At 57.3% G+C, this 69,117-nt stretch overlaps 1 protein-coding gene and 1 long non-coding RNA gene across 6 annotated transcripts; one reads left to right on the top strand and one right to left on the bottom strand.

Moving 5' to 3' along the window:
* Positions 1–11,087: 11,087 nt before the first annotated feature.
* LOC134735550 (uncharacterized) lies at positions 11,088–17,154 on the bottom strand. The gene is made up of 2 exons (XR_010118746.1): positions 16,913–17,154; positions 11,088–13,055 (listed from the first exon to the last, which is right to left on the bottom strand). It is a non-coding gene; the product is annotated as an uncharacterized lncRNA (long non-coding RNA).
* On the top strand, positions 15,582–38,185 carry PDGFA (platelet derived growth factor subunit A). Of its 5 annotated transcripts, none has more exons than XM_055260879.2 (7): positions 15,582–15,899; positions 17,218–17,347; positions 18,811–18,907; positions 23,892–23,996; positions 25,211–25,398; positions 34,699–34,825; positions 37,364–38,185. In XM_055260879.2, the coding sequence occupies exons 1-7, from the start codon at positions 15,853–15,855 to the stop codon at positions 37,372–37,374; spliced, it is 705 nt and encodes a 234-aa protein (XP_055116854.1). In that variant the 5' UTR covers positions 15,582–15,852; the 3' UTR covers positions 37,375–38,185. The 5 variants fall into 5 exon arrangements, with proteins under 5 accessions (XP_055116854.1, XP_055116853.1, XP_055116856.1 ...); XM_055260878.2 differs by having other exon boundaries at positions 15,593–15,899; positions 18,811–18,903; XM_055260881.2 differs by lacking the exon at positions 17,218–17,347 and having other exon boundaries at positions 15,593–15,899.
* The last annotated feature ends 30,932 nt before the right edge of the window (positions 38,186–69,117 follow it).

The following is a 69,117-nucleotide window of genomic DNA, read 5'->3' on the forward strand; positions in this document are numbered from 1 at the left end:
CTCAGGTGATCCGCCCCCCCGCTCAACCTCCCAAAGTGCTGGGGTTACAGGGGTGAGCCACTGCGCCCGGCCGGCTGGCTTGGTTTTAAAATTAAGGCTCACTCTAGGACCATAGGGAGCCAGGGAGAAGGCTGAAGGGAGGCCACAGACAGTTATCTTGGGAGAAGAGGTGGGGCCAGGTGCGGGTTCTACCTGGTTAGGTTTGGGAGAGGCTCAGAGGTTGAGTCAACAGGGGTTTCCCAGACCAGAGGCACCGGGTGAGGGGAAAGGTGCAGGCCAGGTGCCCTTCGCTGGCCTGGGCGGCTGGGAGGTGGTGTCATCTTTTCCTGGGGCACAAAGCTGGGGCTGTGGGTTTGGGGCTCTGTTTGGGCCATATTGAGATCCGCTTGTCTTTTAGACATCCATGCAGAGGTGTTGAGCAGAGCTGGACCGAGTCCAGTTGTCAGGACGGAGGCAGCGTTGCCCCCATGAGAAGACGGTGAAGAGGAGCCGGGCCAGGTGCAGTGGCTCACGCCTGGAATCTCAGCACTGTGGGAGGCCGAGGCAGGAGGATCACTTGAGCCCAGGAATTCAAGACCAGCCTGGGCAACACAGTGAGACCCTAACTTTACAGAACATACAAGAATTAGCCAGGTGTGGTGGCTTGCACCTGTAGTCCCAGCTACTCAGGGGGCTGAGGTGGGAGCATCACCTACGCTTGGGAGGTGGAAGTTGCAGTGAGCTGTGATTGCACCACTGTTCTGCAGCCTGGGCAACAGAGCAAGACCCTGTCTCACAAGATAAAAATAATAAAAGAGGAGGAGCCCGGGAAGGAGATGGGAAGGAGTGGCCGGGGTTCACTCCAGAACACAGGGCTGGGGGTCCTGGAACAGGAGAAGGCGGCACATCAGGGGGCATGTGTGCAACGTGGCGCTCTTCACAACGGGCGATCCACGGGTTGGACGGGCAGTTCAGGAGTGGGCATCTCTGCCCCCTGGCCAAGGACTGTGTTCTGAGAAAGAGCTTCATTGTTCTTACCGGTAGGCAGACAGGGGTGGTTCTCACTCTTTCTTGCTGACGAGAACCAGGGCTCTCCCGCTGCTCCTGGCAGTCATGTTGTCACCATGAGGGAACCCAAGAGGAGCACCGAGATGCAGAGCCCCAGACCCTTGATCAGATCTGTCCTGAATCCTGCCTCTGGGCTTCCCAGTAAGATCCCTGACTGTGTGTGGGCTGAGTTTCTATTTCCTGGAGGTGAACACATCGGCTGAAATAGCCAGACTGTCCAACAGGCAGGTTAAGCCCCTGGTTCACGTGTTTGTCACCCATCCTCACCTTCTAGATGGCCACTCCCATGAGGGTGGGACTGGTTCCTGCTGCATCCTCTGACAAGAACGGGTGCACACAGAATACACAGTACGTGCAAAATACTGTTGAATGCAGCCGGGCACAGTGGCTCATGCCTGTAATCCCAGCACTTTGGGAGGCTGAGGCAGGAGGATTGCTTGAGGCCAGAAATTGGAGACCAGCCTGGGCAACTTAGCAAGATCCTGTTGCTACAAAAAAAATACTGTTGAATGGAAGTGTCTTAAATCACACTATCAAAGCAAGGTGGGGAGAGAGAGGGAGAGAGAGAGGGAGACAGCGGGGAAAGAGACTGAGACAGAAACAGAGATACAGAGAGAGCAAGATGAGTGGGGAGGCGGGCCCTCTGTGACAATCCCACCCAGAAGTTTACAGTCAGCAGATCTAGGGATCATTTTGGACACCACAGTTTGCTCCGTGGATTATTTTGGATTTCGAGGGTGAAGGGTGCACTGTGATCCTGGCTGCAGCTGAGGGCTTGGAAGGTCTGACTTGTGCTAGGTGGGGTCACCGGCCACCTGCGGCTCAGGGGGCTGCCTGCTGTCCAGCCCAACAGACGAGGCTGTGAAGAGCAGGGTGCTGACCGGGCTCCTGTTCTACCGGGGTGGGGTGGGATTGCTCCTGTTCACTGGGCACCTGCTGTATGCCAGGCGGTGGGTCTGTGCACCCTTCATCACACGCAGCCCTCTCCCCCAGGCCAGGACGAGTGCCGGCTGCCCTGGGCTGTGCACCAGGTCTGTGCTGAGCCTGTTGTGGTGGTCCCGTAAACAGTCCTCACTGGCAGCCACGTGGGCTGCATTGCACCTTATCACCTTTAGGCCACCAGGGCTCAGAGACGGAAGCAACCCATCCAAGGTGCACAGCAGCCAGCGGCAGAGCTGCCACCTCCCTCCCTCCCTCCCTCCCTCCACCCACGTCTGGCGCCCAGCGGGACCAGACGTTGTGGGTGCTGGGGGAAGCCTGGCTTATGCCATTTCCACACAGGGGCAGGGGGATGCTATCCCACCAGAGGGTAGCCTCGGGTCACAGCGAGGCGAGGATAAGATTTTCTGATGTACTTTGCTCTCTCCTGTCCAGAAAAAGCCCCAGGCCAAAATGGCTTCTCCAGTGGTCCAGACAGGGAGGGACCTCAGAGCTCACCCACTGCACACCAGAACCCTCACCCAACGGCCAGGGGGGCGAGATCCCAAGGAGGAGGAGTGCGCCAAGGTCACTCAGAGGGGAGGTTTGAGCCCCAGTGCTCCCACGCCCCAGTGCTCCAGCTAAGTGCTCGCCAGCTATGTCTGGGGTCACAGTTGCCCAGCTAGGACAGTGTGGGAGCTGCAGCTGGGTGAGGACAGAGAAGTCCCCTCAGGCAGGCCTGGGAAGGGAGGGGCTGGTGTTCTCTTGTGCCTGGACGGCTGGGGGCCATTTCTCACTGGTGACCCTAGGGGTCCTGGGTGCTGTGTCCAGACCTGGCCAATCAGAGCATTGTCCCTGACCATAGTCGCTGACCTGGGGCAGCACAAGCCCAGACTTAGCCAGTGAGATGCAGCTTTGCAGCTCTGAGTCTGGGGCAGTGAGTCTGAGACTGAGTGTCAGTCTGCTCTCCTGCTGCTGTGAAAGGGAGATGAGGGCAGGACATAACTCCAAAGACGTAGGCCCAGTGCCTGATCCAGCCGTGCCTGAAGCTGCTCCCTCCAAGAGTCTGGGGCATTGAGGGTGTTCGTCTGCTTTCCTGCCGCTGTGAAAGGGAGATGAGGGCAGGAGACAGCTCTGAAGACACAGGCCGAGTGCCCTGATCCAGCCATGTCTGAAGCTGCTTACTCCTGAGCCTGACAGGTACATGGACCAATGCATTCTCCTGCTTCCTTGGGCCAGAATGCATTGGGTTCTTGTCATTACAGCCAAGAGTCATGATGTCTAAGGATAGACCCAGGTGGGATGGGCTGTGACTTTCTCTATTCCTGTCTGGAAACTCACAGATGGGGAGATGACGGGCAGCCGGATCCTCCAGCACGAGGCTGAGCGGTCAGGCCGTCAGCCCCCAATGCAGAACTTCAGCAAGGACACAGGAGTTCCCCCGCCTGGCCTCTCCCCCTGAGCTCCCAGGTCAGGGCCGCCATGGGCGCGGACGTCAATGGGTCTCCTCACCCGCAAACCAGAGCTCGATCTTGCACCTGCAGGGCGGACGGGGGAGTCCTGTCTGGTTTAGAAAACCTGTGCACATCAGGTCCCGTTTGGGGGTCAGAGAGATGGTGTCTCCATGTCCCACTGGTTGGCACTATATGCTGTACGTACGCAGTCCTGTCTGCTGCAGTGATGTGAGTGTGGTCCTGACGGGCACTGGGATGGGAGGACCAGCTCCTCCCTGCTCTCTGCTTGGGCTGAGGGGAAAGACCAGGCAGCCACGGAGTGGGCACGCGGCTGGGGACGTCCCTCCCTGACTCTCACCTCCTCTCTCTCTTATCTCCTCTCTCTCTCACCTCCTCTCTCTCTCACCTCCTCTCTCTGTCTCACCTCCTCTTTCTGTTATACTTCCTCTCTCTCTCTCACCCTCTCTCCTCTCTCTCACCCTCTCTCCTGTCTCACCCCCCGCCCTGTGGCTCACTTCCCCCCTGTCTCCTCCTATCTCACCCCCCGCCTTGTGGCTCACCTGTCCCCCTCACCTCCCCCCCTCACCTCCCCCGTCTCCTCCTCTCTCTCTGTCTCACCCCATCCTGGGGCTCACCTCCTGTCATCTCTCTGTTTCACCCCCCGCCTCATGGCTCACCTCTCTGCTCACCTCCTTTTCCTCTTCTTTCCTCTTCTCCTTCAGTTTACTGTCTCCCTCCTACTTCTCAGCTCCTTATTCCTCAGCATGGTTTGGTGCCCACTCCAGGGTGTTCGGAGGCTGTTTCACAAGAAAGCCATTTGCCCCCAAACCTCACTTGGCCCCCAAGGGCAGTGTGGGTGCAGCTGTCTCTCTCAGCCAGGAAGAGGAGTCACCCAGACCCTCCAGCCTCCCCTTGAGGCCAGCCCACTGAGCCATGGCACCATCACAGGACGGCCACGCCCCCAATCAGCCCACCCACTGAGCACTGCCCCCTCCCCCACCACGCCCCGCCTGCCCCTGCCTCGCCCCACTCCCAGGCCTGGGGGAACAGGGACCAGGCTGGTGGCAAGTCTGCAGGGGCTGGGTGTCTTCAGCGCTGCTTCTGTTTTTCCCATCACAGCAGCACTGGAGTGGCAGTCACCACATCCCAGACGGGTAAACTGAGGCTCAGGGCGTCAGCGTGAGTTGTTTGAGGTCACATGGCAGGAGGTCAACTCTGAAGCCCAGCTCTGCTGGCCCAGAAATGGTGGCGGGGGCCGGCCTGTGTGGCCAGGGGCATCCCCAGGCAGCACTGTCCATTCAGAGGGCACCCAGGGACCAGAGCCGGGCAGGAACCACCGGGCACACAGCCCCATCAGAGCCATAGCTTCTCATGCCCTGGTGCCTCTTATAAAACAGAAGCAACAGCATTTCTGGGGCTGGGCGCAGTGGCTCACTCCTGTAATCCCAGCACTTTGGGAGGCTGAGGCAGGCAGATCACGAGGTCAGGAGTTTGAGACCATCTTGGCTAACATGGTGAAACCCCGTCTCTACTAAAAAATACAAAAAAATTAGCCAGGCATGGTGGCAGGCGCCTGTATTCCCAGCTACTTGGGAGGCTGAGGCAGGAGAATGGCGTGAACCCGGGAGGCAGAGCTTGCAGTGAGCCGAGATCGCACCACTGCACTCCAGCCTGGGCGACAGAGCGAGACTCCGTCTCAAAACAAAACACAGAAACAAAAAAACCTCAGAAGTAACGGCGTTTCTTAGAGAAGTAACAACACATCACAGACCATCCAGACGCTGGGTGTGGAGGAAACGTGACAAGCAGCCCCAAGCTTGACGCCTCAGCGGGCAGCGTCGTGTGCAGCATTGTGCACAGAGGGCCGGGGAGCGCCGGGCGAGGGCGTGGAGAAGAACAGGGCGTGGAAGCTATAAGCCCGGTGCTAGGAGGCTGTCTTTCTGTCCACCCATAAATGGAGCCACAATTTCCAACAGCGAGAGAAGGGGTAAGAACACAAGGGCCATTTGCGCCTGGGATTTTATTTGATTTATTTTCTGGCATCTTGATCTCGGAGCACCTAGGATCTTAGGTTGTTCCTAGTTGTTGCTGTTTTAAATCCTGGTGCTCTGAGCCCTTGAAGCAAACGTCGTTTTCATAGGCTGGGTGCCTGATGGGGGATTACAGGGTCAGGGGCCGCGGCCACACTGATGGCTCCTGGTGCCAAATTGCCGCCAGGTTGACCTGCAACTGCTGGAAGCTCAGAAAGTAGCCTGTGCTCCCCTGGCCTCTCCCTGCGGGGGAGGGGGTGGAGGGTGCCATGGTTAGTGGTGACGGAAAACGTCTTCCTGTGTTTCTTCCCAGCTGTGATTCTCCTGCACATCGTCAGTGGTTTTCTCAGCATGAGCAGAGAGCCCTATAGATAAATGTGCTTTAAAAATTTGGCAAATATATCGTTTTATACATGCAGATAAGAACACAGGGACGCTGGAAATTAAGTGTAACGCAAAACTAAAGGATTTAATTTGTTTAGATTTAAAAAAAAATTTTTTTTTTGAGACGGAGTCTCACTGTCGCCCAGGCTGGAGTGCAGTGGCGCAATCTCGGCTCACTGCAAGCTCCGCCTCCCGGGTTCACGCCATTCTCCTGCCTCAGCCTCCCGAGTAGCTGGGACTACAGGCGCCCGCCACCACGCCCGGCTAATTTTTTGTATTTTTAGTAGAGATGGGGTTTCACCGTGGTCTCAATCTCCTGACCTTGTGATCCGCCCGCCTCGGCCTCCCAAAGCGCTGGGATTACAAGCGTGAGCCACCGCGCCCGGCCTAGATTTTAAAATTTTTACAAGATCTTTTGATTGTCTACACTGTCAAACCCAACAGTCTTTTTTTTTCTTTTTTTTTTTTTTTAACTTAAAACATGAAACACCGGGTGCGGTGGCTCATGCCTGTAATCCCAGCAATTTGGGAGGCCGAGGCGGGTGGATCACCTGAGATCAGGAGTTCGAGACCAGCCTGACCAACATGGAGAAAGCCCATCTCTACTAAAAATACAAAATTAGACAGGTGTGGTGGCAGGCGCCTGTAATCCCAGCTACTCGGGAGGCTGAGGCAGGAGAATCACTTGAACCTGGGAAGTGGAGGTTGCAGTGAGCCGAGATCGTGCCATTGCACTCCAGCCTGGGCAATAAGAGTAAAACTCCATCTCAAAAAATAAAATAAAAAAAGGCTTGGAGAGCATCTTAAAAATAATAATGAAACATGAAACATAACACTCCTTCTAGTCTTTATTTGGGGTTTGCTCTGTGCCTTCTAAGTTCTGAATGTTCTCTCCATTTTAGAAGTTTGATAAACTATGGGAAAACTAGGAAATAGGAATTAGCTTTTTTTCACCACTTTTTATTTTGAAAACTTCAATTTTACAGAAAAGTCATAAGAATAATACAGCGAACAGCTGTATACCCCTCACCTCATTCACCTGTTGTCCCCGTTTTATCTCTCATTTCTATCCATATCTATCTCTATATTTATCTACCTATATCTATCACTCTACCATCCATCCATCCATCCACCCATCTATCATCTATCCATCCATCCACTCATCCATCCGTCCATCCATCCATCCATCCATCATCTATCCATCCATCCACTCATCCATCCATCCATCATCTATCCATCCATCCACTCATCCATCCGTCCATCCATCTATCATATATCCATCCATCTTGTATCCATTCATCTACCCATCTATCCATCACCTATCCATTCATCTACCCATCTATCCATCACCTATCCATTCATCTACCCATCTGTCCATCATCTATCCATCCCTCCATCATCCGTCTATCCATCCATCATCTATCAAGCCCTCCATCCATCCACCCATCTATCACCTATCCATCCATCTATCATCTGTCTATTCATCCATTATCACCTATCCATCCATCCATCATTTATCCATCAATCCATCTTCTATCCATTCATCCACCCATCTATCCATCATCTATCCATCCCTCCATTGTCCATTCATCCATCATGTATCTGTCCATCCATCCATCATCCATCCATCCATCATCTATCAATCTCTTCATCATGTATCCATCCATTATCCATCCATCCATCCATCATCCATCCATCCATCCATCATCTATCCATTCATCCATCCATCTACCCATCTGTCCATCATCTATTCCATCATCACCTATCCATCTATCCATCCATAATCCATCCCTCCATTCATTCATCTATGCATCCATTCATCAACCGTGTATCCATTCATCATCTATCCATCCATCATCCATCATCTATCCATCCATCCATCATCTATTCATCCATCATCTATCCATCATCTACCCATCTGTCCATCATCTATTCCTTCATCACCTATCTATCCATCCATAATCCATCCCTCCATTCATTCATCTATGCATCCATTCATCAACCATGTATCCATTCATCCATTCATCATCTATCCATCATCCATCCATCCATCATCTATCCATCCATTATCCATCCATCCATCATCTATTCATCCATCCATCATCTATCCATCATCTACCCATCTGTCCATCATCTATTCCTTCATCACCTATCCATCCATAATCCATCCATCCATTCATTCATCTATGCATCCATTCATCCACCATGTATCCATCCATCCATTATCCATTCCTTCATCAATCATCTATTCATCATTTATCTATCCATCATCTATAGTCCCCTCCCAATCATTTGAAAATAAGCTGCAAGCATCATGACACTACCCCAACTGCCACGGCATCACCCAGGAACAAGGGGGTCTTCCTGCATCACCATCACACCATCAGCACACCCAAAGGACTCAACAATGATACAATAAAGTAATCTAATATTTCCCCAGTGGTCCCAATCAGCCTTGAGCTGCCTGCTGGTTTGAATGTGGGAGTCCATCAAGAATGGAACATGGCATTGAGTTGTCAGGTCTTTTAAGTCCCTGTTAGTCCAGAACGGTCGCCCTCTGGTGCTTTTCTCATGGCAATGATGCTTTTGCAGGTCAGGCCAGGTGTTAAGTGGAATGTCTCTCAATCTGGGTTGTCTCCTGGTTTCCTTGAGGTCAGATCAGGGCTAAACATCTTTGGCAGGAATGCGGCAGGGGATGTGTGCCTATCCTTGCTTCATATGGTACAAATTTATCCCTGAACCTTTTTTTAATATATATTTAACAACTTTAATACATCTGAAGTTATTTAGTGTGGGGTAAAATGAGGATTTCACCAGATTTTTTTTTTTAGAACAGTTTCAACTGCATTTAATACACAATCCTTTCCATGTCTTTTAAAATTCTTCATCAACAACAGAGCCTTTTCTGGGGTCTCTGCTCACATGGGTGCCACACTGTTCTGATTATTGTGGCTCTAAAATATGGTTGGCCTTGTGGTGGCTCATGCCTGTAATCCCACACTTTAGGAGGCCAAGGCAGGCAGATCACTTGAGGCCAGGAGTTTAAGACCAGCCTGGCCAATATGGCAAAACCTTGTTTCTACTAAAAATACAAAAATGAGCCAGGCATGGTGGCACACTCCTTTAGTCCCAGATACTCGGGAGGTTGAGGTGGGAGAATAGCTTGAACCTGGGAGGTGGGGATTGCAGTGAGCTGAGATCGTGCCCCTGCATTCCAGCCTGGGTGACAGAGAGATACCCTGTCTCAAATGAATAAATAAAAATACAATATGCTTAACCTTCCTCCTCCCCCTCCCACCCGCATACTTTCTTTGTTCTAGAAGTTTCTGTGCTTCCCATGCATACATGCGTGTGGCTTTCTGGCTGCCCCTCTGTCTGGCCTCGACAGGCCACTTCCTTTCTCTGCCCCATGAGCGCAGGTCCCCTCCGCCTCAGCCCTGCTGGTGAAGGTCAGATTTGTGCTTCTGCTCAAGGGAGGTGCTGGTCACCCCGATTTGGGGTCTTTTCCATGGGGCAGGGCCGGCGTCTCATCCTCTTCCCTCGGCAGAGGCCGAGGAAGGTCAGGGGCACGGGGGCTTGGCCTGGCTCCTTCACCTCTCCCAACGTCTAACCCGTACCTTTTGACGGGGGTGAGGCCCTCAAAACCAGATGGAATGAGGGACCACAGGCTGCTCCCAATCCATCCACAGTCACAAGAGGAACAGAGGCTGTGGGCAGCGCCCAGGGGAAGAGCTCTGGGGTTGGCCTGGGCTTTAACCGGGTGACCCCAGTGACCCCAGTGACCTGCCGGATGACTCAGGCCCACGCCTGCCCCACCTTGGAACTTGGAATTCCCATCCAACCTGCAGGAACTTGGGCCTTGAGTCTGAAGCCCTTGGGGGTGGGAGGGGTTTGCGGCTTTGGCCTGGGAGGGGTGGTGGTCACCAAACTTCAGGCTCCCTAACGCCCTCACTCCCCAGCCCCGCTCTGCCTGGCTGCTTCTCAAAGCTCAGTCTGCCCAGCCAAAACATCTACTCAGAAAATGTCTCTTCCCAGCCAGGCCTCCCCCTGCAGGAGTTGGAAAGAGGAAGGGAGAGGACGCAGCCAGGCGGGGAGGGAAGGGGAGAGCAGAGGCCCCTGAGGACCCATCCTCGCCCACTCCCTTCCAGCTGCCCTGGGTGGGTGACTGTTTTTATGGGAGCCATCTGGGTCTGTATTTCTGTGTCTCCCTGCAGAGTCCCACAGCTCCCAGGCAAATGGCAGGCCCCAGAGAACAGGGATCTGGGTTCAAATCTCACCACCACCACTACTTGTAAAGTCAGCCTCCTCACCTGTAAAATGCAGGTGTTGGATGTGATGACCTTAATTTCTAGGTGAGATCAAGACGCTTCCCTGGTTTTATCTCACCGCACAGGACTGGAGATGCCCCCTGAGAACCCCAGCTGGCTGCCAACGGGAACTCTGGAACAGGGAAGGATCTGTGGGCACGGTGGGGAGATGGGGCTGACTCAGCTTCTGAGTTGCTTTCTTGCTGTTTTAAGAGCCATACCCAGTGGAGGCAAGGAGCATAGCCTGAAATAGGGATGGCGGCAGTGTTTACACCCCAGCTATTGGCAAGTGCTAAGAATTGAGTGTCTGCAGTTGCCAGGAACCTGCTGGGCCTGTCAGAAGCCTTACCTCGTGCACTTTTCTTACGGTCTCCACTGCAGCCATCTGGAAGCCCAGCCACCCTCATATCTCACCCAGACGACTGCACACCTCCCTGTCCTCCTCCAGCCCCTTCTCCATGAGGGAGCTGTGTGAAACCACGAAGCAGTGTTAGAACCTGCCTGTGCACACCCTGGCACTCCCTCTGTCCGGGATGGAGTTTCTGCGTCCACTCCTTCAGAGTCCAGGAGGGCTGGGGACAGCTTAGGCTGAGAGCGTACAGAGGTGTGGTGCTGCCCACATGTACTGCTGGGTCTGGAAATGGTGTATTGCCTCCCCTGTGGGCGTGGGAGAACGCACACTAAGCCCTCTGCCATCCCACAGGCGTCTTGACCCTGGAGGCCTCCATGCTGTGAGGAAGCCCACGCTGGCCCCCAATAGGCCACGAGACGGAGTTGAGCCCACCTGAAAGTGGGGGATGCAGGCCAGCCCCCCCATTCCTCCAACCCCACTGCTCCCCATGACAGCTGCAGCCACCAACCCTGACTGTAGCTGCAGGACAGATCCTGAGCCTGAATCTGCTGGCTGAGTCCATCTTGAATTCAGGATGTGAGAAATGGAGACAGAATAACATGATTATTGTTCCTTTATTTAGTTTTGAGACAGAGTCACTCTGTCACCCAGGCTGAGTGCAGTGGTTTGATAATAGTTCATTGCAGCCTCAAACTCTTGGGCTTAAGCCATCTCCTGCCTTAGTCTCCCGAGGAGCTGGCACCTTAGGCACATGCCACCAAGCCTGGCTAAGTTTCAGGGTTTTAGTAGAGACGTGGTCTTGCTGTGTTGCCCAGGCTGATCTTGAACTCCTGGGCTGAGGCGATCCTCCTGCCTTGGCCTCCCTCCCAAAGTGCTGGGATGACAGGTGTGGGCCACCGCGCCCGGCCCCTTCTTCCTTTAGGCCACGACACCTTGTGTTCCTGCCTGAAGCCCTCCAACGGCTTCCACTGCCCCTAGAATAAAATCCAGAGCCTTCCTTTGGTCCCAAGGCCAAGTGATCTGCCTCCTTGTTCCGTGCACAAGCCACGCTGGTTCCCGCCCTGGGGCCTTTGCACCTGCTTTGTCGTGTCTGCCTGGAATGCCTGACCTAGATGTTCTAGATGTTCTCAATCGGCTTCTTCTGAGACTCCTCAGACAAGGCCTGACCTGGGCCTGAAATCCTTTACCTGAAATGCTGCACCTGCGGCCATCTCTGGCTTACTGTTTCTCAGAGACTGAGAGCTCTGTGAGGGCCTGGTCTTAGCGCCGTGTCCTCAGCACTTAGCACAGTGCCTGGCACATAAACCTTTGCTTAAAGAATGTGCAGATATTTCCTAGAGCAACCCTCTGAGCTGGCTGTGGCCCAGAGGAGCGAGACAAGCCTCCGGGAGGCTAACAGCGAAAGTCACTGTAATCATGTTTATTTAACTCCATGTATCCAAGATTTTTTTTCAACCTGAAATTCATACAAAAATTCCCGATTGAGAAATTTTGCATTCTTTACTAAGCCTCCGAAAGCTGGCATGTGTTCTCCACTTACTGCACTGCACAGTTCGGACCGGCCACGTCTCTCGTGTCCAGCGGCCACGCGTGGCCATCGCTCCTGGGCTGGATGGCCCTGGTCTAGCTAGACTCTCGGCTTTTGTTTCTGGAAGCTGCCAAACGTCCTTTCATACATGTCTTCATTCACAAAATGTTCACACAATGATTGCGGGCTCATGTGCTATTTTCAACTTCATTTCTGTTTGTGTATTTAAAAGAAAATAAAATGATTTAATAGGGAGTTAAAACAACATGGAGAGAGAGCCTTCCCACCCTGCTGGCAGGGGGGTTATCTCCCTTTCTGGGGAGTGTGAACCGGAAAGGCCTGATCCCTAGTTGCTGGGGGCCTGAGATAATGACTTAATTAACGCCTGCGCTGGGCAGTTTTGATCTTCAAGGAGTCCAGCCCACTCGGCTGGTGTTGCTTTTGGATTAATTGCCTACAACGAAGAAAGCCTTGCCCAGAGATAAAGGGAAACGTGGGGTTTCGTCATTACAAATTGTTCTGAAATCTGCTCTGGCGCTGGGGGCAGAGGCCAGGATTTGGGTGCTCAGCTGGTCCCCCCACCCCCAACCCAGGCGCGGGCAGGTGGCCAGCAGTGCCCTTGCCTAGGGCACCCCAGCGCAGCTTTTCCTGGGCAGGTGGGCGGGAGGGAGGCTTCCTGACAGTGGAGGCAGCTGTACGCAGTGACGGCTGTCAGCCTCCCGCTTTTCGGATGAGGGAACAGACACCCAGGGCAGTATAGGGACAGATCTCACCAAGGCCAAGGTCCAGGGGCAGAGAGCGGAGGGAACTTGCCTGTGCCCCCCTCCCCGCACCTTGGAACTGGGGATCCAGGGGGTGTTGGCTGCCACCCCTGCTCCTGGGTGGCCACAGCGTCTTTCCTGTGCCTGCCTGTACACCCCACGTACCAATGCCCCTGCGAATTAAGGATAGTCTATATTTACCAAGGTTGCAGAGGTGCCCCGGGGTGCTGAGCCCCGCTGCAAGTCTTCCCTTAGAGTTGATGTGTGAGTGTCCCTGAAATTATACAGGGAAAGAGCTTGGCACCTGGCGCCATCGACGTCGCCGTAAATGTCAGCCGTTACTACTACTACTAAATAACAACGACGGCGATCGCTGCGTGTCTGCTGGTGCCAAGCCCCGGAGGGGCCCCGGACACGCAGCCTGGGTGGGGATGGGTATGGGGGGCAGCGCTGGGCTCGGCGAAAGTTTCTTCCCCTCTCCAGAGGAATGGCCAAGGCCTTTCCCGCCCTCCCTGGGTGCCAGGGTCTTGGGGAGGGGCGGGAGGGAACCAGTCCAGGGCAGACGTCCGGCCACCCGCCCCTGCTGCGCGACGGCCCCCCTCGCTCGGCCTATTTGGGGCACCTGACTCACGGTAATTATGGGCCCGCGGGCACGTCGGGGCGCGCCGGGAGAGGCCGGATGCACCGGCTCCGGGGGCGACCGGACATCCCAGGCCGCCAGGTGCACCTTGCTTCCCACCAGCACCTCACCGCACCCGCCGGGAGCTCCCCGCTGCTTCCGCCAGGGGCCTGGGCTCACCTCGGGGCGCCCACGGACTCCCAGACGCGCGCCGCAGCCTGGGGTGGGAATGTTTCGGGGGCGGCGCGCGGGGCGCGTCTGCCTCCGGCACAAAGCCAGGCTCCGTCCCGGGGTCCGCGCCTCTGTCTCCCGGGCCTGGGCGGGGACGCCCCGCGGAGCCCTGAGCGCAGCGCCCACGCGCTCGGGCCGCCCACGCCTCCTCCGACGCGGGAGTATATTTAGCCTCATTATCAAATGTTTGCAGTGAACTGTGTGAACCGACTAATAGCGGCTGGAAGTGAAACTCGATTCCTAGCCAGAAAGAAGCATGTGACCGCCCCCATCTGCAAGGATCGCGGCAGGTCGGGCGGGGCAGGTGCTGCAGCCTCCGCGCGCAAAACTCGCCGGCGGGGCCCGGGTCGCATCGTCCCCTCCTGGGCCGAGCACCTGAAACCCACCTCGTCCCTCCGTCCCCCTCCCCAGGGGCTGCAATGAGGACGCTGGGAGTTTGAATGGAAACGAAGGCCGGGGAGGGGGTTCCGCGCGGGCGTGGGTTTCTATCCAAGTCGGTGACCTCTTGGTTAAGTCAGCCCTGAGGTTTCAACGCCCAATACCCCCCAAAACCCTGTGGGGGTCCACGTCTCCTTGTTTCTTCCAGGGATCCGGCGGAGAATGTGGCGGGGCCGGGCAGGGGGGTCCCAGTCCCAGGCCGGGTGCGCCGTGCCCCGAGTCTACCCAGAAGGCGGCTGTCGCGCGGCTGCACAAGTTTTCGCCTCCCTCGCGCGGCCGCTGTTGTTGTGGTCGCCATGGCGACGGGTCGCGGTTTTATTTTTAATAGCGGCCGGCGATTAGAGAGATGCCTGCACCGCTTTCGCCTAAGCTCTGCGTCCCGCGAGTGAAGCACCCACGCCCCGCCCCAGCGCCCCTTGCACGTCCCCAGGTGGCCCTAAAGTCTAGCTGGGCGCACCCGTAGCTCCAGGCCGGGCAAGGGAGCCGAGGGAAGCGGCCATCTAGGCCCTCAGAGGCGGCGAGGACCCCCAGGATCCCTCAAGCTGGAAGGGACGGGTACCCCATCCCCAATACAACGCGACCTTCCTCCTTGCCTTCCACACCGTCATACAGAGTCCTCTAACCCCACGGAGGTGTCCTCGGGCCCCCTCTGCCCGCGAGGAGTCCGAGGCCCAGGAAGACAGGATGCGCGCCACTCCGGGATTCTTCGGCCGGGGTCCGGCCTGCGTCCTGGCCCTGCGAGTCCGGCTCTTTCCAGAAGCCAGCCAGAGTGGGTGTCCCCTCCTAAGCGGCAAGTTCCCCCTGGAGGGACAAGGCCTGGCTTTAAGAGGCTCCTCCACGTTTCCAAGGCTCCCCTGGTTCTGTCCCGGTCCCGCTTGGTCCTGACCACCCAGAGGGCATGCTTGACCGCCGGGGTCGTGGTGTGGAGCTGCGGCCAACGGAAGGGAGAAACGTGGGGAGGGGGCCTGCAGGTGTGTGGAAGGGCGCGTGTAGACGCGACCCACTGGGAGCGGAGGGAGAGGCCTTGCCCCCCAGCTATTTGGGGGAAGGGGAGCGCCCCCGAAGCGCTCTCCGGATTCGGCCTTTGAAATGCTAGAGCTGGCCTAGCTGGGGATGAAAGACCGCCCGCGGGGCTGCGCCTTAACAGCCTTTGTCTGGAGGGAGGGCGACCGCGACGGGGGCAGGAGCTTAATCCACAGGGTTGGGGGTGACGGCTGGGGCGGGCGGAATTCTCCGCTGCCCACCCAAGGGAGCGTCTGCTGGTCTCCAGGGGCCTAGGCCGTCTAGCCTCGGGGTCTGCACAGCACGCCACCCCGCTGGACCCAGTACCAGGACGCGTAGACCCCCTGGCAGGGCACTGACGAGGACCTGGACCCGTAGTCAGGGTCTAATCCCTCCTGGTCTAGGGAGGCGAAATCCATCCCGCCCAGGCGCACCCGCCCTTTCTCGGCGTGGGAGCCGTCTAGCCACGCTCAGACCTCGGCCTCCGCGCGCGTTCCTCCCCCGCATCGCGCTCTGAGCTGCGCCTCGGCCGGAGGTGGCGCTCTGTGCGCCCCGCGGATCCCGACGCGGGAGGCTCAGAACCCGGGGGACCCTCACACCGGTGGCTCCTTTCTCTTCCATCCCTTCGACTTCCCGGCTCAGGGCGCGGCCCTGCCTTCGGCGCGGGAGTGGGGGACTGGGGGGCGCGGGGTCCCAGGGTGGGGACGAGGCGGGCTGCAGGCCCTTCCCCCGACTGGAGCTCGCTCCCAAGTGGAAATGTGGGTGGAGGGTCCTCATTCAGATGCCCCAGGCTTCGGATCCTGGGCGGGGGCGCGTGGCAGCCGCCAGGTGAGTGCCCCAAACCCGCCCCCCTCCTTCCCCAAAGACTGACTCCCCCTCCTTTTATGGAGAGGGGAAGGCTGGGGCCCTGGATCCGAACCGTGGAGAGCGGCCGGAGCTCCGGGGCGGGGGCGGGGACCGGCTCTCTCGCCCTTTTTGGCGCAGCAGCTCTGGGCGCTGCCCGCTGCCGCCGCTGGGGCCCGAGAGAGGCGAGCCGGCGACGGCGGCGCTTCTGCGGCGGCCTCCTCCCTCCCCACCCGGTGCCGCAGGATTGCAGCTGGCACTGGAGGGTGGGCAAGCTCGAGGGAGGGGCGCGGAGCCCCGGCGCGGAGCCGGGCGCGGGGCTTTGATGGATTTAGCTGCTTGCGCGAGCGCGTGTGTGCTCCCTGCCGCGGCGGCGGCGCCCGGGCCCTGCCGGGTCCGCACGAACCCCGCGCGCTTCCGAGGTGCAGGTCCCGGGCCCGGAATCTGGGGGAGGCGCGGGGGGGGGCGGGGGCGGGGGAGGGGCGCGGCGGCGGCGCTATAACCCTCTCCCCGCCGCCGGCCAGCTCCACACGCGCGCCCTGCGGAGCCCGCCCAACTCCGGCGAGCCAGGCCTGCGCCTACTCCTCCTTTTCCTCCTCCTCTCCCGGCGGCGGCTGCGGCGGAGGCGCCGACTCGGCCTTGCGCCCGCCCTCAGGCCCGCGCGGGCGGCGCAGCGAGGCCCCGGGCGGGTGGCGGCTGCCAGGCGGCTCGGCCGCGGGCGCTGCCCGGCCCCGGCGAGCGGAGGGCGGAGCGCGGCGCCGGAGCCGAGGGCGCGCCGCGGAGGGGGTGCTGGGCCGCGCTGTGCCCGGCCGGGCGGCGGCTGCAAGAGGAGGCCGGAGGCGAGCGCGGGGCCGGCGGTGGGCGCGCAGGGCCGCTCGCAGCTCGCAGCCGGGGCTGGGCCAGGCGTCCAGGCAGGTGATCGGTGTGGCGGCGGCGGCGGCCCCAGCCTCCCTCCGGAGTTCTTCTTGGGGCTGATGTTCGCAAATATGCAGAATTACCGGCCGGGTCTCTCCTGAAGCCAGCGCGGGGAGCGAGCGCGGCGGCGGCCAGCACCGGGAACGCACCGAGGAAGAAGCCCAGCCCCCGCCCTCCGCCCCTTCCGTCCCCACCCCCTACCCGGCGGCCCAGGAGGCTCCCCGCGCTGCGGGCGCGCACTCCCTGTTTCTCCTCCTCCCGGCTGGCGCTGCCTGCCTCTCCGCACTCACTGCTCGCGCCGGGCGCGCTCCGCCAGCTCCGTGCTCCCAGCGCCACCCTCCTCCGGGCCGCGCTCCCTAAGGGATGGTACTGAATTTCGCCGCCACAGGAGACCGGCTGGAGCGCCCGCCCCGCGGCCTCGCCTCTCCGCCGAGCAGCCAGCGCCTCGGGACGCGATGAGGACCTTGGCTTGCCTGCTGCTCCTCGGCTGCGGATACCTCGCCCATGTTCTGGCCGAGGTTGGTGCCGCCCCCGCGCCCCGTCCCTGCGCCGGCTCCTCCGGCGCACACCCCCCGCCGGCTGGGGCGCCACGGGCTCTGCAGAGAGCGTTTTGGTTTCTGCTAGGGTGGTCGATGTTTAAATTTTCCCAACTGGGTTCTATTTTCTGCCATGCCTAAGTGTGTGTGGGGAGTTTCCAGCGTGTTGCGTCGCTCGCTCTGCCTCGGGGGGACCGGGGAGCAGCGAGGTGGACGAGTGGGGAGAAACTTCGGGGGGCGCGGGGTCCTCTCCGGGGAAGGGGAGCTGGGGCGCAGCGGGCGCTGCAGCAGCGGGGTGCGGGGAAGGGGGTGTGTGTATGTGTGTGTGTGTGAGCCGGCGGAGCCTGGGGAGGAGATAAGAGCGGCCGATAAACAGGTAGGGGCGGCTGCTGCGGAAGCCCCTGGCCAGGCAGGGTGGGCAGCGCCAAGCCGCAGCCCTCGGCTCCCAGTCCCCAAGCCCGGCGGGGCTCAGGGCCGGCGCAGTCCCGCCCGCCCGGGCCTGCTTACAGGTGGCTGAGCGAGGCGAGCTGGGGCTGGGCCAGGCGTCCGCACCCTCCCACCGCGGCGTCCCCGCCCCCCCATCCCCATCCCCATCCCCATCCCCGGGAGCTTTGCTGTGATGAATGACTTTCCACAGCCCCCGTCGTGGGAACTTAGTGCTTCAGGCTCCCCAGCGACCCCCGACTCTCCTTAAAAATCGGGGAGGGGAGTGGGGGAGGCCAGAGGTGAGGGTGGTCTCTGCAGGGCACGGAGAGCTGCGCGAGGTGGAAGTTTAACCCTCGCTTTCCCTGGAGGCTTCTTCTCCCGGCCGCCGGCTGAATTTGGGCGTCTTAGTCGGCGCTAGGGCCGCGGCTGGGCCGGAGCCCGGGGTGGGGCGAGTGTGTGAGTGAGATGTGTGTGTGCGCGTGTGTGTGCGTGTGTGTCTGCGCGCGCGTGCGTGTGTTTGTGAGACGGAGAGACCTCTCCACGGGTTCGGCCCGGGATTCCGGGGCGTGAAATTTAAGCCCTGCCTGGATTAAAGTGTTAGGGCTGCTGTGACTCTCGCCGACCCGTGACGCATTTTAACTTGATCTTTCTAGATGTTGATCTCACTATTAAATCAGAAACTTTCGGCCCCCTCGCTGCCCCCAGACCTTCTGAAACTGACACCCCAGGTGGAGGGACTGGCGTGCGGGGGCTTTTGTCTGAAAATATAAAGGGGGGGACTTTGATTTTTGCAAAGGGCGGAACATGGATGGGGGTGGAGAATTTGGGGTCTCTTCCAGCCCCACCCCCGGCTTCTGGTTCCAGGGCCGGGGCGAGGGCTCCGCGGGGGCTGGGGTGGGGACTGCGGCCGGCGCTCGCGGGGTCTCCTCTGGTCCGGGGCGGCGGCGCTCCTGGCGGCCGGGGGCGCGTGCCGGCGGGGTCGGGGCCGCGGGCGCTGACCGTGTGGCCTCTGCTTGCAGGAAGCCGAGATCCCCCGCGAGGTGATCGAGAGGCTGGCGCACAGTCAGATCCACAGCATCCGGGACCTCCAGCGACTCCTGGAGATAGACTCCGTAGGTAAATCGCGCCCCTTCCCTCGGCGCGCGGGGAGGGCGCGAGCGGGCGGCCTGTGAGCCCCGAGCTGGGGCCGGGCGGGGCGCCGCGCAGGAGCGCACCGAAAGGTCAGAATCCAATCCCCAGCCATAAGCGCCCGGGCGGATGAGTCAGGAGTTTCTCTTCCAGTCTCCACTTTCTCTCCCAGCGGCGGCCGAGGGCTGCTCGCTCGCCCCGGGATTGTTTTCGCCTTTAAGGAAAACGCCGCGTGTGTCACACAAAGTTCAGCCGCGGCCCCCGCCAGGTGTGCGGGCCCTGCGCCTGCCCTCGGGCCGGAGGAGCGGCGGGATCCGGCCCAGACCCCGGGCGCAGAGCCCTGGCCCGTGCGCCGGGCGGGCAGCCCGCGGAGCGAGGCCCCAAGGGCAGGCGCGGCTCCCGGTCCGACGGGCGGGCGGGCGGGCGGAGCCGGCCCCCGGGTCAGGGCCCGGCCCCCTTTGTAATCCCTGCGAGCTGGTGCCGCGTTCTTGCCACAGGGCTGGGCCTCTGTGGCTGCAGAAGCCGGTGTCTTTCTGTTTTCACGACCCAATAAAAAGCCTTGGATGCATCTGCTGCCTGGGGGCTATTTTTGCGGCTCACCCTCGGGCCCTGGGGCCGGGCCACTAGAAAACACAGCTTGTTTGCAAGCCCAGAGTTTTGGAGCGAATGTCAGCTGCGGGTTGGCAAGGGTTAAAGGGGCTTCTCACCCCGGGGGACCCCGGTGGACCACGGGTGGGTGGGAGGGGCGAGGGTGTAGGGTGGCCGCCCGCCCCCTCGGGGCTAGAGAGCCCCTTCCTAGAAGGCGAGGTCTCTCTTCCAGGCCTTTGTGGCGCCCTTTTCAAAATGAGCACTCGGCCTGGGAACTCCAATCTGAGCCTTAACCTGGTTTAAAAAAGGGGGTCTGCGATAAACTTGTTAAAAAGAGTAACTAAAGGCAGCAGAATTGGAAGAAGTTGGGTGACATGAAGATTCTTCTCTCCCTGCAAAGGACTCTGAAAAAGGGGGGGGCATGGGGGGATTAAGTGGAATCACATGGTCTAGTCATTTGGAAATTTGTACCTAATTATGGTGGTGGAGAGGCCTGAACTATTTTCGTTTCATGCCAAAACCATTTTCTAACAAGGCCGATGGTTTCTGTAGTTTCTTGACCCAGGAAATCCCTGGACTGATCCTTATCGGGGGCGGAGGGTGGGGGGTGCGGTTGAGTTTCACTCCCAGAGCACAGCTGGGCGGGGGGATTTTGACCGGGTACCTCAATGGGTAACTCTAGGGAAAAAGATCTGGCTCTGGTTTGTAGGGGGGAAACCCTTGCCTGAATCTCGCTGATCCTGGATGGGTTTGGAAAAGGGGGGGGCTGCTTCCTGGAGAAGGTTTCAGGGCTTTTTTTAGTGGGGGTGCTAGCAGAAGGGGGGGGGCCTGTGGAGAGCTGGGCCTCCTCGTGGGACTGGCTTTGGAAGCTGCAGGGAAATGGGCCATTCACTTTCTGCTGGGACTATTCTTATTCTGGTCTTCGTGCCCCGCCTCCTCCACCCCCACCCATTATCGCCTTTAGCATTGCAGCTCCGTGGGGTATGCTGATGGCATTCCTGACCTGGGGGCTTCTAGGTCGTAGGGTCCAAACAGAAAAAAACAAGGATGCCCTAATCTAGTCCTCCTGGCCGGTTTCAAATTCCCCCTGCAGTCATGTCCCAGGAGCTCTCTCCTCCTGCCCCAGGGAATGCAGAGAGTGGATCTCAGCCCTCCTGTCTCTGAGAGGTTTTGGGGTCTGAATAGGGTTCTCCTAGTGTCTGGGAGGCTTTGTGTGTGAGAATATGGGGATGGCATCTACCTCCTGTCTTGCCCCTGGTGGGGGACCTTTTGTAACATAGCGGGGCCTCCTTGGTCCTGTCCAGTCCCCTCCCCAGGCGTGGCTGGAGACAGAACCAGGGGAACCCACAGTCTCTCGCCTGAGGACAGGAGAGGCACTGGCTGCTTCTCCAGCTTGTAGGGGGTGTCTTTTCCTCAACTCCCGTTCCCTGTCGTAGGGAGGGTTGTAAACTGGTTGAGGTCAGTTCTCGTGGGGTAAGCATCCCTCCGGGTCCTGGACTCTCTTTCCGATCCAGAGGTGCTTTTGGTCTGTTAGGGGCAGGGTACAGTGCAGGGGCTCATGAGGAAGGGGCTGGGTGCTGGGAGAAGCCCAATGCAACGAACTTTCCCTCGGAGTCCCTTTATAACCCTTGTAGGCTGATGTTCTTGGCGTTAGGTGCCGCTAAGGCCCATGCTGTAGGAAGTAGAAAAGAGGCTTTGAGGAATCCCAGGTGTGCACCGCAGCTATGCTGACTCCTCCTCCAGGTGGGTGGGGCTTTGTGACTGGCATTTGGCCTCTCCCAGCATGCAGGCTGCGTCCCACTATACAGGTGAGGAGACTGACCCAGGCACCGTCTGGGGTCTTGGCCACTCCTTGGCTGTGGCTGGAGGAGCACCGGTAGTGGGATTCCTTGCCATCCTCCTGGAGCCAGAGCGTTTCATTCGGAGGGTGTGCTGGAGTGAAGAGTGAAGGTTTTTCACCTGTGGCTTTTAGATCCAGAGGCCAGCATGTGGTCTTTTAATGACCGGCAGCCGGCGTTTAGGGCCTGTTTGTCCTGTGTGCAGCGGCAGCTGGGGAGCTTTGTTCCCCAAAGCGGTCTGGCCTGGCGCCCGTGGTTCATTGAGCGGCTGATAACGTAAATATCCCCATCTCGGGCCAGTAATGCCAGACCAGGACCGATGGCTGGGAGATTCTCCCTGTCCTGGAGTTGTCCTTGGGACATCTGTGTCTAAAAGACAAAAGGGAAAGCCTCCTGATTAACTGTCCTGGGAGCAGTTTTAGGGGTGATTCTTGCCGGCCAGGCCGCCTGGGCCTGGGCCTGGGCTGCTTGGAGCTGTGTTTGGTGAGCTGTGGGCAGCTGCTGCCGTGAGCCACGTCTCAGCCAGTGTAGATCGGAAGGGCGGCTTTGGTGAGCGTGGTCCACTCTTGGCATCTTGAGCTGGGAGCAAAGGGTGGGCTTGTTAGACTGGGAGCTATTCCCTCTCTGTCCCTTGTCTCAAGAAATTCGCCAGCTCAGGCGTTCTGGGGGTCAATGAACTAGCACGGCTGCCCTCTTTGTTTATTAAGCCAGGGCTAGAGGGTGGTGGGGCACGGGGCTCGTGCTCTGTGGACGCAGACCACGGAGGCTCCTGTGAGCTACTTCTCCTAGTCTTGTTATATTTCTCTGGGCCTCAGTTTCCTCGGATGTGAAGAAGTGATAGCACCCACCACACACACACAAGCTAAGTCATTGGTAAAACGGCTAATGCAAACGCTATCGCAAGGCATCGGAAAATGGGAGCTGGTGTTATTACTGAATTTTCTCCTATGAGTGGAGAGTGGACCCGTTACTCTTTGGTTTGGCCATGGCAAGATGGCCACCACCAGGATGTGACTCATAAGTGTCACTTTTTCATGAAAAGAAATGCTGCTTGTAACAGTTGGTTGATGGGAAATTCTTACTGCATGAGTAGTTCTGTTCTGATCTTATTTTGGGTCTCAAAAAAAATTAGTGTCATTGGAACATTGAGTCATTTTCGGTAAAAAGTTGGGCTCCGGGCGAGCTTCTTCTTTGCCTGACACCTTCTGTGAGGTTTGCGGGCTTCATTTTAAATCCGCAGGTCAGGCTCCTCGGGGCTGCGGAGGAAGCTGAGGTTTCTCCGGTTGGTTTGTAGATAGTCACAGATGCCTCGGTGGGCTGGGGAGAGACACTTTGGGCTGCTAGTCTTGAACCCAGGAGGCGCAGAGTCCATTAGCCGTCTGGGCTGGTGACCGGGACGTCCCGAGCTTCCCAGGAGGGGGCAGGGAGATCTCTGTGCCTCTGGAGCATCCTGGCTGTGAGGCTGTCTCGGCACCTGTTCGCCCCTGGTTATATGCTGGGGAGGCAGGATGGAGGGAGATGGGAAGAGACCCCCCAGCTGGGACCAGGGGGCCAAGGCAAGGAGGCCCAGAGCCACCCGTGGTGCCCAGGTGCGGGCAGTGTCCACGGGCAGGACAGTGGGTCCTCTCCCTGCTGTGGGAATTGGAGAGATCTGAGACTCCCCCAGCCTGTCTGCCATAGCCGTCAGGGCCTGTGAAGGGGGGTGGTGTGTGCGCTGGGTGGGGTGGCGGGGATAGGTTCTCAGTTCTGCTCCCCGGTCAGTGCTGGTCTTGGCTCTGGGCCACTGCCCCACCTGCACCTGGCCGCCTCACTGTAAACACGGCTCGCAGATGCCAGCTTCTCTCAACCCCTCTCTGCAGGCCGCCTCCCTGTCAGGCTGCGGGAACTCCTCGGTATAGGCTCCACGAGAGGCCACGTGCCCTCCTGCCTCTCCTCATGGCCGCTGGCCCTAGAGTAGACTCATTTCAGGAACGAGTGGGGTCTGGCCCACAGCCCAGGCTGGCTGCTTCCAGTGCCCCTCAGAGGTTAGGCCACTTCTTCCAGGAGTGCTTTAGTGAGGGGGAGGGAGGGAGACGTACAGGCACCTGCAGAAATCTCAGCGGCCTCTGCTTCTCCCTCGCTCCAGCCCCCAGACAGAGGTGGGGCCTGGCTTAGCCCTGTGCGCGGAGCTGGGCGGCCTCAGGCCCCTCCTGACCCGGGGCAGCCCTCACCTGGGCTACCTTGGAGGAGGCACCTAGGGGATACCGCCTGCAGCCTCTTCCCCTAAGGGTCCTCCGCTTCGTCACTGGCCCCTGCATCTGGGGACCTCTGTGCTAATGGGGCGTTTTCTGCAGTTTCCAGTGTTTCATCCCCTGCATCTCTGAAAAGCCCTGGTGGGAACTGAGGTTTTCCGGGGGGCCCCTAATGGCGGGAGCTGTGAGGGGCTGTGCTGCCAGGTGCCTGTTCCCAGTGGCTCCCAAAGCTGGTCTGTGGGAAGTGCGGCTGGAGAGGCCCAGGGCACAGCGCACGGGTCTGGAGCAGTCACGGTGCTCTCCTTCTTCCCGCAGGGAGTGAAGATTCTTTGGACACCAGCCTGAGAGTTCACGGGGTCCACGCCACTAAGCATGCGCCCGAGAAGCGGCCCCTGCCCATTCGAAGGAAGAGAAGCATCGGTGAGTCCAGGAGGCTGCGATGGGCAGGGCAGGGCCGGGTGGGGAGGAGCTGTCCGCTCTCCCAACGCGATGGCCTCAGGCGAGCGACCCGTTCCCTCCTCCCTAAAATAGGCCTGGCCCTGCTGCCTCTGGCTCTGGCCTCTCCTGAGGCCTCCCTCCTTCGGAGGTGTCTCCTGCCTCAGCCCGCCTGCTCCTCCTGGAGTCCTGGTCTGGGCCAAGAGAGCTTCCAGGAGAGAAGAGCCGTCATAAATTCCTTAAGCGCCCTGTCTTGTTGGGGCCTGCCCCAGGAGCCTTGCTGGAAACGTGGTCGTGCCTAATTTCCAATTCGCAGTGTGGGCACTGTGCTCCCGTGCCGGCTGCTGAACTGGTGGGGACGCGCGTGCTGTGTCCAGCGGCTACCCCCCGGACGCCCTCACCACACCCGTGTGCCCCGCCCCACTCACGCCTGGCTCCAGGGCTCCACCCCCACATCCATTTGGGGGATATTTTGTCCCTTCTTACAGGGTAGCCCCATGGCCCTCCAGCCCCCGGGGAGGAACTAGCAGGTTTGGGGAGTTCTGGGACCAGTCCCTGCTTTCTACCCCAGTCCCGCGTCCTCTGGGGTCCCACCTGATGGGTTTGAGCCCTGGTGCTGCCCATGGCTCTGGGGCTCTGGGCAGGTGGATCCCCCTCTCTGAGCTGTGGTTTCCTCCATGAAGACGGATTTTGTATCTTCCACCTTAAAGTGTGATGTGTGGCTGGCTGGTCCCAGCTGATGCAAGCAGGCCCTCCCCGTGTGACATTTGCTGTGGGGGTCTGCATTTTGCACCCTTCAGACCAGTCTTGAAGGCCAGAGCACGAAGCAAGTGCTGTAGGATTCGATGCTAAGGTCCCCTCTGCCCCCCCCAGCCACTGGCCCCACCTGGACTAAGTTCCCCTCCCCCCCAGCCACTGGCCCCACCTGGACTAAGTCCCCCCTCCCCCCAGCCACTGGCCCCACCTGTCCAGGTCCCTCCAGCCTGCAGGCACCGGGCTGAGCTCCTCTGGATGTGTGGTGCTCCCGCCCACCCAGCCCGTGAGCCTCTGCTCCCAGCTCAGCCTCTGCTGCCTGGGAGGAATCCTGGCCTGTGGCTCACCCTGATTGCCCCCCAGGCCCAGCTGGAGCCGCCGCAGCCCTGGGGTGGGATGGTGGTCACAGAGGCCAGTCCCTGCTCACTGTGCCCCCGCCGTTGCAGAGGAAGCTGTCCCTGCTGTCTGCAAGACCAGGACGGTCATTTACGAGATTCCTCGGAGTCAGGTTGACCCCACGTCCGCCAACTTCCTGATCTGGCCCCCGTGCGTGGAGGTGAAACGCTGCACCGGCTGCTGCAACACCAGCAGCGTCAAGTGCCAGCCCTCACGCATCCACCACCGCAGCGTCAAGGTGAGCCCTGCCCCTCCCCTCTCCACCCCTCCCCTCCCCTTTCCACCCGACCCCGAGGGTCGTCCCTACCGAGCAGCTAGGGTCCCTCAGGCATACACCACCGCAGCATCAAGGTGAGCCCTGCCCCACGTGGGCCCGAGGGTCGCCCCTACCGGGCAGCCAGGGTCCCTCCTGGGAGGCCACAAGGTGCTCCTGGCGTGGCTGGTGGGGGTGCATGGCTGCGCTCCCATCTCCCTGGAAGGTACACTGAGACCCAGGCAGGAGAAGGAGCACCTGGGGGCGCGGGAAAGGCAGGGCCAGCCAGGGCTTCCACTCCGCTGCTCTGGCGATGAGCCCGGCCTCCTTTCCACGCTCTAGACCACAGTGCGGGGGCCGTTTTGGGCCTTGCAAGGTGTCGAGCTGCTTAGCCGGAAGCTATCTGGCGTCCCCGGGCCCTGGAGGGTCCTCTGCCGGCTCTTCAGTGGGGCCGAGGTGCATGGCAGGAGGAGGAGGGGGTGGATATTCAGAGCCTGCATTGCCTCTTGAAGTGCCTGACCTTTGGAGGGCCCCCCTGGCTTCCCCTCTAAAGCAGCCCAGGAGAAGGAGTGCTTGGGGTGGGCTCAAGGCCAGACAGGGGACATCCCTCCACAGAATCCCAGGGTGAGCCCCTCTTTCTTTAAGTTGGGGGTGGTGCCTGCCCTTTTCAGGCTGCTTTAGCAGAATTCCATCCACTAGGAGCTGATTAGCAACAAATGTATTTCTCAAAGTTCTGGAGGCTGGACTGTGTCTCTGCTGGAGCCGTGTTTTCTGGGTTCATAGATGACGTCTTCTCACTCTGCCCTCAGTGTGAGGGGCGGGGGGTGAACACGCTCCCTAGGCTGCTTTCGAAGGGCACTAACTCCATTCCTGAAGGCTCCACCCTAGAAACTAATTGGGCCAGGCGAGGTGGCTCAGCCCTGCAGTCCCAGCCACCGTGGAAGGCTGAGGCTGGAGGATCGCTGAGCCCAGGAGTTCAAGACCAGCCTGGGTAACATGGCAGGACCCCATCTCTACAAAAAATACAAAAATCAGCCGGGCATGGTAGCACATGCCTGTAGTCCCAGCTACTCTGGAGGCTGAGGTGGGAGGATCCCTTGAGTCCGGAGGTTACAGTGAGCTGTGATGGCGTCACTGCATTCCAGCCTGGACAATAAAGCAAGACTGTCTCTAAGAAAAAAAAAAAAAAAGGACTTAATGGCTTCCTTAAGACACCCCACCTCCTAACGCCATCCCCTTGATCTGGGATTTCAGCGTAAGAATCCTGGGGCACTGGCGTTCCCGCCACAGCAGGGCCTTCCTCCCTGGGGTTGTGCTGGGGGAGGAACAGCACCCGGGTGAACTTGCTGAAGGTCATCTTGCGTTGCTGAGGCCCTGGGGCCAGGGCTGCATGGCTGGGCCCCTTCTCCCTGCGTTCAGGGAAGTGTGCCCAGAGACCTGTGGGATGCAGCGCCCTGGGTGGGCTGGCTTTGGCCTGTGTTTATGCCTCTCTGGCCTCATTTTCCTCACCTGTGTAATGGGTCTGAGGCAGGGCCTGGCCCTTCTGAGAGAGCCGAGGCTGCTGCCATCTTGTTTGCAAGGGAGGTTTCCTGCCTATTAGGGCATCAGTCTCCCGTTTTCAGGATGGGGTTGCAGGGTTAGTGTCTAAGGTATCTTCTGGCTTCTGTGAGGCCTGGCTGGGGCTGACATCTCCCTGGGGCTCCCATCTGGGACGGATGGGCTTTCTTAGGGCTCTTCTCCCTGGAAACTGGCTTCAGTTGGGTTAAAGTGCTGTTGATGCTCCCACCTGACCTGCAGGACCCTTGAGTTTGAGCAGCGGGCGCAGGCGGGTGCGTCCCCTAGTCCAAGAGGACTTTTTTTTTTTTTTTTTGGAGACAGTGTCTTGCTCTGTTGCCCAGGCTGGAGTGTGGTGGTGCGATCATGGTTCGCTGCAGCAGCCTCGGACTCCTAGGCTGAAGCTATCCTCCCTCCTGAATGCTACAGGTGCCACCACGCCTGGCTAATTTTTAAATTCTTTGTAGAGTTGGGGATCTCGCTGTGTTGCCCAGCCTGCTCTGGACCCCCTGGGCTCAAGTCAGCTGAGGATTTGGTGACAACTGAGCCTGCTCTTCCTGGAATATGGGGTCACTGAAATGATGTTTGAGGATTTCAGTTTTGGGGCTACATTAGTAACCGTTCTTTAACTTTAGAAAAGAATTATTTCACATCCCCCGCCCCCCACTGTTGTGACTCCAGGCCCCGGAGGGAGATGGGGCAGGGGGAGAAGGTTCTCCATGAAGGACTTTGCAGCCAGTGGGTCGTTTCCTCGTCACACGACTGGGCACTTTAGACCCATAACTGGGACTTATCTTGGCCTCTGGGGACTTGGTCCTCCCAGGTGCTGGGTATTGAGTAAGCAGATTCCACATCTTACTACCTGGGATCTCCAAGGCCACTCACTCCCCTTTTGAAGCCCCGAGTTTTTCCCAGGGCCCTGAGAATGCTTGTCTGGGGCACTATTCTGTCCTCAGAGGATATTTACCGCCGCCGGGGGTCAGGGAAGGAGGGGAGGGGAGGGCCTAACTTGGGCCTCCAGGTCCAGGTGGCCGGGTCCCCCTGGCATGAGCCCAGCACCGTCCCCTCTGTCCTGTGTGCCTCCCTGGGGCGCAGTTTCTGCCTTTCTGTGGACCTCGGCGTCCTCCCTGGTTATATTTTGGAGGCCCTTGTGCGCTCAGAGTCCTGGATGCCCGTGGTCTTGTTCTCATTAGAGATTCTCACGTCAGTTCTGGGTGTTGGGGGAGGCTTGGAGGTACGGGGAGAGGCTCTCAGCCCATGGCTCAGCCTGGGGCAGCCCCTGCCCTCTTCCCACCCTGGCCTGTCATGGGGTGAGGATAGGAGGGCTTGGCCCTACAGGGCAGTGTTCTCTCCCTCCCCAGGCCCCCTGAGGAGGCCGGGTGGGGTCTAGAGGCGTCCAGCACCCTCCGGCCAGTGCAGTGTTGGGGGTTAGGGCCAGTTCCCCGCCGGGAGTGGCCCCTGCTTTGCTCTGTGCAGTGGTGGAGCCAGGACCAGGGCTCTGCCTCTGGGGCTCATCTGCCGGGACAGGGTCTTGGTCAGCCCAAGCGGGGACAGGGTGTCCTAAGGCCTCAGGGCTGTGTCCTGCAGCAGAGCTGGGCGGCCCAGTTCCCACCTCCTCAGACCCAGGCCCCCCTCATGTTCCCGCTTCTGGGAGGCGTCTTCTCCCTGCCCACCCATCCGAGGGTTGGAGGAAAACATCCGGCTTTGGACACAGGGGGCTCTGGCTGAGGGGACAAAGGTCAGAGGGAACAGGAGGCCCATTGTGGAGGCTGAGCCAAGAGGCCGGTCCTGCCGCTGCAGATAGAGGCGACTGTCAACCTGGCGAGGAGATGGGTCCCAGAGCCTCAGACTCTGTGCCTGTGAATGGGCATGGATGGGGTCAGCTGAGGTCAGCGGGGTTGGGGCTGGCCGGGAGGGGCCCCCAAAGTCTGTCCACCCAGGATGGGCATGGCACCCCCCATTTCCAGTTTTTATGCCTTTCCGGTCAACATTCAGAGGTCTCTTGTTAGAAGATGGTAGTGAAGCTGGGAGTGGTCACTGCCCGGCACAGACCCTGCTGGGATCACCAGGATGTGACTGACTGGCAGCCCTGGGGGAGAGACTGGCCGGGGTCCCTAGCTGGGTGGGTGTTTCCTTGCACTCTGCCTGGCACAGTCAGCTCTTGGTGCCTGGACGCCCGACTCTCCTCCAGACCCAAGCCTCGGGGGTAGGACAGGAGTGTGGGCCTGAACGTGGACCATGGGGATGAGATGCCAGCCCGAGGACTGCAGGGGTCTAGCCTGGACGGAGCTGGCTCTGAGCCCACCTTGCTGGGCTGGAGGTGTGTGCTCACCTGGTGCTCGGGATGAGCCTCTGCTCCCTGGAACAGAGCGGCTGGGGGGTTACGGGTGAGAAGCTCCCAGCCACGCCTCTGTCCACTCTCTGGGGTCTGGTGCAGGAGTCTCTAGGTGGGCGGAGTGGGGGTCCTCGAGCCAGGCTGGGCAGGGGCCTCTTACACGAGCTTGAGGCCCGGGCATTGCTTCCATTCTTAATAGATAATGGGGGCAGTGCTGAAGGAGGCAGGATCTTCTTTTTTTTCTTTGTTATAAAGACAGGGTCTTGCTTTGTTGGCCAGGCTGGTGTCAAATTCCTGGGATTACAGGTAGGAACCTCCTCCACGCCCGACTTGAGGGATTTTTTTTTTTTTTTTTTTTTTGAGACAGAGTCTCACTCTGTCACCCAGGCTGGAGTGCAGTGGCCCGATCTCAGCTCACTGCAACCTCCACCTCCTGGGTTCAGGCGATTCTTCTGCCTTTAGCCTCTCAAGTAGCTGGGATTACAGGCACTCACCACCATGCTTGGCTATTTTTTGTATATTTTAGTAGAGATGGGGTTTCGCCATATTGGTCAGGCTGGTCTTGAACTCCTGACCTCAGGTGATCTGCCCACCTCGACCTCCCAAAGTGCTGGGATTACAGGTGTGAGCTACCGCACCCAGCTGGGGTCCTCATGACCCAAGTCAGCATCTGGATTGAGTGACGTTCCAAGTCTCTGTCGAGGTTGGGCTGTGGGACGGTGGGGCCAGGGCTCTGTTCTTTTGGAGTCTAGGCTTTCTTTCCATGAAAGAGGTAAGAAGGAGTGCAGGCTAGGGATGGAGATTCAACGCTGTGTGACTCTGGGCAAGGGGCTTCCCTTGTCTGTGCTGTGTGTTCTCATCTCTAGAATGGACCTCGATGGTGTCCTTGCAGGGTAGCTGTGAGGTTACAGTGACGTGACGGGCATGTGCGGTCCAGTCAGGTGTCTTTCATGGGTAATACTCTGTCTTGGAGCCTTGAAAGGGTTCAGGCCGTAACCTGGAGTTGGAATGGGGTCCCCCACAGGGAGTGGCTGTCCCAAGCCCTCCTCGGGGCGTCTCTGCAGCCTCTGGGCTTTGTAGCCTCAGGGACTCGGCATCCCAGGTCTAGAGGGGTGACGGCATCCCTGGGTTATAGTCTTGGGTGAGTTCGAGCCGGGAGTGTTGAGGTGGGGCGGGCTTACGACGCAGATGAACTCAGCCGTGGGGAATCGGAATGTCTGGTGTGATAAGGTGCAGCCCACATCTCTGGGACGGAAAAAGGGGAGGGACATGGGGACCCCCCCATCACTTGGGCTCCGGCTTGAGGCCTGGGGGCCGGGGTACCCCCCATGGGGGTCCTGAGGACATCGTAGTCTCTGTTCTTTGGACTTGGCCTTCTTTTATGGAGGAGGTTTTTGTGAGAATCCAATATTCATTTTGTGTTCTTGGGAGAAAAATGTAGCTATTTCCTGGCCAGACAGAGGTGGCGGAACGGCCCGGAATCCTGGCATACTCAGAAACAGGTGCAATCATCGCTGTTTGTTTTTGTTTGATAAAAACGGGCTTGTCTGAGGAGGCAGTGGGTTCCCAGACGAGCGGCCATGCCATGTGCCTTTCGCACGGTGCCCAGAGGGGTGGCATTTCTGCTGTGTCCTGGTAGCCCACGCGCCCGCGGCGGCCAGCCATCTCGAGTGGATGAGAGCGAGCCTGCCCCTCGCCTGGGCATCTGCTGTCTGGCCAGATGGGCCTGCGGTCTCTGCCGAGCCGGGCCCTGGTATCTGCCCTGCCGAGGGAACTAGGTGAGGCTGCTTGTTGACCAAAGAGGCTGTGCCACCCGGAGGGTCAGGCCCAGGAGCAGAACAGGGCGCCCTGCCTTACTTAGCCCATCCCCACAAACCCAGATTTCAGAGCCCACCTGCCCCATGCCTCACTTGGCTGTCCCTGCAGAGGCTGGGGGTGGGTGGAAGCAGCAGAGTATGGGTGCGTCGAGCCCGGGAGATGGGAGGGTGTGAGGCTGGTGCTGTTCCTCCTGCTGGGACCTGTGTCCAGGGCCTCCAGGGGAGGGGAGGAAGGAACTCGAACCCTACTGAGGCAGGAGGGGGCTGGGCCTGGTTTTGCACACTGGGATCCCTAGTTACTTACTACCTGGGCAGTTCTTGACTCAGGGAGGGCTGAGGACATGCTTGGAGGGCTGGGGGTGGCTGAGGTCCCAGGTGGCCCTGCCACTCCTCTTGGGGCTTTGCTGCAGTTCAGCTTCTGGCCGGGCCTCTCCCACCCCAGGCCCTCAACGGGAGGGTGGCCCTAGACCCGCTGTCTGTGGTAGGTGGGGGGTGGTACTGTGCTGAGCTTGGGGACCAGGGGGCGGGTTGGTTTTGTGACTCTGGATTAGAATTGACGCCAGTGGCAGCCCACTCTTGAAGGCTGGCTTTGTCCTCATTTCTGGGGCCTTCTGCGTGTGCAGCCTCATTTATTCCTCAACTCCTGGGTGGGTGTGATTGGTCTCCCTTTTACAGATGGGAGGTGGAAGTGTGTGCACGGCCTGCAGAGGCCTCTCTCTGGAGGATTCTGTCCTGGGGAAAGGGGCAGATTGCCGCGGGAGTTGGGGGACTGATCCGAGGCCTCCCGAGTGGAAGGGAGCCCCATCCAGGAAGCGGCAGTGTCCTGGCCGCTTTCTCTCACGCTTTGTGACGTAGCGAAACCTCCCAGGCCAGGTCCTGTTTCTGAGCTGGCTCCTGACCCCAGGCGCCCCACGCCCTGCACCTGTTGAGCTCATACTTGGCTGTCTGCTCACGCCCCAGGCAGCCCAGACCACTTCACACGCCTGCAGGCACCCTTTGCACTGTGGGTTAACCATTAACTCAGCCTCCGACAAGCCTGGTCCCCAGCACCTTAGGGACCGGCTTACCTTCGGAGCCTGCCTGGTCCCAGGGTGCAGAGCTGACCTTCTCCCTGGGGGTGCTGCTGATGCCCAGTCTCCAGAGTCTGGAGTCCCCACCTGTCCCCCGAAGAAGGTTGGGAAACATTCCCCTCCTCCCTCCTTCACCCTCCTGACTGCCTGGGAGGCAGGGCCACTGGGCTGGGGGCATCTGGCCTTGGGCTGAGGTCTCCTCATTCACCCAGCAGCGTGCATTCCCCCACGTGCTCAGGGGGTGACCCGCCCTCTGTTTCCTTTCTAGCCTCAGTTTCCCCATGAACTGTGAGGGGTGAAGTGGGTGATCCGTAGTGGCTGTTCTTGCACTTAGACCCTGCATGCGGTAGGGCTGGTTCCATGGGCACAGATGGAGCTCCTGCTGGGTGCTCAGCTCCCCAGGGCCTGGGAGGGCAGGAAGGTGGTGGCTGTTCCCTGGCATGCACCCCAGGGGGCAGGTGGGACAGCCTAGCAGTTAGGGACAGGCTTAGGGCTTGCCTGTGCCTCAGTTTCTTCTGTAAATGGAGGTGCCAGTCTTGCCTCCTTATAGCGTGGTTGGGAGGATGAAATGAGTGCTGGGGCTTGGGCTGGGAGAGCCAATACTCTGCTCACGTAGTCCCTGGCTGTGTGTTAGGGGTCTGTTGATGCCAGGCATGTGCATGCTTGCACTCTGTGTGTGTAGTAAGATTCCCATGATGGGGCCCCTGTGTACATTATGCATGCATGAGTGTGGGGGGGTGGAGTTGCCTCCCCATGACAGGGTATGTGTGTGCATTATACAGGTGTGTGTGTGTGTGTGTGTGTGTGTGTGTGTGGTGGAGTTGGTGTTCCCATGGCGGGGCCTGTGTATGTATCATACATGTGTGTGGGGGGGTGGAGTTGCCTCCCCATGACAGGGTATGTGTGTGCATTATACAGGTGTGTGTGTGGGGCGGAGTTGTGTTCCCATGACAGGGCCTGTATGTGCATTATGCATGTGTGTGTGTGTGACTTCTTGTCTCTCTTGTTGAATGCCTGAAGATCTCCTCTCTGTCCTGGACTGGGCCATTGTCTGCCTGCAGCTCCCCGAGGAGGGGGCTGTGGAGGCAGGACCCCCATGTTGTGGTTCTGTGCCTGGAGAATTGAGGGCAGGTGTGGCTCGCAGACAGGCAGAGTCCAGTCTGAAGAGGGGCACCCAGCTGAGGTCTGGTTCGCTTTTGAGCTGCCTGTGCCTGACAGCCACGCCTGCTGGCCTGTGCTCCTCCTGGATCATCTTGTGTAGCCTCGGTGATGGCCCAGGGTCCCTGGCCCTGGTTTCCGAGGTCAGGCCTCTCCGAGCCCAAGGAGAGCCTCGGACCTGGGGGAGCCATGAGGGGACCCTGGGTGTGGGTCTGCTGGCCCTGCTGCCTGGGGGCCGGCGGGGAGGTGGGGCCCTCATCAGGCCAGCAGCTGGGATTATCATCTGAACGCTCAAGTCCACAACAACCTTGGGCTAGGATAAAGCCACGAACCCCCCATTCCTAGGCCATGGCTTTACAATTTTTTTTTAATGAATAGAGACAGGGTCTTGGTGCATTGCCCAGGCTGGAGTGCAGTGGTGTGATAACAGCTCACTGCAGCCTAGAACTCCTGGCTCAAGCGATCCACCTACCGCAGCCTCCCAAGTAGGCTGGGACTACAGGTGCCACCATGGGTTGCTAATTTTTAAATTGTTTTTAGAGGCAGGGTCTTTCTATGTTGCCAGGCTGGTCTTGAACCCCTGGAGTTAAGTGATCCTCCCGCCTTGGCCTTCCAAAGTGCTGGGAGTACAGGCCTGAGCCACCACGCTCAGCCTGGCTTTTAAAATGTATTTAAAAGCAACGTGATCATTTGAAAACATTGCCCAGCTGCACATCCACACACAAGCAAACACTTTCCCTGGCCACCTGCACCCAAGAACTCCCAAACTCCCACACCTTAGCAGTGTGCATCCTTCAGACCCCCCAGGCACACGTGAACCTTTGGGTTTATTTTAAACAAAAATAGGATGAATCTACTAAATACCATGCTCCAACACCAGGCGTGGTGGCTCTCACTTGAAATTCCAGCACTTTGGGAGGCTGAGGCAGGAGGATCACTTGAATCCAGGAGTTCAACGTCAACCTTGGCAACATAGCGAGATCTCATCTCTACCAAAAAAAAAAATATTTAAAATTAGCTGGGCATGGTGGCCCATGCTTACAGGTGGGAAGCTGAGGTGGAAGGATCACTTGAGCCCAAGAGTTTGAGGCTGCAGAGGCTATGATTGGCCTAGGTGACAGGGTGAGACCCTACTCAAACTAAAGCACACACAAAACTGCACTGCAGCTTGTAGGTTTTTCACCTGGTACTCCTACGCTCGCCACCACAAGGTAGCGTTTCTGGGAGGAGGTCAGAGGTCAGGGGTCAGGCTGCTCTCTCCTCCCTCTCAGCCTGTCCCCGGCTCCCAGCACGTCGTGATGTCCGAAGCTCCATGCAGGCATTCATGGCTGGGCTCTGTTCTCTCGGGCAGGTGGCCAAGGTGGAATACGTCAGGAAGAAGCCAAAATTAAAAGAAGTCCAGGTGAGGTTAGAGGAGCATTTGGAGTGCGCCTGTGCGACCACCAGCCTGAATCCGGATTATCGGGAAGAGGACACGGGTGAGTGGCTGCCTTCGTCGGCATCGGTGTTGGAGAACAGGTCTTCAGAGCCTTGCTTTTGGGGTGTTAGGTGGCCCCCTTGAGCGCAACGCTTGCTGCTGTGAGCATCTGGGCTGCTGTTGAAGGATTCGTTGCCCTGCTCCCGGGCCAGATGCCTGCTGGGGAGACAGATCCCGCACTTGCAGGTGTCCGGTGGGGAGGGTGGCCCAAGCCGAGACACTGGCAGGAGGGGAGGTTCAGGTCTCACTGAGAGGGGCTGGGAGTGCATAAGACACCCAGCTCATTAGTGGGCTGCGGGGCTGAGCTGAGAAGAATCTGCAGAAGGGCCTCCTGCCGGGGTGGGTGGGAGGAGCAGGTTCGAGGACTGCACTTGCCCTGGCTGGCTGGGGTCTCTCCTTCACCCCGCCACGCGGACTCCACCCAGGAGCAGAATGGCTTCTGTGCCCTGCTATATCTGGGCCCTGGGAGCACGAAGGGACTCAGAAGTTTCTCTGTACCAGGGTGCTGGCCTTCTTTTCTGGAAAGATAAACAAATGCCGTAGGTATTTGTTGCTTCAGTTCTTCACCCCGACGGCCATCCCTCGGCCCACTCACCGCCCTGCCCTTTTGTTAACAGGAAGGCCTAGGGAGTCAGGTAAAAAACGGAAAAGAAAAAGGTTAAAACCCACCTAAAGCAGCCAACCAGGTAGGACCTGTCTGCCGGACACACTGAGTCCTGCAGGGCGGGGAGGTGCAACTGACTGATCACACCAGCAAATCACGCTTCCTGTCTCGCCGGGTGCGGCGGGGATGTGGCCCTGATTGGCCTTGATGGTATCTGCTGGGCTTGGGTCTCCTTGCTCCACGTCCGCTCCTGCCTCGCAGAACGCCCTGGCCCGTGGCTCACTCCTGCTCGGGAGCCTGCCTCCAGCTTTGTCCTTCTCCTTGTCGTTGATTGGGGATGCAGGAGCATTGCACATGAATGGAACAGGTTGGGCGACCTGAGCAGCGGTGGGGCAGCTCTGACCGCCTGGCCACTCTGGGATCACCCACCCCATTTGACAGATGAAAAAACTGAGGCTTAACTGAGATTACAGATAAGGACTGTTGGAGGCTGAATATATCTGGAAATCCTTTATAAACGTGCAGGGCTGTTGGCTACTGTGTTGGAAATTGCATTTGGCTGCTAGTAACACCAGACAGCACAGGGATTGAGATGAGGTCGAGCTTCATGACTATCATCTAAAGGTGGAATTGCAGAGCAGGGAGGGTAGTCTTGAGGTATCATGAGGATCCCCCTTCTGTCTGGCTAGTGGCATCCATCTGCAGTTACCTCATGGTCCAAGGTGGCTGCCAAAGCTCCAGAAACCATATCTGTGCTCCAGGCTGGAAGAAGGAGTGACAGGGGGAAAAGGGCAAAATAACAACCTTAGAGAGCTATCCTGGAAATCCCACCCAGTGACTTTTGTGTTTTTCTCAGCTGCCATCCCTCCACTGCAAGGGAGCTTGGGAAATGTCTCCTAGCAAGACATGTCGCTTCCCAGATGGAAGTGGGACCTAGGCAGCCGCCGTCATCATGGAGGAGGCAGTTTCAAGCCTTCCTGGTCCTTGGCATTGGCCCGCCTGGCTTGGGAAAGTTGGAGCCCTGTCTGGCCTGGTTTCTCCTCCTGGCACGTGGGACTCCATGGCGGCCAAAACAAATAGTTTCTTGAGAAGAGAGGAGGCTCTCAGAGATAGGGTGTCTGAGAACCCTGGCTCCTGTTTGCAATGTGGGACTTGGGCCTGCGGGTGAGGTCCATTCATGAGGAGCCTCTTGGGAGGAAATTGTCCACTTGGGCGGGTCTTTGAAGCACTCCAGGACTGTTGGTCAGCCTTGGCTTTGTTTGCCCAAAGTGTGGCATGGTGGGTGGTTTTGTGCCTGCCTGTGTGGGTCCCATTTCTACAGAGCATTAGGCTCTGGCCTCCATGGGTCTGCTGGTGACAGACCCCATGGTGAGAGGCTGGCACTCCTGTTGTCCCATGCCTAGCTGGTACTCATGCTCAGCCTATAGGCAGCCCACGTGTTGGAGTGTGTGATGGAGAGGCCACATAGGATGCAGAAGAATTGTTCTTAAAGAATCAGCATAGGTCTGCCTTGGTGCAGACTCTTCTGTCTGGCTGGTGGCGTTCATCCTCAGGGTTGTCTCATGGCCCAAGGTGGCTGCCAGAGCTCCAGAAATCACATCTAAGCCCTAGGCTGGAAGAAAGGAAGGCAGGGAGAAGGGCAAATGAACCATTCTTGGCCTCAGTTTCCCCCATCTGTACAATGGGAGAATGGGGCTTGGACTCTAGACGTGTTCTGTGAGATGCTGTGAGCCTAATCCCAATTCCTGTCAGGGTACTGCAACGTGGCTAACGTGGCAAATGTGATTCTGGAAATTTCATGAAAACTTGAAATCCCTGTGTGCCCCTGATTGGCTTAAATGTTTTCACCTTGTTTTCCTCCTACGCAGCGATGTGTGTGCTGGGTGGTTCGCTTGGTCGGTGGTCTCAGTGTCCGTCTTTCCCTTCTCCCTGCAGATGTGAGGTGAGGATGAGCCGCAGCCCTTTCCTGGGACATGGATGTACATGGCGTGTTACATTCCTGAACCTACTATGTACGGTGCTTTATTGCCAGTGTGCGGTCTTTGTTCTCCTCCGTGAAAAACTGTGTCCGAGAACACTCGGGAGAACAAAGAGACAGTGCACATTTGTTTAATGTGACATCAAAGCAAGTATTGTAGCACTCGGTGAAGCAGTAAGAAGCTTCCTTGTCAAAAAGAGAGAGAGAGAGAGAGAGAGAAAACAAAACCACAAAACACGACAAAAACAAAACGGACTCACAAAAATATCTAAACTTGACGAGATGGAGGGTCGCCCCGTAGGATGGAAGTGCAGAGGTCTCAGCAGACTGGATTTCTGTCCGGGTGGTCACAGGTGCTTTTTTGCCGAGGATGCAGAGCCTGCTTTGGGAACGACTCCAGCGGGGTGCTGGCGGGCTCTGCAGGGGCACGCAGGAAGCAGGAATGTCTTGGAAACCGCCACGCGAACTTTAGAAACCACACCTCCTCGCTGTAGTATTTAAGCCCATACAGAAACCTTCCTGAGAGCCTTAAGTGTTTTTTTTTTTTTGTTTTTTTGTTTTTTGTTTTGTTTTTTACACCATAAAGTGATTATTAAGCTTTCCTTTTTACTCTTTGGCTACGTCTTTTTTTTTTTTTTTTTTTTTTAATTATCTCTTGGATGACATTTACACCGATAACACACAGGCTGCTGTAACTGTCAGGACAGTGCGACGGTATTTTTCCTAGCAAGATGCAAACTAATGAGATGTATTAAAATAAACATGGTATACCTTACCTATGCATCATTTCCTAAATGTTTCTGGCTTTGTGTTTCTCCCTTACCCTGCTTTATTTTTTAATTTAAGCCATTTTGAAAGAACTATGCGTCAACCAATCGTATGCCGTCCCTGCGGCACCTGCCCCAGAGCCCCTGTTTGTGGCTGAGTGACACCTTGTTCCCCGCAGTGCACACCTAGAATGCTGTGTTCCCACGCGGCACATGAGATGCATTGCCGCTTCTAACTGTGTTGTCGATGTGCCCTGGTGCCGTGGTGGCGGTCACTCCCTCTGCTGCCAGTATTTGGACAGAACCCAAATTCTTTATTTTTGGTAAGATATTGTGCTTTACGTGTATTAACAGAAATGTGTGTGTGTGGTTTGTTTTTTTGTAAAGGTGAAGTTTGTATGTTTACCTAATATTACCTGTTTTGTATACCTGAGAGCCTGCTATGTTCTTTTTTTGTTGATCCAAAATTAAAAAACCACCAACAAAACCCGTGGATGTGAGAAGCATTTTGTGGTACGTTTTTCTAGCACTGAGTCTAGACCCTGGTTGCCAGCTCATGCGGTGCTGTGTTGGGTGGAAACGGAGGTCAGAGCTTTCTGGGTGGGATCCCTGGACCTGCCTCCATGGTGGGCACCCGAGGGATGCCTGCCTGCCTCGGACTTCAGCACCTATGGGGGTTAGGCCGAGGACATCCTCCTGCAGGCTCCGCTCCCTGGAGCGGATGAGGAGTGTCAGTAGCCAGAAGACCATGAAGAGTTTCATCCAAGAAGGGAGCCCACCTGACCTGGTGTGTCCATGTGCAGCACCCACCATACCCTGCCCGGGCTGGCCCCTCCACCACCTCCAGGCCCACGAGACAAACCATCGAGGTTGCTTTCAATCTTGACCCCACGTTCTCCGAGGACCTTCTGTGGACCGGTGGCCGGCTGGCGTCTGTTGTCCATGTGCTGATGGAAGGTTCTTATGAAGGATTGTCTTCAACAGCTCATCTTCATGGTGCTGTGTTCAGCCTCGTCAGGGCAGCCTGGAGGCTGGAGGGGGAAATGCAGGGCCAGGTGGTTGCAACCTGGTTCCTGTTCCTTGGACACCTGCTGGGGCCCTGCCTGGGCCTGTGGGCTGCTGTCCAGATCTGCACCGGTTACAGCACCTTGCCTGGGAATGTGCATTGGATGTGACGTGTGGCAATGTAATATGTATTTGTTTCCGTGAGGTGCTGGTGACAATGCTCCATTTTTCTTTTTTGTATAAAGTCGTCTGGTGTAATACCATGTCCATTGAAGTGATGGGGCAGAAAAGCCAGGTGTGCTGTTGGGGAAGAGAGAATTCCATAAGAATTCCATAGGTCTCGAGCCCAGGGGTGGCTGAGGGTAGCAGTAGAGATGGGAACTCAGGCCTCCTTCCTTCTCTCCTTCCTCCTTCCCTACCTCTCTCCTTCCCTCCGTCACTCCCTCCTTTTCTCCCTCATTGGTTCATCCATGCAGGTGAGGGCCCTAGTGCCAGCCCCTCCTGTCCCCACATGGGGAGAGCCCTGGGGAGGGGCAGGCAGAGTGGAGGCCACTCCAGCCAGGAAGGGCTGCAGTGTAGCGGGGGCTGTGGTCTGAGGCTGGATCCTTTCCGAGCCTCTCCACCCACGTGGGCCTGCAGCCTTTGTCACGGCTCTGCCCTGCATTCCCGGGATTTCTGCTCCTGCCTGGGCCCCCTCCCGGCCCCTAGCCCTTGGCTGCACCTGGATCTGGGCTCAGGAAGATGACTTTCTGCCCAGGGTCAGCTCTTCATGCCTTGTGAGCCCTGTGACCTTGACCGAGGGGCCTCCATCCGCATCTCGGCGTGCACATCTGTGAAATGGAGCTGCAGCTCAGGCAGGGTAAGGACGTCGCGCCACTGACTCGCCTGGTGCAGGTCTTGTCTGCTGCCTCCTCCTGCTGGGACTTCACTCCAGCCTGTAGTGTTTCTAGGCCCCAGCATGGCAGAGGACAAAGCCCTTGGGCTCAGGGATTGCTGAGCAGAGATGGTGCTGCCTGTGAAAATGAGGTTCCTGCACCTGCCTGGACACCTGAACGCACCTGCTCACACTGTGCCCTTGCCAGGGGTCATGAGAGCTGGGGCCCAGCCTTTGCTGGGCTTCTCCTTTAGCTTGGGGGCGTTTACTTTTCTTCACCCAGGCCTCTGTGTCCTGGCTGTGGAAGGGGTTGGAACTGGCTGGGAGAGTCAGTGACTGCAGGTGGTCTCCAGCTCTGGGTCCCTACAGCTGTCTTGGGATTCCCAGCGGTAGGTGAGGCCGAGGCCTGGGTCTGGGCCATGCGGGCCTGGGTCCTGTGCATGGAGCAGTTTCTGGGCTGGGCCAGGCTCGGAGACCCCGCTCTGCAGAAAAGCCCTTCTAGTTTGTGCCCTCTTGTCAAGCACAAGAAGCCACGGCCCTCCTGGGGCCTCCTCTCGTTTGAGCTTTTCATACTTAGCCACAGGTTCCTCCAAGAATTCTAGGGGTGGGAACTTGAGGGCTTGGCTCACGTTTTAAAGATGAGTGAGCTGTGCCCCTGGCATGCCCTGAACGCCTAGGGGCCCCAAGTAGAAGGGTCACAGGACACAGAGCGGCAGGACTTGTGCTGTGGCCAGGCATCCAGGGGACCTTCCATCTCCTGGGCCTTGACTCTGCCCCACCCCAGGGGTGGGCTGGGCCCCAGACTCCGGAGCAGCGTTGGGGCTGGAGCTCCCCGAGTGCCTGCAAACAGCAGGGCCAGCCAGGCTCTTCTGGGGTTGTGTCCTGGGCAGGTGCCCAGCCTGGGACTGAAGGTCCTTGCCCTGCACCTATCACCAAAGGGCCAAGGTTCACAGATTTGCCTCTGCATGCTCCCTGGAAATGGGGTCAGGAAGGACCAAGATACAGACCCCAGGGAAGGCGCGACCTCCAGGTCCAAAAGGAAGAGCAGGGATTTGAACTCAAGTGGCAAAAATCACAGAATTCCCCCCACCCCACACACAGACGCCCATTCCCTCACAGAAGCCCCCCATCCTCTTAGAGAGCCCTGGTCCCCTCATAGGTCTCCTGTCCCCTCACAGACCCCCCGTCCCCTCACAGATCCCCCCGTCCCCTCACAGGTCCCCCCGTCCCCTCACAGATCCCCCATCCCCCTCACAGATCCCCCCGTCCCCTCACAGATCCCCCCGTCCCCTCACAGATCCCCCCGTCCCCTCACAGATCCCCCATCCCCCTCACAGATCCCCCCATCCCCCTCACAGATCCCCCCATCCCCCTCACAGATCCCCCGTCCCCCTCACAGATCCCCCGTCCCCTCACAGATCCCTCCATCCCCTCACAGGTCCCCCCGTCCCCTCACAGATCCCCCCATCCCCCTCACAGATCCCCCCATCTCCTCACAGATCGCCCCGTCCCCTCACAGGTCCCCCCGTCCCCTCACAGATCCCCCGTCCCCCTCACAGATCCCCCCGTCCCCTCACAGATCCCCCCGTCCCCCTCACAGATCCCCCCGTCCCCTCACAGATCCCCCCATCCCCCTCACAGATCCCCCATCCCCTCACAGATCCCCCCGTCCCCTCACAGATCCCCCCGTCCCCTCACAGATCCCCCCATCCCCCTCACAGATCCCCCATCCCCCTCACAGATCCCCCCGTCCCCTCACAGATCCCCCCATCCCCCTCACAGATCCCCCCGTCCCCTCACAGATCCCCCATCCCCCTCACAGATCCCCCCCGTCCCCTCACAGATCCCCCCGTCCCCCTCACAGATCCCCCCGTCCCCTCACAGATCCCCCCATCCCCCTCACAGATCCCCCGTCCCCTCACAGATCCCCCCGTCCCCTCACAGATCCCCCCATCCCCCTCACAGATCCCCCCGTCCCCTCACAGATCCCCCCATCCCCCTCACAGGTCCCCCCGTCCCCTCACAGATCCCCCCATCCCCCTCACAGGTCCCCCCGTCCCCTCACAGATCCCCCCATCCCCCTCACAGATCCCCCGTCCCCTCACAGATCCCCCCATCCCCCTCACAGGTCCCCCCGTCCCCTCACAGATCCCCCCATCCCCCTCACAGGTCCCCCCGTCCCCTCACAGATCCCCCCATCCCCCTCACAGATCCCCCCATCCCCCTCACAGATCCCCCGTCCCCTCACAGATCCCCCCGTCCCCTCACAGATCCCTCCATCCCCTCACAGATCCCCCCGTCCCCTCACAGATCCCCCCGTCCCCTCACAGATCCCCCCATCCCCCTCACAGATCCCCCGTCCCCTCTGTACAGCCGTTTCCATAAATTCCTGGTCCTGAGGTCTCCGGGTTTCCAGGATGGGCAGGAGGAGGGGACACAGGCCCAATCCTGAGAACGGGGATCCCAGGCTCCTGATACTCGGACGCGGGCCAAGGCGGGACCGGAAGTGGCAGGTTCCCGCCGCCTGTGGGTTCCGCCGGTTCCGGGAGGCGCCCGGCGAGGGTGACAGACCCCGGGAGCGCTGTGACCGCCACCCGTGCCCAGCGATGAAGCTGAAGGTAGCCCCCTCCGTTTGCAGGGAGAATTTTGGTTCAAGGCTCCGGCGCCCCGGGGACAGGCGGGCTAGGAGGGTCGGTGCGGGCGAAGGAGGCCGGGCCCTTGTGGCTCCCGTGCCGGAGACCCTGGAGGTGGGCGCGCCTTGGCCCCCAGCCCAGTGGCTGACACCGGGCTCCTCCCACGGCCCAGCCAGCGCCTCACAGTCCGGTGGCCCTGCCCCTGCGGCCACGCTGGCCGGCTCCTGACGCCTCAAAGCCTCAGTTTCCCCTCCAGCCGTCGGGAGGCGGGGGCGCCGCAGGATGAACCCGTGAGTGGCGCTGAGCAGGGTGGGCGGCTGTGGCAGCCTCAGCCCCTCCTTCCGCTCTAGCAGCCCGGGAGGACGTGGGTTCCCAGAGCGCAAGGAGGGAGGAGAGTCCTGAAGAGTATCTGTGAGGGGTCGCCAGCTGGGGGAAGTGGTGGGGCCTCTGAGCCAGGAGGGGGCCGAAGCGTCTCCCGCGACCTGTCCGGGGCGGTGCCTGGTCTCTGTGGGGTCCGGCTTCACGGTGCCCCCTTACCCCTGCGCCTCTCCAAGCTGACAGCCCCAGGTGCGGGGCCTGGAGCAGGGCCTGGCATGGCCTCGTGCCTCCCACTTCTAGGTCCAGGGGTGTCATGAACCACCCCCCAGCCCTGCCGCGGGATCGTCCCCCAGTGTCTAAGGGACCCGCCTGCCTCGCCCGGCCTTTCTTTTCTTTTCTTTTTTGAGACACAGTCTGGCTCTGTCGTCCAGGCTGGAGTGCCGTGACACGATCTCTGCTCACTGCAGCCTCCGTCTTTCGGGCTCAGGTGATTCTCCTGCCTCAGCCTCCCGAGTAGCTGGGACTACAGGCACCTGCCACCACGCCCGGCTAATTTTTTTGTATTTTTAGTAGAGACAGGCTTTCACCATGTTGGCCAGGCTAGTCTCCAACTCCTGGCCTCAAGCGATCCTCCAGTCTCGGCCCCCCAAGGTGCTGGGATGAGAGGCGTGAGCCACCGCGCCAGGCGCCACCTTCCGTGTTGGCTCCATCCCGAGTCCTGGGATCCACTGGGTCTGAGTCCCATGTACCGTTTCTATTGTCGGATAGATTTCCATCAGAAGCACAAGACAGAAAATGGGGGAGGAGGGGGTTCCCCAAGGAAATCGGGGTGCCGTTCATAGATGAGGCTACTAAGTGGGATGTTGGGGGTGCCTTGGCCTGGGTGCCCCAGAGGCAGAGCCTGAGGGACAGAGTTGTGGGCATATGGTTTACAGGAGGGCGGATACCAGGAACACAGGGAGGGGCTGGGGTGTGAAATGGTCAAGTGGGAGACCTCACTGAATCAGCTCCGGGGTCCAAATCCTGAGACCTGGAGCCTGCACGCATGAATGCCAGGAGGGTCCAGAATCCCCCCAGAGGCTTGGAGAAGGCCCTGGGCAGGAAGCCAGGTGGCAGCAGCAGGAGCTGAGCAGGGGTGGGCAGGAGGATGCATGCGGCCCGGGGGCAGATCACGTGTTTGCATGGCCCCCACTGCTCCGGGTGCTGCACCAGCCACCCCATGGCTGGCTGCTTCTCACCTGGACAACCTTGTCCCCCAGCCGTCTGCGTGCCATCTTCAGCCACCTGCTCTCCCAGGAGCAGCCAGGGTTATCTTCCCCAAACCCAAGGCCACCCTGCTCTCCCACCCCTCCTAGAGCCCCTGCTGCTCTGTAGGCTTAGAACAAAGTTGAGAAGCTTCCAGGGCTCTGGGCCCTGCCTGACCCTGACTGTCCCAGTCACACCCTGGCCCCTGTCTGCCACCTTATGACCTCAGCTGAGCTGGCTTGGTCGTGGCACGGGGGAACCGGAGCAGGCGGGGCTGCCCAGGCTGAAGGAACGGGGTCGAAGAGCAGGACTTTGCTGATGGGGCAGCAGCTGGGAAAACGGAGTAAGTGGCCGGGGAGGGCTGTTTATGGGATGGCTGTCTGCAGGGCCTTGGCAACCACAGTCCCCCGTCCAGGCCTCCAAGCTTGCCTGGTGACAGGACCTGGTGTGAGCTGGACCACAGGTACTTGGTGGGCCTGGTCTGGGTTGGGGTCAGGGAGTGAGTGCTTAGGAGACAGGTGCCCCCTCCCAGGTTCGTCCAAGCATGGGGTGAGAGAACTGGGCTCTGCTGGGCTCTGCCCAGCTGTTTGACGTTGGATGACCTCACTGTGACCTTGGGCTGCACCGCTGCCCTGGTTGGAAGAGAGGGAGGCTCGGTGGGATGGGCTGAGCTCCAGGACCGCCAACCCTTACCCCCCTTTGCCCACCTGTGAGTGGCTTCCCTGATGGAAAGACTGAGTGAGGGGATTCCTCAGTGGTCGGCCCTTGTGGAGGCACAGAGCTGCAGGAGCTGCGGTGAGGGCTGGCACCATGAGACCTCTAGACCCCAGGCTCTGGAAGCGTCCCTGCCTGCCCTCCCTGAAGGACTTCCCAGGCCACCTTACCCTGCCCAGCGGTAGGGGCTGAGTCCTTTCTGGGCACCCCAGGTCACCTGGCAGAGTCCCTGGCCCCAAGCGGGCACTGAAGGAGGCCTTCGCACTTCTGGGAGCCCTGGGTCCTCGCTGTCAGCATTTGAGGCTGCTCCGTTCTCCCTGGGGTGGGGGCCAGGACCCAGCATGGCCTCAAAGGTGACTGCAGCAAGCGGGAGCTGGCCTGCCCCCTGGACTCCCACCCTGGCCTGGCACAGCTGGAGTCCACCCCCACTCCCTGAGGTACTCAGATGAAAAGCCTGTGGTTTCTACAGAATAAAACAGCCACTGTTTCTACCCTGGCCTTTGAGCCACCAAAAAATGTGCAGTATTTATGATCCGGCCCCCAGTCACCCAGCCATGCACCAGCGTCTGGTGGCTGAGGCCCCTGCTCGCCCCTCCCTGGGTGGTTAAAGCCATCTCGGGCTCTTCTGGTTTCTGAGCTGGAGCCTGGTGGCCCCAAGGCCCTGGGCATGGGGCTCCACCAAGGCCCTTAGTCGTCTGGTGTGCAGGACATACAGACAGACAGAAACACCCCTCCTTGACTCTGATTTCTAGGCAACCCCAGTCAGGCAGGGAAGCCCATGGCAGGCCCTAGACCTAGGCTGCAGGAGCCACTGCTGACAGACCCCCCCATCCCCCGCTGGCCACAGAGCACCAGCTGCAACCCCCATCTGTCTCCCTCGGGGGACTCTGGGAGGAAAAAGCCCAGAGCACACATGGGGCAGGGCCAGCCTCACAGCCCCTGTTCCCTAGTAGGGCCATTGGTGCCAGGACTGTAGCACCCCTTCTGGAGAGGGCTGGGAGATGCGGCTGTGGGGCACAGGCTGGGTTGGGAGCCCCATTTTGGCACTTTCTGCTGCCCTTCCATACCTCCTCGCCAAGGAGGCCTGGCTGGGAACCTTTCCCTCTAGGTGCTCCCAACACTGAGGCTTCCTTGTCCCGGCTCAGCCCCAGCAGGTCCCCAGAGGCATCTGGGGAATGGCGCAGGTATCCCCACACATAGTCCCCAGCACGCCTGCCCCAGGGGTTCCGAGGGCTCACTGAATCCCCAGGGAGGGGTCAGCGGTCGGAGCTTTGGGTCTTTCCCTACAGCTGCATTTCAGAAGGGAATGCAGCCGTTCTGGCGTGCCGGGGCTTGTGGTCCAGAGAGGCAGCTGCCACCTGGCGTGGGAGGCTTCTCAAGCTTGTCAGGCAGAGACTCATAACTCAGTGGTGAACCCCACCTGACCTCAGGACCACCTGCCTGTCTCTAGTCCAGGCTCTGCCCTGTCCTGTGCTCCCCTGGAGCCCCTGGCACAGCCTTGTGCTACTCAGCGTCCACTGGCAGGGTGGACTCCCAAATCCCCTCCCCCAGGAACCAAGAGCTAGGACTTGTCTACACAGACAGACCTCTAGCCCTGATGGATGGAAAAGCCTAGACCCTGCACTGTGGATGTCAGGGAGGACTTATGGCTGATGGATCTCAAGAAATTCACTTGCTTATTTTTATACGTATTTATTTATTTGAGACAGGATCTCTCTCTGTCGCCCAGGCTGAAGTGCAGTGGTGCGATCATGGCTCACTGTAGCCTCGACCTCCTGGGCTCAACTGATCCTTCCAGCCTCAGCCTTCTGAGTAGGTGGAACTGGTGTGGCCTTGGGGCTTCTCTTTGTTGCCCAGATTGGTCTCAAACTCCTGGACTCAAAGGATCCTCCCACCTCAGCCTCCTAAAGTGCTGGGATTACAGACATGTGCCACTGCACCCTGCCGAGAAGTTAATTTGTTTGTTCATTCTTGGCTCAGCAGAGAGTTGCACACCAAAATGGCTCAGTGAGTTGGCCTGGTGCAGGAAAGGGAGGGGTGTTCTGAAGGTCATTTCTGCTCCTGGGGGGTCAGTGACCTTCAGCAGAGCCTCACCCCTCTCTGAGCCACAGTTTCCTCATCTGTAAGGTGGTTGAACTGTTGGATTAAACCAGAGTAGACCAGAGTTGCTCAGAATTTTGTACACAAGATGCATTCGTGAAGGTTTGTGACTATGATATTTTTCTAAGAGTTTTATAGTTTAGTTCTCATATTTAGGTGTTCGATCTACTTTCAGTTAATTTTTGTATGTGATATGAGTCAGGGGTCCACCTGCATTCTTTTGTATGGTGGAAATCCAATTGTCTCAGCACGATTTGTGGAAGAGACTCTTCTTCCTCACTGAATGGTCTTGACACCTTTGACAAGTCAATCAACCACAAATGTATGGTTTTTTTAAATGAACTCTCAATTCTATTTCATTGATCTATATGTCTCTCCCTATGCCTTGGGTCTTCATTACTGACATTGCGGTAAGTTTGAAATGCGAAAGTGTGAGTCCTCCAGCTTTGTTCTTTGTAAAAACTGTTTTCTTTTCATTTATAATTGCCCTGGCTAGAAAGTACCTCCAGTAGAATGTTGACTAGAAGTGGCTGAAGCAGACATCTTTGTCTTGCTCCTGATCTTAGGGGAAGAGTTCTAAGTCTTTTGCCTTAGCTAGCTGTGGGTTTTATGTAGATGTCCTTTATTAGGGTGAGAAAGTTCCCTTCTATTCCTAGTTGTTGAGTGTTTATTTATTTTTATTATGAAAAATATTGGATTGTCCTTTTTTTGCATCAATTGAGATGATCATGTGATTTTTATTTTTATTCTGTTAATATGGTGTATTACAATGATTTTTTTTTTTTGTATGTTGCACCACCTTTGCATTCCTGGAATAAATCCCACTTGGTCATGGAGCACAATCATTATTTTTGTATGTTGCTGGATTTGGCTTTTTAATATTTTATTGAAATTTTGTATGTCCGTTCATGAGGGATAGTAGTCTGTAGTTTTCTTTTCATGTGATGTCTTTGTGTGGTTTTCATGTCAGGATGTGACTGGCTTCACAGAATGAGTTCTTTCCTTTTCTATTTTTTCAAAGAGTTCGGGAAGCATTTGTGTTAATTCCTTTTTAAATATTTGGTAGCATTCACCAGTGAAGCCATCTGGTCCTGGACTTTTCTTTGTAGGAAGTTTTTTGATTACTAATTCAATCTCTTTGCTTACTGTAAGTCTTCATATTTCTTCAGGCCTCTTTTTCTTGAGTCAGTTTGTGATTCTAGGAATTTGTTCATTTCATCTAGGTTATCTAATTTCTTGGCACACAATGTTCACAGCATTCCTTTATTATTTTTATTTCTGTAAGACTGATACTCATGTTCCCTCTTTTCATTCCTGAGTTTAGTAATTTGATTCTTCTATTTCTTGGTCAGTGTAGCTAAAGGTGTGTCTATTTTATTTTTTTTCAAGAACCAACTTTTGGTTTTGTTAATATTCTCTATTGTTTTTCTATTCTCTATTTTTAAAATTTATTTCCCCTGTAATTTTTTTTTTTTTTTTTGAGACAGAGTCTTGCTATGTTGCCCAGGCTGGTCTTGAACTGGGCTCACATGATCCTCCTGCCTCAGCCTCTCAAGTAGCTCTCTAATCTTTGTTATTTCATTTTTCTGCTTGTTTTGGGTTTAGTTTGTTCTTTTTTCCATTTTTTAAAAGATGGAAGATTAAGTTATTGATTTGATGTCTTTTCTTTTTTATTTTAAAAAATTAGGAGTTTCTAGCCGTAAATGTCCCTCTAAGCACTGTTTTAAGCTGCATCCCATAAGCTTTGGTAAGTTGAGTTTTCTTTCATCTCAAAGTATTTTCTGGTTCTCACTGGGATGTCTTCTTTGACTTATTGGTTACGTAGCAGTGTGTTGTTTAATTTCCACATGTTTGTGAATTTCATAAATTTTCATCTATTAATGATTTCTAATTTTATTTCATTATGGTCAGAGAACATACTTGGTATGATTTTAATTATTTTGAATTTATTGAGGCTTCTTTTATGGCCAAACATATGGTCTATCCTGGAGAATGTTTCATGTGCACTTGAAAAGAATGTGTGTTTCTGGCTGGGCGCAGTGGCTCACACCTGTAATCCTAGCACTTCGGGAGGCCAAGGCAGGCGGATCACTTGAGTCAGGAGTTTGAAACCAGCCTGGCCAACATGGTGAAACCCTGTCTCTACTAAAAATACAAAAATTAGCCAGGCATGGTTGGGCATGCCTGTAGTCTCAGCTACTCAGGAGGCTGAGGCATGAGAATCGCTTGAACCCGGGAGGTGGAGGCTGCAGTGAGCTGAGATTGCACCACTGCACTCCAGCCTGGGTGACAGAGCGAGACTCCATCTCAAAAAGAAAAAGAATGTGTATACCTTTATGGTTGAATGGAGTGTTCTGTAGATGCACATAAGGTTGAGTTAGTGTATGATGTTTTCCAGGTCTTCTACTTCCTGATTGATCTTTGGTCTAGTTGTTCAATTTCAATTTGTTTTTGTATATCGTCCTTAGATCCTGCAACCTTGCTAAATTCACTTATTAGTTTTAGTAGAAATTTTTGAAATTCCTTTGAGCTTTCTACATACATGATCATGTTATCTAAAAATAAGAACTGTTTTATTTCTTCTTTTGCATTCGGTATGCCTTTTATTTCTTTTTCTTGCCTTGTTGTACTGGCTAGGACCTCCAGAACAAATAGAAGTGACAATAGAATGGGCAATCTTGCTTTATTCCTGTTCTTAGCTAGAAAGTAATGAGCCTTTCAACATTGAATAAGATGTTAGCTGTAGCGGTTTTGTAGATGCCTTTAATGAAGTTGAGGAGGTTTGCTTCTCCTATTAGTTTTCTGAGAGGATTTTTTGTTTTTCTTAAATCATGAAAAGTTGTTGAATTGTGTCCAATTTTTTTTGCATCTATTGAATTTCATTGTATGGTTTCTGCATCTATTAAAATTACCATGTGATTTTTTTCTACATAATTCTATTATTGTGAATTACATTGATTAGGTTTTCAAATGCTACATTAACCTTGCATTCCTGAGATTAACCCACCTTGGTCATTAAATATATTTTTCTTTTTATATTGATTCTACTTGTTAATCATTTGTTAAGGATTTCTGTGTCCATGCTTAAGTGGGAAATTGTTCTGTAGACCTCTTTTCCTGTGGTGTCTTTGGTTTTGAATCTGGGTTTTTGGAGAGTTACAGAAAGTTACAGCCACACAGAGACAAACACATAGACACAAAAACACATGGAGCACCACACACATTCACGCATAGGCTCATGCATTCACACACATTCACATGCAGGCACACTCACTCACGTGCAGGTCCACACACAGGCACACACATTCACACGCAGGCACATGCATTTGCACACATTCACACACAGGCTCATGGAGTCACACAAACACACATGCTCACGCAGGCATACACAGTCACACTCAGGCTCACGCAGGCACATGCAGTCACATGCAGGCTCACATATTCACGCGCCTCACACACAAGCACCTGCATTCACACACAGGCACACACATTCACACGCAGGCTCACATAGGCTCACACAGGCACACACATTCACACAAAGGCACACACATTCACACACAAGCTTACACACAGGCTCATATAGACACCCTTGAGGATGCTTCAGTCCGATGCGGAGTCAGGAGAGCTCAGACTCATTGAGGACCCTGCTATGGTCTGCACCTGTGTTCATTTATCAGCTGGGACAGTGTGGGGTGCTCCTTGGATGCTGTCTGTTTCTCCCGCTCTGAGAAGAGCCCTCCCCTGGTTACGAATCCTTCACGACCGTGATTTCTGCCGCTTCCCAGGAGTCATCAGGGTACAGTGACCCTGCCTCCTGACAGTGCCCTTCTGCGGCCCTGTCCCTGTTCTGTGGACGAGGACACAGCCATCCAGGGGTGGAGCCGTGCATTCCAGGGCCCTTATCCTGTCCAGCCACCCCTCCCTCCCACAGCGTCCCCTCCCCGCGCCACCTGGCATTGGCGCCGACCCCCAGCGCCCTTCTTGGTGGCAGGTGTGGACTGCACAAGCTTTTGGCGATGGAACCCTGGGCTGGGGCCAGCCTTGGTGAGAGGCCACGAGAGCTGGCACTGAGGGGCCCTTGCCATGGGATGCCCTGCCAGGCTCCTGGGGCCATGTCCCTCCTGTGGCTGTCCAAGCCCCACAGACGGCGATGCAGTGTGTACATCCTGCAGCTCCTTGCGGCCTGGCGAGTCACAGCCTGTCCTGTGTTGATTTTGCTGCTCAGCAAAGGGTGTGGGCAGATAGTGTCACAGTTATTTATCAGGAGGCAGAGAACCCCTGGCAGAAGTGAGTCTTGGGGAGGCTAGATGGAGCCCCAGCCTGGGAGCTGTGGCTTGCTGGCCTGCGACTGTGGACCTCAGCCTCTGGGGGCCCTGGAAGCCTGTTTCTCCACGATCAAGGGCCGTTTTTTGCGAATGTTCGCAAGGGAGGAAGGGCTTCCTGCAGGATCTTCCCATGTGATGTCTCTATGGGCTTTCTCCTGGGACAGGGACCCATCCAGGTGGGAAGGGAGGGTGGTGCTGTCCGGGGAGGTAGGTGAGGGAACCACAGTCTGAAGTCCAAATTGCAAAGGGATCACCCCGTAGCCTCCTCCCTCCTTCATCCCCTCCTTTCTTTTGTTCTCTTCCTCCTCACCTCCCCATTCATTTTTTTGGAGCTACCGGGGCTGGAGCCGCCTCCTGGGATTGGGGCAGCCTTGGAAGATGGGTCCTCCAGTGAGAGCCTCAGGGGGCTGGGAGGAGAGGCCCAGGGTGCTGCAGTCCCAGTTCCAGGGTCATGGGGGGCCCTCAAGCGCTGGGGACCCCGGGGCCTCTGTGCAAGGGATGGCTCTGGGGCCCTGTGCTGATGGAGGACTCTGTGTTTACCTAATGAGGGGATGCATGGGGGTTGGCAAACAGCCCTTGACTGCTGGCGGAGGCTGTCGGCTTGGGTGGCGTCCAGAGGCCCCTCAGCCCTGCATACCTTCCTCCCGGGCTCCAGTCCCGCCTCCCCCACCTTCTCGAACACTGACCTGCAGCGACCCTGAACAAAAGGAAATCCCTAAAGCTAACGTCCATGGGGGCTGGTGGGAAGTGAGCAAGAGTGGGGGTGGGGTCAGGGCCCTCGGAAGCGGGAGTCATGCGGGGGTGGGAGTGTCCCCCTGCCCGCCCCAAGCCCAAGGGGAAATACCTGAGTGAGCCCTGGCCCGTAGGAGGCGTGTGAGGAATGTTCCAAAAATCCTAGGCTGAGTGAGTGAGGCCCTCACCCAGGCAGGGTCCAGGGCCAGGGACAGAAAGGCTTGTCTGAGGACACACTGGGAGCCAGCCCGTCTTTGGGTGACCCCAGATGTCACCCCAACCTGGATTTCCAAACCAGGTCCCCCAAGGCTCTGGCCCTGAGCAGGTGGAGGAGGGGAGGGGCAGGCAGACACAGTGTCGGCGGGGGAGGGGGGGAAGGGGTTGGGGGTGCGGCAGAGGGATGGTCCCACATCTAGAGGCCAAATTAATGACAGCCTGAAAAACACCCTCCGGAAAAGGCAGCCCAAATCATCTCATGTGCTTCAGAAATTCTGGCATTTCCCCCCCTCAAAATCTGTCCTAGTTATGCTTGAGATCTCCTGACCCCAGAATACTTTTATTTATGACAGAAAATTCATCTCCATGGCAACGCCTTAGGAAGCTGCAGCCTCAAGATTATAACTTCCCAAGCAATGAAGACAATAAATGGATTTTTCACAAAACGGCTAAGAGCGACTCTGGCAAGAACCGGCCCCTCTCTGCAGTCTGGGGAGGGGGTTTGGAGTTGAGAGGGGTGAGGGGACAGAAGGAGGCCCTAGGGCTGAAGTAAAGGCCACCAATGTGGTGGGTCCGAGGGAGGAAGCCTCGCATTGTCTGTGTTCCGGCTTTTAAAGAGCAGCGCACTTAACCCCTTCGTCAAATCAAACATGACCCTGGGCTGCCCTAGAGGCCCTGAGTGAGCATCACCACATCAGGCCTGGCAGGCGCCTGCACATTGCAGTGTCTGAGCCCCCCAGCAACCTCCAAAGCAGACATTTGTGCCTCGTCTTCACTGTCTGAGAACAGTGGAGGATGAAGGAGGTCTCCTTGTCCCAGGGAACCACAGGAGCCTCTCTCTGGCAGCCTTTAGGGATCCAAGGCTGGAAACCCCTCTACAAATAGCTTGGAGCAGCTTTCCAGGCTCAGCCCAAATTCCACAGTGAGGGGGCAAGTACTGGACAGTTCCAGCAGAGATACTTCCTCAAATCAGATGGTGCCCATTGCAGGGGCCTCAGTTGGACATCAAGGTGGAGCCATCCCCCTGGTACTAGATCCTCTCATCCATCCATACACTTATCCATCCATCTATCTCTCTATCTATCTATCCATCCATCCAACTATCCATTCAGTCATGTGTCCAACCATCCATCCATCTTCTATCCACCCATCGAACTATCCACCCGTTCATCCACTTACCCATCCATCCACCCACACATCCATCCATCCATCTGTCCATCCATCATCTATCAATCCAACCATCCATCATCCATCCAAGTATCCACCCACCTACCCATCCACCCATCTGTCCAACCATCTATTGTTTATTCAACTATCCACTGATCTACCCATCCATCCATCCTTCCATCCAATCAGTCATGTGTCCAACCATCCATCCATCTATCATCTATCCATCCATCGAACTATCCACCCATTCATTCACTTACCCATCCATCCATCCACACATCCATCCACCCATCCATCCATCCATCCATCCATCCATCTATCAATCCATCCAACCATCTATCATCCATCCAACTATCAACACACCTACCCATCCACCCATCTGTTCCAACCATCTATCATTCATCCAACTATCCACTGATCCATCCATCCATCCATCCATCCATCCATCCATCCATCCATCCGTCCATCCATCCATCCACCTATTTATCTGTCCATCCAATTATCCACTCACTCACCTACCCATCCATCTACCCATCATCTACCTACCCTTTCACCCTTCCATCCACTCATCCATTCATTCATCTAACAATCTATCACCCATCCAACTATCTACCCACTCGCCTACCCATTCACCCATCCATTTATCCAACCATCAATCTGTTCAGCCATCTATTATTCATCCAACTATCTACCAATCCACCTATCCATCCATCCATCCATCCATCCACTCATTCTTCCATCTGTCCATCCATCCATCCATCCATCCATCCATCCATCCAACTATCCTTCATCCATCCAACCATCCATCCATCCATCCATCCATCCATCCATCCATTCATCCATCCATCCATACAACATAAGTTCTTGAGCACCTAATAGGGACCTGTCACTCTGCCAGACACCATGAAGTTCTTGCCTTCCTGGAGCTAACCATTAAGAGGGAAATTTAGATATTAATCATACACAAAAAAGAACATAATTGTAGACTGAAGTAAGTGCATGAAGGAAATGACAGCAGTGACTAGTGCTGCTTGGGGGCAGGTGGGGTGTTAGATGCTTTAGGTTTTAATTCTCACAACCACCCATGGGTAGGTGCTGCTAGAGACCTATGCTTCAAAAATGGAGAAGTTGAGGCACAGGCTCAGGAAGGATCTTACACCAAATCTTGTAAGTGGAGGAGTCAGAATGTGAACTTGGCCCTTCTGAGATTTTAATCTCTAGGCTATTCTGCCTCTCAGGTGGGTGGGGAGGGTCCATAAGGGCCCCTGATCTGGTCTAGTGCGATCTCTGGAGACTCCCCACAGTGTTATGGAGCCCAAGGACCAGCAAGGGATGCAGGTGAAGCACAGAGAAGGTGGCCGGCAGGAGGACCACCGCGTGGGTAGTGCTCATTCAAGGCAGGAGGGCACTAGGAAGCAGGACTGGCCCCAGGGGTGGGGAGGGGAGGGAGGTGGGGACGGGAGGAGGGTGGGAAGGAAGGGAGGAGGGTGGGAAGGAAGGGAGGAGGGTGGGGACAGGAGGAGGGCTGCCCACCATCCTGGCCCCCCAGAGGCACCAAGCCCTGCAGATGAGCTGCGCATGAGAAGGAGGAGAGAGATTTATTAAGAGCGGTTCACCGTCAGTATCCAAACCTTTACAAGTTAGACGAGTCGGTCTTCACTGGAAGGGGCATTCCTGGGCCCAGCTGCTCTTCAGAGCCTGCTGGAAGCAATTAATTAGCGGGACCAGGTACCTGTGTCCTGCCGTGCTGGCCCCGCCTTGGCCTTCCTCTGGAGCTCCTGCAGCCCCAGGGAACCTGTCCCCAGCTCGCGGGTCTGAGATCTGCAGGGGCTCACACGTAACCTGTGATGCCCTCTGACCTGGCCTGATTTCCATGGGAGCCCACGGCCTGAGGGGAGAGGAAGGATGGTGCCAGGCTTTGGAGAGCGGCTGCTTTCTTTTCAGGGTCCCTGGCGCCCTGGCCGGCTGCCTCCCCTCCCAGGTTCCACCTGGACTCCTCCCTGCCCTCCGCAGGGCCCTGCCTGGCCCTCTTTTCCTATGTCAGGAAACAGTGACCTGGCCTGCACCTGACACTTCCTCCACCTCCCCTGGGCCTGGCCTTGGGCTCCCCAGCAGCCCTGGATTTGGCCTGGAGCCAGAGGTCTGGGCAGAGGAGAGTGCTGGCAGCTAGAGAGCCCTGTCTCCAGGGGCAGACATGCACACAGGGAGAGACAAGCTTGCGGTTCAGCAGTCATGCGGGCCCCAGGAGGGCCTCCTGTCCTCACCGGGGTGGTGGTGGGGGCACCAGAGGTCCCAGCCCCCATGCTGCCCCACCCTGATCCTCGGCCTGCGCCCTGCCTGAGCTGCCCCTGCCTTGCCTCCCAGGGGCTGTTGGGTCCATCTGCATGGCTGCCCCCACCCGCTAGCCCCTCCTTTGGAGAAGCACCTGTCAGTGTGAGTCTAGGGCTGGGACCTCCTGGGGCTCCTTTTTGGGTTCCCTGGGTGATTGCACCCCAAATGTTGTTTCCTAGGTCTGAGGGAGAGAGGTTCTCTATCTCCCTGCTCAGGCAGCCCTGGCCGGGTAGTCTCCCTCCCGAGCTGGGGGTGGGGGTGCTGAGACGCCGTCCCAGGGCCTCTTCCTCCCACTCTGCTGCCTCCAGGAACTGAGAACAGCCCCCCTGCCCCCCAGGGCACTTGCCCTCGGCCGTTTCACCAGAGCACACAAGTGCTCACAAGCTCGGCAGTGACTAAAAGCCAGGAAGGGCCGGGGAGGCCGGGAGCCTTCTGGGTGGACCCCGTGTCGGTGAGGCTGACAAAGCTCTGGGCTGAGCCCCACACTCCTTTCCTGACGCTCCGATTTCAAGGCTTCTCTTAGATGGGGCTGCTTTCTAGGAAGGGAGGTTGGGGGGGTCTTCCCTGCCCGCTGGCCAGGGGAGGGTGGATATGAGGGGCCAGCCCAGCGCTCCCAGCACCTGGCTTGCCTGGAGCCGGCTTGGCCTCAGTACTGGCTTTCTGGAAAACAAACCTGACTTGAAATCCTTGGAAAAGGGTGCCTGGTGCAGACCACCCCGTGTCACTGCCTGGAAACCATGACTGGGGAGGGGCACCCTCTCTGGGGGTCCTCAGAGCCGGCAGAGGCTGACTCGTGGCTGAGGCTTGGCTCTGGCTTCGGCGCTGGGGTCGCCTTCTGTGACCCTCCAGCTGATGGTGGTGGAGGCAACGGTAGCAAAGTTTTACAAAGCTCTTACTGGCCCCTGGTGCTGTGGACTGGGCCGCTGACGCAGTGGGTGCTGTATCACCCTCAGTTCACAGACGAGGAGTTGGAGCTTTGTTGGGTCTCGAGCCTGGGGGCAACAAGGGAAGGAGCGGCCCACCCAGCCCTTTCCAAAGCTCTGTTGTTCTGTTTCCAAACCTTCGAGGCACCATGTTTATTTATGTGTTTGCCTCTCCCATGAGGTTGTAAACACCATGAAGAGGGCAAGGATGTCTTATGTGCCTCTGTCGTAGATTTTCAGAGCCTGGCACAGAGCCTGGCAGAGTAGCTGCTCGCACATCACCTAACGTTTCATCAAAGAAGATCCGCGGACAGCACGGGAGCGAATGGAAGGATGTTTCACACCAGTCGCCATCAGGAGGACATAAAGTAAAGCCACAATCAGACACCACTACCTGGCGATCAGACGGCCAAATAAAAAATACTGACCGTACCAATCCCTCCTCCCCTCTTCCCTCCTTCCCTCCTCCTTCCTCCTTCCCTTCCCTTTCCTCCCTCCCTCCCCCTCCCTCCCCCTCCCTCCCTCCTTCCTTCTTTCCCTCCTTCCTTCCCTCCTTCCTTCCCTCCCTCCCTCCTTCCTTCCTTCCCTCCTTCCTACCCTTCTTCCTTCTCTCCCTCCCTCCTTCCTTCTCTCCCTTTTTCCTTCCTTTCTTCCCTCCTTCCCTCCTTCCTCCCTTCCTTCCTTCCTTCTTTCCCTCCCTCCTTCCTCCCTTTGTCCTCCCTTCCCTTCCTTCCTTCCCTCCCTCCTTTCTCCTTTCCCTCCTTCCCTCCTTCCCTCTCTCTGTCCTTCCCTCCTTTCTTCCTTTCCTCCCCGCTCCGTCCCTCCCTTCCTCTTGGGAAACCCTGGTCCTTCCCATAACCCTGAAGGGTGCTGTTCCTCTGGGAGGGGCTTTGCGACTCAGAAGGGCAGCACAGACTTCCTGCATTGGGTGAGATTCAAGCACGAGGGACCCAGACCTTCACCTCAGATGAACGTAAGGATGACCACCAGGCAAGTTCTGATTTAGAGTCACAGTCTCCAGGCTGAGCCCTCAGGAGCCCTGTGTCACCATCTGGCTCAGCAAACTCACAGTACAAAGGGAGGTGGATGAGGACACCCTCGGACCGCCCTGCATGGGGACCTGGAGCCCATGCCTCGCCCCAGCCGCTCTGTGTCCACCTCCCCCGCGTCACTTCCTCCCCAGTGTCCGAGATGACGGCATCATTTCCTGGTCCCCGGGGCTGCCTTTCCCTGTAGCATCTGCCTGCAGAGCCTCACTCCGCAGACGTGCAGCCCCCAGGTGAAACAGCCCTGTTTCAGGAGGAAAACCCAGTTTATTTCTGCACGTGTTTGCAGTATGGATTCCAAAGATATGAATCATTCACCTCTCTGCTTGCTCTACTTCTCAGACATTTTGGGGTCAGGAGAAATGGCTGAATTAATTTTGTGTTTTAATGTGATAAAAACAGCAGCAAGGCTGGGTGGGGTGTCTCACACCTGTTATCCCAGCACTATGGGAGGCCGAGGCGGGTGGATCACCTGAGGTCAGGAGTTTGAGACCAGCCCCGCCAACATGGCAAAACCCCATCTCTACTAAAAATACAAAAATTAGCTGGGTGTGATGGCGGGTGGCTGTAATCCCAGCTACTCGGGAGGCTGAGGCAGGAGAATCACTTCAACCCGGGAGGCAGAGGTTGTAGTTAGGTGAGATCGCGCCACTGCACTCCAGCCCGAGTGACAGAGTGAGACTCAGTCTCAAAAAAACAAAAACAAAAACAAAATTAAAAAAACCCCACAAAACAAAAAACAAAAACAAAACAGCAGCGGAACAGTGCTGTGGTTCCCCCACCCAGCCACTCATGCAGGCTCCTCCACGGTGGCCGTGGCAGAGGGTCTCACGCAGCCCTGATCCCCCTGAGACGCGCCCAGTGTGGGAGGCAGCTGGAACATGTGCTTCTCCCAGGGACACCCACCGGGGGGCCCAGCTCTGCTTGCCTCTGAAGCCCACGCGGGCCGCTGGTGCCACTCTCCTAAAAGACCTCCAGGGAGGCTTGCGATGCCTCCTGCTGCCGTCTGAGGGCTCGGGCGCCAAGCCCTGAAAGCTCTTGCGTCTGTGCCGTTAGGACTCCGACAGAAAACAGGGTGCTCAGCAATGTCCTGGGAGCAGGTGAAGCAGCCGCGGGCAGGGCGTGTGGGCTGTGCAGTGCTGAGCCCAGCACCTTGGGGATGGGAAGGCAGATGTCCTGGGGGCCTCTGAGGGACTGATTCTCTCACGTCCTGAGGGCCACAGGTCTGGGTCCCTGGTTTTGCAGGACGGGCTCCTTCTGGGGGTTGAAGGAGAATCCGTTCTGGTCCCTCTCACTGGCTTCTGGATGGCCGTTGTCTCCCTGTGTCTCTTCCCGTCTTCTTCCCTCTGTGCGAGCCTGTCTCTGGGTCCAGGTTCCCCCTTTCCATGAGGACAGCAGTCCCACCAGATCGGGGCCTCCAGTGACCTCATCTTCCCTCAATCTCATCCGTGAGGGCCCTGTCTCTAAATGAGGTCACATTCAGGGGTCCTGGCGGTTAGAATTTGGACATATATTTGGGGGGCACAGTCCAGCCCATAAGAGACATGAAGTGAGGGACAGTGGAGTCAGGCTGGGGCCCTTGAGAGCCGGCATGTCCCCGTCTTGCTCTCTCGCCACCTCACGTCTTAGCCAGGCCCCTGCAGGACAGCCAGGCCCTTGGCTGTGGAGCACACGCGCATCCGGCCCAGGGCCCTAAAGGGCTGTGGGGTGAGGCCTGCAGGAGCCGGAGGTGCTGGCCGCTCTCCTGAACCACCCAGATGACCAGCAGACCCGCCCCACAAGGCCCACACCCACTCCAGACACCGAACCGCAGCTCCTCCTCCCAAGTCCAGGCCACATCCTCCTGTGGCCAGCCCTGACCTGGAACCACATTGGGAAGGGGCTTTGGGAAATATCCCACTTCCCTGTGCTGCCATGGCCTCCCACCCTGGCCTTCCTTGGTGCTGGTGGTGTAGCCTCTGCCTCGGCCTCCTGCAGTGCTGGATGGTGTAGACTTCCACCTCAGCCTCCCACAGTGCTCTAGCCTCACGCCTCGGCCTCCTGCAGTGCTGGTGATGTGGCCTCTCGCCCTGGCTTCCTGAGGTGCTGGTGGTGTAGCCTCCCATCCTGGCCTCCTGTGGCTACACCACCAGCACTGTGGGAGGCCGAGGCAGAAGGCTACACCACCAGCAGCGTGGGAGGCTGAGGTGGGAGGAATGCTTGAGCCTAGGAGGTCAAGGCTGTAGTGAGCTGAGATTGAGCCACTGCACTCCAGCTTGAGCAACAGAGTAAGACCCTGTCTCAAAAATAAATAAATAAAAATTCAGAAAGAGGCACAGTGTTTGCACATCCTCAGTAAGGAAAACATGGCATGTGTGTGCCATGGCAGTGCCCCGGCCTCCCACAGTGCTAGTGCCGCAGCCTCACTCCCCGGCCTCCCGCAGTGCTGGTGCTGTAGCCTCACGCCCCAGCCTCCCGTAGTGCTGGTGCTGTAGCCTCACTCCCCGGCCTCCCACAGTGCTAGTGCCACAGCCTCACTCCCCGGCCTCCCGCAGTGCTGGTGCTGTAGCCTCATGCCCCAGCCTCCTGCAGTGCTGGTGGTGTAGCCGCTGCACCCGGCCCCTTGTGCATCTTGTATCCTCTCCTGGATCTCAGGTGACCGAGCTGTGCTGCACCCTCCCCAGCCTTGCTGAGAAGCCTCCACAGAGCCAGGACCAGAGTGTGTGACCCTGAAGCTCCTGGAAGAGTTCTGGGTCAGTCTTACATCACTGACCTCCTATCCGCCGGGGCTCTTGGTTACAAACTACGAGAGTAGATGGTGGTGGATAATGGGACGGCTGATGGCAGGAGGGCTGGGGACACAGCAGAGCCACATGATGCCTGGGGTCCCAGCCAGGGAGGGGCCGTACCCCGGGTGTCTTTAGGACGACACTGCTGTTGCTGTGAATAATTTCTAAAGTGTCCCAGTGCCTTCATCTGTCCCTCAAGATTCAAATCCCTGGACAGAAGCACATGAGTGCCCATTCCAGAGAGAGAGAGGGAGTCTCCACGTCTGAGGGGGAGCCCAGCTCCTCCTGCCCCTGCCCCCCACGCATGCTCCACTGCATGGCCGGGGGCTTGGGTGTGTTGGGAGGCCAAGACCCTGACAGCCCCACCGGCAAAATCCCATGCTTGTGCAGCCAACCTTGATCCACCCCCTCCCCGTCCTAACACACATCCTGCCTGCCTGAGTGCGCTTCCCGGCTGCCCGACCTTTGGCCTCCGGCGCAGCCACGTCCCTGGGCTTCAGCCAGTGGGATCTGGGGGATTTCCAAGCCTGGCCCTACTCCTGCCCCACCATGATCCTCACCCTCTTTCTCTGTCTGAGTGGAGAATTCGGAGCGGCCAAAGGCAGCACAGCAGAGCTGAGTCAAGTGGAGCCTGGATCCCTGCATGACCACGTGGACTGCTGCCCACCATCTGGGAACAATCCAAGTTGGCCTTCCCCTGAGTGAGAAATAAACTCTACTGTGTCAAGCTGGGGAGTGTGAGTCTCTATTAGAGCAGCTAGAGTTACCCACCTCAACAAACACAACTCGTGAGCCAGCTAAGGGCACGATCCACTTTATGGATGAAGAATCTGGCAGTATGACAATTCATGTCTTCAAAAAATATCACACAGCTAATTCATGGGAAAGGTCATACCTAACCCAGTCTCAGGGTGCTGGAGTGTGGGCTGGAGAGGCTGGGGAATCCTGAAGCAGAGGCTGCAGGCACAGCCGACTGTCCCCAGAACTCACTTTGTCCCGGATCCTGTCAGCAGGCCCTGGGATTGCCCCAAAAGGAGCTGAGCCCATGTCTTTGAATCCAGATCCTCTGCTCTGTTGACAAGAGGACTTCTTATCAAAAAGTTAAGTTTTCTGATTATAAAAGAAATACATATTCACTTTAGACAGAGTAGCACAAAGAAAAAACGACAAACTTCCTATAATCCTTCTATCCAGAAATCATTATTGTAAACATTTTTGGATATTTCCCTCCATGTCTTCTTGTTTCTTTCTTTTAGAGATGGGGTCTGGCCATGTTGCCCAGGCTGGAGTGCAGTGGTGCAATCACAGCTCACTGTGACCTTGAACTTCGAAGTTGCAGTGATCCTCCTGCCTCTACCTCCCCAGAAGCTGGGACTACAGGCATGCACTACTATGCCTGGCTAATGAAAAAAGGATTTTTAAAAGAGACGGGGTCTCACCATGTTGCCCAGGCTGGTCTTGAACTCCTGGGCTCAAGTGATCCTCCCACCTCGGCCTCTCAAAGCGCTGGGATCCCAGTTGGGAGCCACCATGCCAACCCAGTCTTTTCCATATCAGTCTCTTTATCTCTGTTTCAGGCATTTCTGGTTGTCCCCCGAATTCAACGGCCTCTGCCTGGCTGGCTGATGGACTCCTGTGGTCATTTCGTCAGCTGCGGGGTGGGGCATGAGGTGGACCTGGGGCTGAGCTGCCCAGAGCTCCTCGAAGGAGGGCAGGCTGTTGCCCAGTTGCTGGGCGGCGTCAGCACCTCCAGGATCCTTGGCTGCAGGGAGCTTCACGCCCTTCCCAGGGCAGCCCACGACCGCTGATGCATCCAGGCGGGTGCACAGGCCCAGCAGTCCTGGCCCAACCCACTTGCAGCAACTCTGCCAGCTCCCAGCCTCAGGGCTTCTTGTGGGCAGGCCGTCCACTGTTGGACGTTCCTCGCGCACCCTGCCTCCTCTCTCCCCTCCACGGGTGCTGACTGGGGAACATCCTGACACACCTCCTGGCTGCTGGGCTGCACCTCCGTCTGCCTCCTGGACCCAGGGACATTCTCAGCCAGCCTGGGCCCCTGTGCAGCCCTGTGGGGCAAATGCCGGGCGGTCCAAAGCGGCAGCCCCGGTGGCCCTCCACTGACTCACACGTAGGCGGGAGACAATTCTGGCCACGAGACCAGAGGGAAGCCTGCCCAGGGCTCCTGGGAGCATCTTCCCCGCTCTCAGAAAGGGGCACGAGGCTGGGTGCAGTGGCTGATGGCTGTAATCCTTGCACTTTGGGAGGCTGAGGCAGGGGGATTGCTGGAGGCCAGGAGTTCGAGACCAGCCTGGGCAACATAACGAGACCCCCATCTTTACAAAAATTAAAAAAAAATTATCTAGGCATGGTGGTGCATGCCTGTGATCCCAGCTACTCAGGAGGCTGAGGTGGGAAGATTGCCTGGGCCCTGGAGGTTGAGGCTGTAGTGAGCTATGACCGTGCCACTGCACTGCAGCCTGAGTGACAGAGCCAGACCCGATCTTTAAAATAATAAAGTAAAAATAAAAAAATCATAAAAGGGGCAGAAGGCAGGAATGCCTTTAGAGGGTGGTGGATGAGGACGTGATGCGCGGAGCTATGGCAGTCCTCTTGTGACCATGAGGGGACAATTATGAGGTCTGAGGCCAAGTGAGAATGGTAGGGTAGAGAGGAGAAGGAATCCCAGCTCCTGTGATGTCACAATATCACTGAGTGCACACCTCGAACTTCCTGTCATGTGACATAACGCACCTCCTTCACGTAAAGCCACCGTGCGTCAGTGCCTCTGTGTGTGTGCACACGCGGCAGCTTGTGTGCGGATTCCCCGCTTAACATCGAAACAAGCCAAAGGTCACTCCTCCTCAGGGGGAAGGCTGTGAAAAGGCAGCTCCAGGAAAGGAAGTGTCAGGATGAGGGGGCCAGGGGACCTGAGCCGAGTCCCTAAACCCCAGGCCTGCCCAGCTCCACAAAGGTGGCATTGTGGGTGCCTCTAAGCCGTGACCCCTCCTTGTCACCAGGGACAGTTCAGGGTGGGCTTCAGGGCTGCTCAGCAGCTGCCAGGTGCCACCGCCCGGGTCCCTCCCATGCCTTCTCCCTGGGCTGCAGGAGCTGCGAGTGAGCTGGGGCCTGTGGGGTCAGCCCTCTGGCCGACAGACTCTTTCCCACAGAACTTTGGGAAGGGACTGACTCAGCAGAGCTATTTCTGATGTTTTCAGTCAGTGGAGTCACTATCTCAATTTGTAAGACATAGTTTATGCTCCTTAGAAACTTGAGCCTGCCCCGGGAGTCCCTGGGGAGCTGCCAGAACAGATTTTGCACCGGCTCTGGCCCTCCCTTCCCTTGGAGGGGGAATGTGGGCCCGGCCTGAACAGGCAGTGTGAGGAAGTTCCAGCAACCGCTCCCATGTGGCTGCGTTCCGGAAGCTTCCTGGGCAGTCAGCTGCGGGCTCCATCAGGCCCCCTTTTGTTCCAGCCCCACTGTGAGCCCCTAAGGGACAGGCAGGAATGACGAGGCCCCCAGAATTCAGCACTGTGCCGAGCTGGCCGGGCCACCCTCTGGTCAAATGGCTCAGTGCAGTGGGTTCCCCAGGACTGCTCAACATGGGCGCCCCTGGCTGATCCATGGCTCATGGGCTGCTGGGGAAGACGGGGCTGGAGCTCCTCTGTCTCCCCTGCTTTGATGCCTCCCCTCATCCGGGGCCATCTTGGAGACCTCAGTGATCCCCCATAGACCCTGGCCACGGTCACACCTGGCCCCCACCCAGGTCCATTGGAAAGGTGACGGGGAAGAGAGGGTGGCGCGGGGAGCCTCCCGTCATACAGATGAGAAATGGGGGCTTGATGGGTGAATGGGCTCAGCCCCGCCAGCAGAGCCAGGCCTCCAGCCCAGGCCCCGCTCACTCCACGACATCTTCCTAGACCCAGAACGCTCCTGTTCGAGGCTGACACCATGACTTAGGAAGTCAGACCCTCGTCTGCTCATCCAGTAGATCATCAGGGGTCCACCGAGTGTGCCCAGGCTGGGCGAGTGCAGGGGTGCACAGGGTCCTGGAGGTGGAGACAGACGGTCAACAGATGGACACGCCCCGAACAGCATGAAAGGGGAGAAGGGGCATGGGGGAGCTATGGGGTGATGGTGGAGGGTGTGTTGAGGGGCACAGGGAGATACAGGGTTGGGGAGGGGTGAGCTGTGGGGCACAGGGAGATATAGGATGGTGGGGGAGGGGTGAGCTGCGTTGAGTAGTCCCCCAAATTCATGTCCACTTGGAACCCGTGATGTGACCTTACTTGGAAATAGTCTTTGCACTTGTAACTAGTTAAATCCATGTCTTAAATGAGACCACCCTGGATTAGGGTGGGCCCTAAACCAATGACTGGTGTCCTCATGAGAGACAGAAGAAACTCACACACACAAGGGGTGGGTGCAGAGAGAGGTGGGATGGGAGATGCACCTGAAAGTCATGGAACACAAGGAGGGCCGCCACCAGAGGCTGGAGAGAGGCCGGGAAGACTCCCAGAGCCTCCAGAGGGAACCAGCCCTGCCGATGCCTTGATTGCAGGCTTCTGGCTCCGGAAGGGTGAGAGTCAGTTGCTGCGGTTTAATCCATCCAGTCTGTGGTGCTTTGTCACGGCACCCGGAGCCAACTAAGACGGCGTCCGGACCCTCAGCTCTGGACCCCACCACTGTCCCACAGGACTCCCAGCCTGTGGACCAACACTGGCCGATAGAGCTTTCTAGGGTGTGCCCTGGATCTGCACCGTCCAACATGGCAGCCACTGGCCACATGTGTCTACTAGGCACCGGAAATGTGGCTGGTACAGCTGAGGGTCTCAACGTTTAAAACGTCATCCAACTTTAATTTAACATAAGTACCCACACAGGGGCTCGTGGCTCTCCTATTGGACCAGCCACCCTGGGGTCCCCTGTGAGACACAGCTGTGCAGGGAAGTTAGTTCCCAGAACTCTGAGAGGTGCCCACGTGGGGAGGGCTGTTGGGTGGGAGCTCAGCCCTTGGACCTCCCATTCTCCATGGCACTTGGACCCATGAGTGCGGGTCACTGGGACACCCTGGGAACTCCCCACAGGCCAGCCTTTCTGCTCGTATTGGTGTCTTCAGGCCCAGGCAGATTCCCAGACAGAGGAAGGAAGTCCTCGGCTGAGCTTTGTCGAAGTAATCTGGCTTTCCTGACATCTAATTTTCTTTCTGCAGTTTACAATACCCCAGGGCTTAGCTGAAACCTCCGTCTTAACTTTGCAAGCTGCCCCAGATCGTAATGAGCGTTCACTTCCCAGGGATTTGCAGAATTGTTTTAAATATAGACTCTACCACCAACCCCATAAAAAGTTTTATTGGTGGTAGTCATTCTTCAGCAGGCTGGTCATCGTGTGAGACTTCCTCCGAGGGTTACGTAAGCATGAGTGTGGGGTTCTGGGAGTGGGAAGTGGCTCTGTGTTGGCTCTGTGGGCAGCCAGGGTGCTTCGTACCAGTCATGCAATCACCGAAAAGTTAACACCTTTGACTTCACTAGGAAAAAGGAGGAGGTTCCAGATATGTGTGGCTTATGTAGAGGTTTGAAAACAGGATTTCAGAAATGACTTTTAGCTAGGCTTTCGGTGACCATGTCTCAGCAACTGGGGATAGAGCCTTTGGCCAGGGGCCTGGTGGGACTGTAGGACCCAGGGCAGAGGCGAGAGAGCATGCAGTTGGCATCTGAAGACCTGGGCTTGAGTTCAGCGTCTTCTGCCAGCCTAGGGTCCTCAGACACTAGAACACTCACCCACATCTCACTAATTAAGGAAATAGGCTATGAGGGGGATGGTAATGGCAATGACAGTGATGTGGCAGTGGTGGTAGGACAGTTACAGGAATGACAGAGATGGTGATGGTGACAGAGGTGATGGTCGTGAGAAGATGATGGCCATGGGAGGCGATGGTCATGAGGAAGTGAAGGTCATGGGAGGTGGTGGTCATGAGAAAGTGATTGTCATGAGGAAGTGATAGTCTTGAGGAAGGGATGGTCATGAGGAAGCGACAGTCATGGAAGGTGATGGTCATGAGAGGCGATGGTCATGAGGAGGTGATAATCTTGAGAGGTGATGGTTATGAGAGGCGATGGTCATGAGGAAGTGATAGTCTTGAGGAAGGGATGGTCATGAGAAAGCGACAGTCATGGAAGGTGATGGTCATGAGAGGCGATGGTCATGAGGAAGTGATAGTCATGAGAGGTGATGGTCATGGGAGGCAGTGGTCAGTGAGAGGTGATGGTCATGGGAGGTGATGGTCATGGGAGGTGGTGGTCAATGAGAGGTGATGGTCATGAGGTGATGGTCATGAGGAAGTGATAGTCATGGGAAGTGATGGCAGGTGATGATTATGAGAGGTGGTGGTCATGAGGAAGTAATGGTCATGAGGAAGTGATAGTCATGAGGAGGTGATAGTCGTGAGATGCGGTGGTCATGAGAAGTAATGGTCATGAGGAGCTGATGGTTACGAAAAAGTGATACTCATGGGGGGTGGTAGTTATGGGAGGTGATATTTGTAGGAGGTGGTGATGGTTGTGGGAGGAGGTGATAGTTGTGGGAGGTGGTAATGCTTGTGGGAGGAGGTGATGGCCATGAGGAGGTGATGGTTGTGGGAGGAGATGATGGTTGTGGGAGGAGGTGATGGCCATGAGGAGGTAATGCTTGTGGGAGGAGGTGATGGTCATGGGAGGTGATGGTTGTGGGAGGAGGTGATGGTCATGGGTGGTGATGGTTGTGGGAGGAGGTGATGGTTGTGGGAGGAGGTGATGGTCATGGGTGGTGATGGTTGTGGGAGGAGGTGATGGTTGTGGGAGGAGGTGATGGTCATGGGTGGTGATGGTTGTGGGAGGAGGTGATGGTTGTGGGGAGAAGGTGATGGTCATGGGTGGTGACGGTTGTGGGAGGAGGTGATGGTTGTGGGAGGAGGTGATGGTTGTGGGAGGAGGTGATGGTTGTGGGAGGTGGTGATGGTTGTGGGAGGTGATAATGCTTGTGGGAGGAGGTGATAGCCATGAGGAGGTGAAAGTTGTGGGAGGAGGTGATGGTCATGGGTGGTGATGGTTGTGGGACGAGGTGATGGCCGTGGGAGGTGATGGTTGTGGGAGGAGGTGATGGTTGTGAGAGGAGGTGATGGTTGTGAGAGGAGGTGATGGTTGTGGGAAGTGATGGTTGTGGGAGGAGATGATGGTTGTGGGAGGTAGTGATGGTTGAGGAAGGAGGTGATAGTCTTGGGAAGTGATGGCTGTGAGGAGGTGATGGCCATGAGGAGGTAGGATAATCTCCTTTGTAATACTCTAGACTTTCCTATTTTTTTTTCCTGTGTCAGCAAGGGCCGGGGAGCCACCGTCTAGTCTGAGGGGCCTGATATGTTTTTCCCTAATGTCACATGGCTGCAAGACCTGGGGTCAGCTCTTGGTCTCCACCTTTAAAGACCCATTGTGACACCTTCGGCCTGAGCCTCAAGGTGGACTCACATTTCGGCTTGGCCTGAAGGGACACCTGCCTCACCTCTCTGCTGCGTAGGCAGCAGTGGTCAGCCCATTCTCCCCGAGGCCGGCCTCTGCCTCCCACTGTTTCATGATTTGAGGCTCAATGGAAAGAGGGATGATGATGAGGGAGGGGGGTGAGGGAGGAGGGTAAGGGAGGAGGGCAAAAGAGGAGGGTGGGGGATGAGGATGAAGGAGGAAGGTGAAGGATGACAGTGAGGGATGAGGGCGAGGGAGGAGGGTGAGGGATGAAGTCGAGGGAGGAGGGTGAGGGTGGAGGGTGAGGGAGGAGGGTGAAGGAGAGAGAGGGAGGAGGCTGATGGAGGAGGGTGAGGGATGAGGGTGAGGGATGAGGGTGAGGGATGAGGATGAGGTAGGAGGGTGAGGGAGGAGGGTAAGGGAGGAGGGTGAGGGAGGGGCATGAGGGAGGGGCATGAGGGAGGATGGTGAGGGAGGAGGGTGAGGGAGGTGGGTGAGGGGCGAAGTTGAGGAAGGAGGGTGAGGGAGGAGGATGAAGGAGGAGGGTGAGGGAGGAGGGTGAGGGAGGAGGGTGAGGGAGGAGGGTGAGGGAGGAGGATGAGGGAGGGGGATGAGGGAGGAGGGTGAGGAGGGTGAGGGAGGAGGGTGAGGGAGGAGGGTGATGGAGGAGGGTGAGGGAGGAGGGTGAGGAGGGTGAGGGAGGAGGGTGAGGGAGGAGGGTGAGGGAGGAGGGTGAGGAGGGTGAGGGAGGAGGGTGAGGGAGGAGGGTGAGGGAGGAGGGTGATGGAGGGGGATGAGGGAGGAGGGTGAGGGAGGAGGGTGAGGGAGGAGGGTGAGGGAGGGGGATGAGGGAGGAGAGTGAGGGAGGAGGGTGAGGAAGATGAGGGAGGAGGGTGAGGGAGGAGGGTGAGGGAGGAGGATGAGGCAGGAGGGTGAGGGAGGAGGCTGACATTCCTCAAGCATTTACCTGGCTTTCCCGGTAGTCTGTTGAGACAGAATTTCCACGTGGTGAAATCTGTGAACCCGTGGGTGTAGCTGCAGGGCTTCTTGCTCATGTAAACAC

This window comes from Symphalangus syndactylus, chromosome 22, assembly GCF_028878055.3.
Source record: "Symphalangus syndactylus isolate Jambi chromosome 22, NHGRI_mSymSyn1-v2.1_pri, whole genome shotgun sequence".
NCBI lineage: Eukaryota > Metazoa > Chordata > Mammalia > Primates > Hylobatidae > Symphalangus > Symphalangus syndactylus.

Coding starts and splice junctions, on each gene's coding strand:
- PDGFA (XM_055260878.2), top strand. CDS start 15,828: ATGTGGGTGGAGGGTCCTCATTCAGATGCCCCAGGCTTCGGATCCTGG. Junction 18,904..23,891: donor GACTCCTGGAGATAGACTCC/GTAGGTAAATCG, acceptor TTCTTCCCGCAG/GGAGTGAAGATTCTTTGGAC. Junction 25,399..34,698: donor TCCACCACCGCAGCGTCAAG/GTGAGCCCTGCC, acceptor TCTCTCGGGCAG/GTGGCCAAGGTGGAATACGT.